The 72,089-nt window shown below is 33.5% G+C and overlaps 5 protein-coding genes across 5 annotated transcripts in view; 3 read left to right on the forward strand and 2 right to left on the reverse strand.

Annotated features, from left to right (window-relative positions):
• Positions 1-444, forward strand: part of LOC107058381 (uncharacterized mitochondrial protein AtMg00810-like) — a 714-nt gene extending 270 nt beyond the window's left edge. Inside the window, exon 1 of the mRNA XM_015304024.1 lies at positions 1-444. This exon is cut by the window's left edge and continues 270 nt beyond it. Within this exon, the coding sequence (XP_015159510.1) occupies positions 1-444 (444 nt within the window).
• Positions 445-5,389: 4,945 nt separating this feature from the next.
• Positions 5,390-7,837, forward strand: LOC102593332 (uncharacterized). Its single transcript, XM_006364594.2, has 3 exons — positions 5,390-5,785; positions 7,146-7,391; positions 7,538-7,837. Exons 1-3 carry the CDS (start codon positions 5,491-5,493, stop codon positions 7,666-7,668), a joined length of 672 nt encoding a protein of 223 aa, XP_006364656.1. The 5' UTR covers positions 5,390-5,490; the 3' UTR covers positions 7,669-7,837.
• Positions 7,838-8,079: 242 nt separating this feature from the next.
• Positions 8,080-12,502, reverse strand: LOC102593657 (GPI transamidase component PIG-T). Its single transcript, XM_006364595.2, has 5 exons — positions 12,017-12,502; positions 10,047-11,297; positions 9,349-9,498; positions 9,083-9,263; positions 8,080-8,434 (listed from the first exon to the last, which is right to left on the reverse strand). Exons 1-5 carry the CDS (start codon positions 12,239-12,241, stop codon positions 8,259-8,261), a joined length of 1,983 nt encoding a protein of 660 aa, XP_006364657.1. The 5' UTR covers positions 12,242-12,502; the 3' UTR covers positions 8,080-8,258.
• Positions 12,503-24,799: 12,297 nt separating this feature from the next.
• On the reverse strand, positions 24,800-25,348 carry LOC107058382 (uncharacterized). Its single transcript, XM_015304025.1, has 2 exons — positions 24,985-25,348; positions 24,800-24,921 (listed from the first exon to the last, which is right to left on the reverse strand). Exons 1-2 carry the CDS (start codon positions 25,346-25,348, stop codon positions 24,800-24,802), a joined length of 486 nt encoding a protein of 161 aa, XP_015159511.1.
• A 2,318-nt stretch (positions 25,349-27,666) lies between these two features.
• On the forward strand, positions 27,667-30,965 carry LOC102593982 (small ubiquitin-related modifier 1-like). Its single transcript, XM_006364596.2, has 3 exons — positions 27,667-27,824; positions 30,463-30,612; positions 30,696-30,965. The coding sequence occupies exons 1-3, from the start codon at positions 27,741-27,743 to the stop codon at positions 30,786-30,788; spliced, it is 327 nt and encodes a 108-aa protein (XP_006364658.1). The 5' UTR covers positions 27,667-27,740; the 3' UTR covers positions 30,789-30,965.
• The last annotated feature ends 41,124 nt before the right edge of the window (positions 30,966-72,089 follow it).

Here is a 72,089-nt window from a genome sequence, read left to right on the forward strand (position 1 = left end):
GGACTAGCAGGATGCAAACTTGCTTCCACTCCATTGGAGTTTAATCACAAGCTAACATCTACTACGTTTGACGAATGCACTGGAAAAAATACAAATGCAGAAGACAAACCACTTGATGACTGTGGAAGGCATCAAAGGATAGTTGAAAGACTATTGTACTTAACTGTGACTAGGCCTGACATAGCCTTTGTAGTTCAAGTACTCAGCCAATGTATGTACTCAACTAAACAGTCTCATATGGAAGCTGCACTCAGAGTGGTGAGATATATAAAAGGAATTGTTGGTCTTGGACTATTTATGCCAAGTAAGAAATGTTCAGAGTTAGTAGCATTCTGTGACTCAGATTGGGGAGCTTGTGTGGAATCCAGGAGACAATGCAATGATATCTTGGAAGTAAAAAAAACAAAGCACTATATCAAGGAGTTCTGCAGAGGCAGAGTTTAGAAGCACGGCTACCACAGTAGCTAAATTAGTGTGGTTGAAAGGATTGTTCAAGGAGTTTGGAATAGAAGTAAACTTGTTTTGTGACAGCAAAGTTGCAATTCAAATAGCAGCACACCCAATCTTTCATGAGAGTCCAAAACATTTTGACATAGATTGTCATTTTGTAAGAGTAAAGATTCTGGAAGGGCTTATACAGACACAACATATAGGAACAAGGGAACAACAGGCCGATCTACTTACTAAAGGGCTATGTAAACCTCAGCATGAAGCACTAATTGGCAAGCTTGGAATGAAGAACATATTTTCTTATTCTGAGCTTGAGGGTAAGTGTTGAATACATGTTACTAATTAATTATACAAGTTGTTAGTTAGTTAAAGAAGTTAGTTAGAATAGAAGCTTCTAGAAGGTCTTGGTAGTTAGGAATGTTGTTAGCTATAAATACATGGCATCTTGTACAAATTTGCATATGAATGGAGTTTTTCTCATTCTTTCTGATTTCACTCTCCAAATACTCCCATTAATGGAGTCTCTTAAAATAGGAGTATGTGATATTTAAGGTAAAGGTCAATTTGAACAACGAGAGAAACTAACCGTAAATATGAGATCGCTATATTCAAAAACATATTACATTGCCTTGCCCAAAATTGAAACTAATGTGTAGGATGAGCATTTCTATGCCTGAAAAATTGAGTTTCCCATGAATTGGACACAAATTGAAAAGTTCCAAGTTCTGCCTTAAAATATTTTCCTTTGCTAAATCCATCATTCAGATTAAGAGAGTTGGACACAAATTAAAAAATGAGCAGATTTGAAAGTTGTAAAACCCAATTGAGAAGATGAAGAGAACTTGAGAAGCATCGTCTCAAAAGTCCAAAGGAAACCTAGTGCGGTGGCAATTCCTTTTACGAAAAAGAGACGTGTTTCATTATTTTCTTAAGATTCTAAAATATCCTTGGACAAAAATAAAAAGACACTTAACAAACATGTTGATACCTCCCTTTAACTCACATTTCTACTATATGGAAAACTCAGTTCTTGTATAGCATATTAAACCTGCCAACATTGCTAAGAGAAGGAAGGTAAGAGATTGAGTACAATTTATAGAGTGAGTTGACTAACCTTTTTTCATGGCGCCAACAAATTTCATGAAGGTCGAAACCTCCGTCAATTATTATCATACTTGAATCATCTCCAGTACCATTGGCTAATTCAACTATAATTCCATTGTTACAAAACAAAATTTGTGAACATCACTCCAAAGAAAATGAGTCGGGAATATCATCAAACATGTTGGATGCATATTTCACTTTAAAGATTGTTAGTTATAATCAAACAAGTAAAATCACGGAATTTACTTTCACGAAATTTATAATATAATACTTAAAATCTATCGGTCATTAAAACTAAAACACTATATATCTTACATATAAGATTACGTAGTAACAAATATTAATAATATAAAGAAAAATGAAAATTATTAGATCTTATCATTTATCCTTAACAATATAAGCATAAATTAATGACTGTGAAAATACATATCGGATCTGTAACATAAGTAATGGTGTCAGTGAGTCACTCAACAGAAGCAAAGTATACAAATATTTAATTGTGAAGAAGAAGAAGAAGAGGAGGTTCAGAATTTCGTTGTTTTAAAATGAGAGGAAATTCCTCTATTTATAGACAACCAAGGGTAGTGTGGACAAATGATTACTGTGCCTTATCGAAAATGTTACAACTATTTGGAAAAGTTGCAACCCTTCGAAAAGGTCACAATCTTTCATAAAAGTGACAATTTTTCATAAAAGTCGCAACTCTTCATTAAAGTCGCAAATTTTCATAAAAAGTTACAATTTTTCATGAAAGGAGAAGACTAGTTTTGAAAATAAATAAATTAAAAGAAAATTCTTGTTTGTGGTGGCGCAACGTAGGCGGGCCTAAGATTCTCTTTTATATATATATATATGATAATTAGGAAGAAGAAAGGGCCAGAACTAGATATAACATATATAGGTGTAATGTCATCTTCTATATTTTTCCTTTAGAACGGGGGATAAAAGCACAATTTGGTGAAATTAAGTAAGAAATTACCAGCAAACAAGTGCAATAAGCAAAGATAGATTGGAAGGGAAAAAACCTTACCAAAGTTAAAATCAGACACAAACTAGCATAAGAATGCAGCATCAAAAGTCTAAAATATTCCTAATCTCAATAATATTGACATTTTACGTTGTACCATTTTCATTACTCACACTTTTATAATAGTAGGAAAAAAAAGAAAAAAGAAATATACATATTTAATGAATATAATATTAATATAATAATTATAAATAATATAGTATTAGATTTTGTGACAAATTGATAAAAAAAAATTATTCTACATTATAATGAACTTAAATGAAAAATTTATAACTACTTAGATTAAGAAAAATAAATATTCTATATCATATAAAAAAATATTATTATATAGATAAAAGATTGAAATTAGAGAAAACACATAAAAAGAACCCCTGAACTTAGTAGGACAACTTACTTTAGCACTATAACTTTACGCGTAATTATTTACCCCCTAATCTCATATCAAGTGAATTTAAATGCACTCAAATCGCTGACGTGACAAAGTTAAAAAAATAAAAGCGTATATTGGCAAAAAAATTATAAGTGGGTCCCTTTTTTATTCTTTTCGGCCAATTTATTTTTCATCACACCCCACCACCCCACCCTTAGCTACTAGCAATCCCACTCTTTCTTCTTCCCCACACCCCACCACCCCTTGCCTCCTTCAGCCACCATTGCACCACCTCATTCTTCTTATTCGAAACACCCCTCCTTGCTCTTCTTCGAAACTCCCTGCCACATTTCTTGTTCTACGAACCCCACAACCCAACCTCTTTCTCCTGCTCCAAACCTCCCTGGCTTCAACCATCATTTTTCTCACTTTTTTCTCGTGACGACCCCCCCCCCCCCCCCCACACACACACATTTTTATATCTACTTCTGATCTTTCACTCATTCAATTTCGATTTTAAGAAGAGGGTCATCTTTTTTTCAAGATCTAAATCAAAATTGAATCACTAATTTTAAAAATTGAAAAGAGAAGATTGTTGGTGTTGAAAAGTGTTGCTTCAAAACACTATTTATGGTAATGTTTATATAAATGGTGATGAACTTGAATTTTTTTAATGTTAGATTAATCTTCATTTTTTCCTAATTGTTTTCTAAAATTGTTGATAAATAAAAAGAAAAAAAAAGAACTAAAATATCAAAATTTAAAAAAATTTCAAGGTGGCATTGATGTGGCACTGATGTGGCGTTGATGAGTTGATGACATGGTGCATGTGAGATGCACTTGCCATTGTGAGACTGATATTATAATCTTAAGGTGACATAAAATTCATTTCAAATAAGATTAGGAAGATAAATAATTATATGTAAAGTTAAAATATTAAAGTAAGTTGTCCTGCCAAGTTCAGAAATTTTATGTGTTTTCTCTTGAAATTATTATTCTCTCCGTTTCAAAAAGAGTGACTTAGTTTGACTTGACACGAAGTTTAAGGAAATAAAAAAGATTTTGAATCTTGTGGTTCTAAATTAAAGTTGAGTTAAATATATAAAAGAGAAAATGGTCAAAAAACCCTCTAACCTATGGTCGGATTTCCAACTACACACTCATACTTTACGGGAGTCCTATTACCCCCCTGAACTATTTTATAAGGAAATAAATTTCACCATAAAATGACATAGTCACTCATGTGTATTGTGGTGTAACACGCACATGCCATGTCAGCGCCATGTCAATGCCACCTAATAAATATAATAAATGAATTATTTTTTCTACTTTTTTTTTAATTATTATATGCCCCATTAGAAACCCTCCATTATCATTAATTAGAACATCACCATTATCAAACTCACTTCTCATCCATTGACATTCCGGCAAGAGAAAAGACGGTAAATTTTTTTTGATGAGTAAAAGTTTCTCTGACCAATATCTTTATCTTATTCCCCACACTTTCTCTCAAAGTTCATTGATACACATTTTACTCATGTTGGGGGCTTATGAAGGGATATACCCAAAGTAGTATATGGGCATGCCATAAATTTTGAATTCAATTTCTTTCTTTTCTTAATGTTGGTGAAAGTAGCAAACCAAATTAAACCATTGAAATTAATCCAATTGAAAAAAGTTATGATCCAATTGAATTTTTATGCCCCATTTCTAAAATACCCCAATTTGTGGTTAAATTCAAAAATGTGAAATTAGAATTAACGTTTGAGAGAAGAGCTTGTGAAGGTGTTGGAAATTGAAAATTCTATGTTTGTTTGAAATGGGTTCCGGTAAAAAAATTGAATTTTGAATTCTTTATTTTATTACTTTAATTTGGGAGTAATAACTAAATTTGTTTAAAGGTTTTTTAATTATGTAAGAGACGGTTAATATGTAGAATTCCTGAAGAAATTTGTAGAGATTTGTGATGAAAAATAAAAATAAAGCAAAAGTGTGAAAAAGAAGAAAGGTGTAGGGTGAGTGTGAAGAAGAAGAAGTGTGGGGTGGTTGGGTTGGGGTGGAGTGGGGGATATTATTTTAATTTAATTAGAAAGAGAAAGAAAATAAAATAAAAACATGAAATAAATATAAAAGCAGCCCTATTTATTCTTTTTTCACTCTCTCAAAGAGAGTGAAATATACTTTCTCAGCCAACTCAGTATTAAGGGTTTATTTATTCTATTTTAAAATAGTTCCTGTAAAGTTTAAGTCTGTAGTTGAGAATTTGATAATAGGTTTTAATCTTATGATTTTAAACATGTCACATGAAAAGCTGAAATTAAAATGTTATCAATAAAAAAAAATCATTCTTTTTTAAACAAACTAAAAAAAGAAATAGGTCTTTTTTTTTTAAAACAGATCAATAGGGCTACCAAATTAAAGAATAAAAAGCTAGAGAGAGTTCTAGAAGTCCGTTAGAAGTTGTAAGAAGAAACACAAGAAGAAGTCACTCACTACGTTATTAAACGTCGAGTCCTACCCAGAAAAAAATGGTAGAAAGATGAAAGGGAATAGTAATAAGCAGATAGAAATCAAGCTATTGTGTCCTTTGGTATCAAAGATGGTAGTACCAATCATGGTTTGGGAAGAAGAAAGACTTGATCTTGGTTCCATTGCACGCATTTTTGGGCTTGACCCATTAACATTGAAGATAAATGGTCACTTTATAAGTAAAGGGGTTGATTTTATTGCTTCTTCTGTTACATGGAAATCACTTCTTTCCTTCTTCTCTTCTCGTGGCTTCTCCACTCACCCACTCATTCTTCAAGGAAATCTCTCTAAACTTGGGTCCAAAAGTAAGCATCTTTTTTTTCTTCTTCTTCTTCAACTTTTTTGAGTGAAGAGATGCATTTTAAAGCTTAAATTGTTGAATATGTGGGTGAAATTTTGTTCCGATACTTAAATGGAGTCAAAATATTAGGTTTTCTTTTAGGCTGAGAAGTGGACCAGAGAAGGTCTAATATGGGTATAAACGGTTTAGCAGTCTTATGAGACAATTTGATTTGGATTTCTTTCAATTAACCTCATGTTAGGTCATAGGTGTAAAGAACTTGGGTGTGTTTGGTATGAAGGAAAATCTTCTTATTTCGTACAAGGAAAACAAGAGAGTTTCTTACTATTTTCTAGTGTTTGGTAAGTAGGCAAGAATATACTACTCATCTCAAGAGCATTTTTATGTTATCTAGCTAAACATTGTGTAGGTAGAGTGGGATGGGGAGTGGGGGTTCGAGAATAGCGGGTAAAGGGATGGGGGTTGGGGATTTGGTGGGTGAGGAGGAGATAATTAAATGTCACTTATGCAACCTGTACTTGTTTTCCATTAGGACTTATTTGTGACTTCAAAAACGTATGATACAAATTTGAATAGGTTTACCTAAGCTCTGGATGGAAACCAATTATGCCGACCATTCATATGCTAAATATATAATTGTATGATTAATGGATTGATCCACTAACATAATATGACTATACATCCATGTTTTGGTCCAGCTATTAGGGTTGACACAATGGCTGATGTTTCTTAAGCATGCCTACTCTGCAAGCTAACTTGTGTGGACTCTTCAGTTTCAAATTCGCGGCCGTGTCGCATTTTCCAAAAATAGACTACTTTTGGGGAATCCGACATGCACCCATTGATATTTTTGAAGAGTTCGAGCAGCATAGTCTGCAAGTATCTCCTGCTCTCTGGTTTGGGAAGGAGAGGAGAATATTGCTTGAACCCGCTTTGAAAAGGAAAAACTGCTAGCACATCTTATGCAGTGAGTACAAAATTGCATGCCTTTCTGCACATCAGCTTTTTTAGCTACTAGTCTGTCTGCAGAACTTCTCGTTATGTCTATTAGCTACTGCCTAACTAGTTGGAAGTTGATTGGTGAATAGTACGTGAAAAGATAGTAGGTTTCAAATATTTATAATATCATTTTGAAAGGATGGATCACTTGTTCTCGCTACAGTCTGAGATCCCCTGCTGCAGCGTGTTCTCATAATATATCGCAGAATTAAGCTTTTGAAGCTATTGAGTAGTAGTATTCCTACAGAATGTCACGGAACACTTCTAAGGACTATTTTTTGTTTAATGTGGTTAACATATTCACCTCCCACCACCATTCTCCCCTTATGAACCATGTTTCAAACTATTCTTCTGTTATTGTGCAGGATCACATAGTCCAACAGTAGTTGAAAATGGGTTGCTCTGCAAGAAGTATCTCAATGATGAGAGAGAGAAATGTCACGAGGAAACCAACTCCCTTAGTAACAAGAAATTCAAGGGAAGCTCTAGAGGTAATGACAGATTATACAACTTTGCTAGTGCAGGAATGGCATTGAACCTAAAAAGGAAGCTTTGTTTGGAAGGTTCGGGTCTGTTGAAGAGATCAAGAACAGCAGATGAATATGATTCAGGTTTGTTACAATAGAATAGGCTTAATGGTGTCTTATTATTATCTCAATCTTTGAGCTCATGTTCCACATTAGGAAGCTCAATGTGAACTGTTGTACTCTTATCACTTGATCTCATATCACTGTGGTTTATTTCTGATGTATTTCAGGTTTGAGAGAGGAACAAGTGGATTTCCCCAAAGCTGATAGACCACTTTTATGCAGTCTAGCTAGTGAAAAGCTGAAAAGGTTTAGAGATGATGAGATGGTTGTATCCACCCCGTTCAAGAGGATACGATAACTTGGCCAAACACAAACTGTGTTAGTTAGGTAGATGTATATTGAAGTTATCGTAGCATTGTACTCACCTGTAAATACTTGCCAATCGGTTAAAGTTGTTGCTGACACAAAAGTTTCAAATTGCAAGAGCATTTTTTGAGTTTTGTCAAAGTAGATTATGGCTTGTTCTATGTAGTTTCCGATGGGCAAGATGTCCTTTTACCTTTCTAAACCACATTACCATCTATCATTGTGGTATCAAGCCACCCAATTTCACAAGCAAGTCCTTTTCACAAAATTCAAAGCAACTTTTAGAAGAGCAGAAGTGTATAAACACAAACATCTGACCTTACTTTTTGAAACATTTCTTAGTTATACAAAAGATTGAAAATTCTGGTACCTGATAATGAATGAAGTTGGGGATGCGCGATACAGGAATCAGACACGTAAAAAAAAAGGGAACTCGCCATAGTGGTTGACAATTAATTTGGATGATACAATGCTGAATCCTAAACAAGGGAGATTTTGTTTGATTGATAAAATCTATGCTAAGTACCGTGGCAATCATGTAACATATAGTACAAAACTTCTTTCTGTAGCTTCATTTGGAGGTCATCCATAGAAGTACTGCCAAGCAGCAGCAATACCAGCCACCAGTATCACTCTGAGAATCAGCTTATAACTGACTTTAGATGAAGAGGATGGGGGTGGTGGTTCCAACGGTTTTCCTCTCAATTTAGCTGATAACTTGGACAGTAGCACGCCTATCGGACCACTGGGCATGGCAGCTGCAAGCAGGCAGAAAAGAAAGATTGAGATCAACATCTGAAACACTCACTAAATTACCCTATCATATTTCAAACAACTTCATTCAAACTAGTTGGTGTTAGCTATAAGAATACTGTCTCTATCCTTGTCCATTTCATTCAACTGCTAAACAAAACTGGTATCAAGATCAATATCTGAAACACCAACTTAAGCTTAACCTATATCAGCTACAGTTCCACATCAAATTAATTGTTCAAGGCTTTAAGCTATATTGATTCTCTCTATGTTTATTCCATTCTATTTGTATGCATTTCATTCTAATACTACATAATTTGTAGTTTAAGGAAAATTAGGATTTCGTAGGACTAGGGATTCTGCAAATGGCACCCTCAACCCTACAATGACATATAAATATTGATGCTTGGGAAACACCAAGACAGTGTAAGTTAAACAATAACAATACCCCAAATTCCAACAAGTTGGTAATAGATCTTTTGCTTTGATTACTGGAACTAAAGATATTAAGTCGACTGCATGAAGATAAATATACATCCATGCAAATCCAACTGAGAATGACTACTTTCACCATTAAGTAGAATCCCAGTGAAATGTGCAGTTAAATTTTCAGAATTATAGCAACATCATAGTCATTACCAGGGAAAATTTACCTTTACTTTTCAGAAGCCTCTCCTCCTCTTCAACACGCCTACGTAACGCATTAAGCAGTGATCCAAAATATAGAGCAAATACAGTGCACGTAATTGTGATAACATTGTATGGCATGCTAAAATCAGGAGTGGTCAAGGGTACAAGCAATACTTCTGTGTACCATAGAACAGGGCTTTCTTCCTGAAAAGAAGCAGATGCTCAATATAATCCATATCCAATACAATATCATATTACATCAGAGCTTCACTTGTTTAACAATTGATACCTGTAGCTTGGATAAGATAGGTGACTTGCAAGCAGATTTATCCTCAAATAAATGCATCTTTGTTTTGATCTCAGGAAACCTGATTAAAGCTGATGGAATGTCAAATCCCTGGTTAGCATCTGGAGGATACTCATCGATGTGCAGAAAACCCTGTGAAGGAATCCAGATAAATAAAGGTAATGTTAAACGATTTTCGGTCTATCACTAAAGTTAATGTGCATGTTGCTTTCTACCAGTTACATTAGATTCAGTTCCACATAGATATAGGAGAAGAAATAGAAGAGATCACCTTTATGTTTTAACCATCCCTATCCCTGGCCCAGACAGAATTACAAGCTAACCACACAAGCAGATATAAAGAAGTTTAAAAGTTGAAGACTACAGAAAGGCCTGACAACATCTGATATCCTTTCAACTTATAAGGTACTTTGTCACTCCTCCATGTACAAATATTTTCATGTGAAACCTGCTTGGGCCACAAAGATTTACGTCTATACATGCCAATCTCCTATACAACTACTCCTAAATGAGATAATTAGATAGCTCGTTATCATAAGAGCTTAAGAAATATAACGAGATGATTAAATAGCTGTCCTATCTGACCACTGTTATTGGATATTGGCAATCAAACTCCAATCTCAATAAAACTTAGATTTCAGCGGATTTATTCTAGATAAACTGTAAAAGGGGATAGGTACCTTATCAAACTCCAATGTCAATATCACCGAGTGCACATCACATGGCAATCGCAATGCTATTTCCATTAGCCCAGGAGAAACCTTGTCTTCAGAAGGCGAAACATTTGTCCTTTCTACAACATCTGCTAAACTGTGAAGACGTTCATCTAGAAACACTTTAAGCGTGTGGTAATAAACCTTGACATACCAAGGCACAACTTGGAACAGATCAACCCGTAACGAGCATCTTCCTTCCTCGTTGACAGAAGATTTTGCATACTCACTTCTTCCTACAGACTTCAAGGAGATGGCTATGGCACCCCTTTCATTCCCACTTCCCATAAGGAACCTGCGAGCCTGCAAGGGTGCCAGTTGAGATGACCATGTCACGGGACGCTTCCACCTGAACTCCAAGTCGAATGGCTTTGAATCACTAAAATTTTCTAGAGAAAATTCATACAGAAGGGATGACTCCTTCTGAAAGCCATTGGCTTCTTGAATTACCCTGACTGCAGACTCAGACATTTCAAAGCTCGTGTCACTCCAAGCTTGAGCAATCAAATTCTCAACATCAGATTGTTGTTGCGTCTCTGAAATAGTCTTCAATTCAGACACCAAATCTGGCTCTAATTGGACATACACATTACTAGCATTTGAAAGAACACACCTTCCACTAACTTTCCGTCCAAACAATGAGCTCAGTGACCAACTTGGTTGCTGTATTGCAACAGATGATGTCATGCCACTTCCTAAAGTAACCGGTTGGAGAACAACAGTAAGTGTCTGTTCAAGCACCATTCCAGAACTTGCTGCAGCTAGATCAAATTCATTTGAGACTAAATGCAACCTCTGAGAGTGATAAAATCCTCGGTAGATAGAAGGTCTGTCCATCAATGCAGAAAGTCCAGCTTTGTCTCGGCAAGGAAGCAACTTTAGCCAAGGAGTGAGGTTCTCTGTGCAAACAGCCTCACGGGGCAAGGTGCCGTACCTGATATTTGTAGCAAATGACTTGAAGCTCCATTGGGGAGAAGAATAAGCAGTTGATGACTCTAGGAAGTTAATAGAAGCACAAAAGAGCCCTGAAAGAGCATGTGTTAAATTTCTCCATGAAGCGTCGACCTGATGTTGTGGAACATCAAAAGTAGCCCACAGTTCAACTCCAGGAGGCTTCGCATTTCTACTTGAAATGGGATCATGTCCACCCCAGCGTGCATAATTCCAGCGACCTTGTGTGAACGACAGCTCCATTTCTCGAACTCTAAATTTATGGACCTAATTACACAGTGAGTGTTATGTTTTCATGCAATCAACTGCTAGACATGTATGACAAAAAATAACAACCTAGAGTATGCAAGAAATGTTCAGCCAAAAACTCACGCCACCTCACTACTTATTAGTGGTAGGTAAGTAGACAATATTTTTCAGGATTATAAAACACAAACAATTAAAACCATAATTGCAACTTTCCTTTTCATCATCCTATCTTAATTACCACAATTCCCCTGTTCTACAGAAGTTGCATTTGTATACAATGATTTAACAGTTATCATATCCGTTATGTAAAGATACCCATCTTCGATATTAATTATCTAGATAGAAGACACTCATAGTATATTATGCCTCCATCCCTAACTAGTTGGGACTGGCCACATGAATGCTCTGTATCCATTCTTCTCCATTTGGTTCCATTTCATTCTAATACTAAATGATTGGTCTTTTAAGGATTAAGTCTTCGTTAGAGTTAAAGTTCTTAAATCTCAGGCTTATCTCTACACATTCGTACTGATATAAAAAAACTGGGAACTAATGTAACTATGATACCGTTAATCCCAACTAGTTCGTATTACTTCCATTGTGCTATGGTTTTAGCTAATTGCGTCTAATTTTGAGATATACATACAGAACCAAAATATGCCATTATTGTTTCAGATAAGAAGATTATTAAGAAACCGAAAATGAAGAAAAAGAGATTGATGCATCTGAAAGTGTACCAGCTGATAAATGGATTTGGGGAAAAGATGGTGGTGGCTGCCATGTGTTCGAGTTGGTGGGACTTTACTTTCGAAATGAAAATGGGCAAGCACTTTACGATCTGGCAATGGCCTCAACAAGAGTGCTTCCGAGAACTGTTCAATTTGATCTTCCTCTTCGGCAATAATTGACCCGAAACTCTTAAAGAGCAGAAGAAAAAGCAAAATTGATCTTAACCGAACCATTAATGGAGCTCCTGTGTTATCGTTGATATTGAAACTGGGAATATGTGAAAGATAAATCGAATAATTCCGCCATTACAAGAGCTTCAAGGTGTGTTAAAACTTAGATCAAAGGTTTGAACAATTTTGGATCCATTGGGGTTTTGGCTGGTTGACCCGTTTAGACTTGCGGTATATTGCCCTTCGATCCGATCCCATTTGGTTCTTTTCCTCTTTTCTTTTTGTCATATTTCAATAGTATTTGCTTAGGACTTAGGTTATTTCTTCAAAAAAATCATCACAAATAAAAGTTGTAAGTGTTATTATAATATAGTGAATATCTATTTTGTATGCTTTTTTTTGGAAGAAAAAAAAAGGTAGGAATTAAGTTAGTTTTTCCTTTACGATTAAATGATTTTTTAATTATATATCATCACTCAAGAAAAATACAATGCTTCTTTTTATTTATTGTATTCATCTATTTATTTTATTATTTCACAATACGTTATCAATATGAATCTTGAATCAGTTGGGAAATTGGACAAAAATATGACATTACCGATTGTTTCTCGTTTGCTATCTAGTAGTTTTAAAGATATGACTTGTTTCATTAATTACTTATCATAGCTATAAACTAAATGATATAAAAAAAATTCAAAATAGGAAAAGAATATCAGCACCCATTTATTGATGGGTGATAATTAATATGTTACTATCAACTATTATTAATAATAGTGGTATTAAGAATAATGATATTTAATACCTTGAAAAATTATGTTAAGCTACAAACATATGATTCATATATATATATATATAGATGAACAACTTTCACATATAGCAAACATAAAAATCATGTTTGTATGTTATAGCTATAGTTTGCATAATTGCGCTCCATAGCAAATTTTATGTTTGCTATTGAGCTTTTGATTTGTATAATTCGCTACAAACATCCAATTTTACACAAATTGTTCAGTTTTGTATAAATTCATTTATACATTGTAATTTGTATAATAAGATCTGTATTTGTATAATTATAAGTGTATAGGACGAAAATATATGTATTTATATTTGTATATACACTTTTTCTCTCGATTTATACAAACAAAAACGCATTTTATACATTTTATACCGAAATGTATAAAATGGTTAATTGTATATTGAATTAGATGGCAAAAAAGAGGGATGTTTGCTGCGAATTACAATTAAAATAAACTATGGCTATAACATTTCATTTGAATTAATAATTTGCTATTTCATACAATTTTCCATATATATATATATATACTAGAAGGGTAAGCCCGTGCATCGCACGGGCCCAACATGACTAATTTACTTATCTAATGTATTCATTTCACAATTCAGGTAAAAAAAATGAAGTAAACAATTATCATGACTAATTTAGTTATTTAGTTTCTTCAATTGAGATAATTTTTTCAGTACACAGTTATAAAGTAGTTTCAGCAATAGATAGTCGGCGTTCCATTACTTGATTTGCAGTATTTTTGGGCTCTAAACTTATCTCTTGGCGTGCGAAGAAGCAACTTAATGTCTCTAGATCTTCTACTGAAGCGAAGTATAGAGCTATTGCCTACATTGTTGCTGAAACTACTTGGATTCAGCATATTCTTTCTAAGCTTGGTGTATATCTTTGTGAACCAGTTTGTGTAATGTGTGACAATGTTAGCCCTATGTATATGACTCACAATCCAGTGTTTCATGATCGGTCCAAACATATTGATGTGGATTTTCACTATGTTCGTGATAAAGTCGATCAAGGAGATCTTGTTGTAGAATATGTGCCCACTCATTTGCAGTTTGTTGATACTTTTACAAAAGGATTATCTCCATCTCACTTTTCGTTTTTACGTGACAATTTATCTGTCATTTCTGTCCATTTAGATTGAGGGGCACATTAGGACTCTTAGACTCTTATTAGGACTCTTACTTATGTGTAAGTATATTTGTACATAGTTTCCTATATATATATATATATAAACAGAGGGAGGCTCAACGCTTGCTTGAGCTATTCACAAATATATTCTCAGTTATTATGCTTTAAGTGTCGTGGATTGAATCATAGCAACATATACAAAATAAGGGTATTTTATATAATCCTACCTTACTTATGATTACAAACTTGAGAGTTGGGAAATTAAATATATGTGTAGTACATGTGATGAAGAACTTTTTGAGTTGTTGAACCTGAATGTTCGTCTTTTAGCCAAGTAGACTGGGACACTGAAATCGTCTAACTTAGGCTAGAAAATGATTTGGTCATTTCTCTTAGCCTTTTCTTCTCATACAAATTGATAGTAGTGTTTGGATGAATGTCTTTTTATGTGATGTAGTAATTAAAATCTTATTAAGAATTTAGAGTTATCTGATAGTTTCTTCATTGTTGGAAAGGTATTTTTTTTTCAAACAAAAAAGCCTTTCAGTTAGGTCTTTAGACCCCAGCTCACCAACACAATTAGAATCTGGGCTTGTTGGAGAAGCAAAGAAGCTCGATGACAGCTTCTTATTGTAGTTATTGTCTGATGTCAGACATATATGATAGTAAAAAACATAATTCTTACGAATGGTTATTGGATAGCTTTCAAGTTCATTAACTCTAGTCTCTCTATACATAAGCATTATAATAGCAAGTATAACATGACCATTATCAGAATTTCGACTCTTTGCTAAACGATTTTTTTGGGATATAGTATATTTTTATTATTATAGTTTGATGTATTAAGTTAGGGGTGGAAAAATCAAACCCAACCTATCCAACTCATTTAGGTTTGGGTTGATTATTGACCCACTCATTTGTTAGCTCAACTCATTTCAACCCATTAAGAATTGTATTGATAGGTAACCCACCCACTCATATGTTAGCTCAATTCATTTCAACCCATTAAAAATTGGATTGATAGGTAACCTTAATTGATTTTTGAGAAATCTCGTTAGAATATTTTTAAAAAACTTTTTTTATTTGTATATGTTATATATAGTTATATTAAAAGAAAAAAAAATTATTAGGTACTAAAAGCTTATAAAATAACAGATAAAACTTAATAATCAATCAACCAAAAGCCCAAATCAACAAAAAAAGGAGTGCAAATCCATCAACTACACTTCATATCAATTAAACTAATCAAACTAGTAAAATCAAATAAAGCAAATTAAAGTGAAATAATTAAGGAAAAATCACCCCACATATATATTTAAGAGATAATATTACGGATTTTAAAGCTACTTTTAAAATACTCTTGCTTATAACAGTTTAATTACGGGTTATAACAAATCACATTTTATTTAAAAATCAATTAAATCTTTACTTTATTAAATAAATAGTATTTTATGATTTTATATTTATTATTAAATGATATAAATAAATAATCTACCATAATTATCTCTTACACATTTATAGGAAATTTACCTTGATTCTTGTTCCTTTTTTACTTTTACACGTCAAACCCACACCCCTAATGTCACCACGCCTCTTCTAATCAGTAACCCACCACCCCCACGTTCAAAAAGTAAAAATTTCTGTTGTAACAATTACCCATTCCTCTTTCACCTTATCAATCATCTTCCATTCAAACCGTTCTACATCTCAATATCACCTCCTAAATCAGAAAATATTCAATCTACAATCAGAAAGAAAGGGCGATTTCACAATATTAAGAATCAAGTTTTCAAGATTTTCGTCAAAACATGTCGAAGAAACCAGATCATACTTCTAGAAAGAGTCCCAGATTTGTAGGAGCGAGTTCTACGGTTGAAATAAAGCCTCCGACGTTTAACATATTGACTCAAACGCCTCCGCATATCAAGAATGCAACTCCAGAGAAAAAGGTTGGTACTTCTCAAAATAAGAAGCAGATTACATGAAAGAAGAAGAAAACTCAAGCAAAGGTAGATTACATAAAAGGAGAAGAAAACTCAAGCAAAGAAAATTGAAGTCCTTCAAATCAGAAGGGATAAAAGAGGAAGAGGAAAATGGTGGAACCCCCTTCTGATTTGAACTCAGATTTTGTAAGCAGAAAAATATCAAAAAAAAAAAAAAATACAACAAATGTAGAAACGGGTCAGTCATCAAAACCCTCCAAAAGATGAGCAATAATGAAGGAGGCTTCAGAAATCCCAATATCAAAAAAAGGTAAAAAAAAGTGGTTAGGGTAAATATTTTATTTAATTTATTTTTCAATTATTAAATTTAATAGAATTTTTGTTCTAACAGTTTATTTATGCATATTATTTGTGGCATGAATTTTGTTTTAATGTTTGACATGAAATTGTTGTGACATAAGCATACATAGGTGTAGTTACTATCATGGAATTGATATTAATTTGGTCATTATTTTTATCAAAAAAGGTATGAAGCATGTTTAAGATTGATATGAATATGACTTAATATTGGTTTATGAACGTAGTATGCAGTATGTTTAACATTTGCATGAAACTTATTTAATTTTGGTATGAACTTGGTTTACCTTTTAGCAGGAAAATTATAATTCAAAATCTCTCATTATGTCTATGAATGTGGAATGAAACATAAATAATATTGGTCTGAAAATGTCTTAATATTGGTTTAGAAATGTGGTATATATGCAGTATGTTTTAACATTGGTATGAAACTGATTTAATTTTTTAGCAAGGAAGTTATTATTCAAAATCTCTCATATCTGTATATGAATATGGTATGAAACAAGAATAATATTGGTATGAAACTGTCTTAGTATTTGTATGAAGTTTGTCATCTAACTAATATTTGTATATGAATGCGGTATGAAACAAGAATAATATTGGTATGAAACTGTCTTAATACTTGAAGTCATGCATCTGACAAATGTGCCTCAACAAGAGTCAAATTCAAAGTATGTATTTCTATCTTTTAGTGATTTCATCATACAAATTAATTCACTTTATTTCTTAAAATTATTTTTCTTTCATTTTGTTTCAGTGATTGTGGTATGTACACATGTTTATTTGTTGAATACATCAGCAATGGAGTTTTGTAATATGAGTTCCATTTATATCGATGCAAAGCATTATCGTCAAAGGTACGCGACAATCATATGACAGTACGGAAAAACAAAGAACGATGATGGTATAATTAGTGAGAGTGAAGTAACTGGAATTGTTGTTAGCAAATTTGGTGGACCCCGCATAGCAAAAGAACATGCTCCGAATACCAGCAATTATCCTACACCAAGACCACAAAAATCTAATTTGAGATAGTTGATTGGAGCTTAGACTCTTAAGTATTAGAAGTTTTTTTAAGTTTTGGATGATATATATATTTGTTTTTTTCCTGTTGTTTTAAGTTTTGGATGATATATAATATTCATTGTTTTCTTCCAACTATATATAATATGCATTGTTTTCTCAAGTTGGATACTAACAATACACAATTTGGATATCAACATTTTTATTGGACTTTAGTTTGAAAAAAATAAAAATAAACATAGTACCGAATAATTCATATTTATTGTTAAACTTAACATATAAATTACAAATTGTCTATTATAATTCCGAGACACCAGTTACATAAAAACTGCATACCAATTGGGTTCAACATTAAACCATTTCAATTTTGGATATTAAGTGGAAACCAAATGAACAACAATTTAGATTACATGAAATAAGAATGCATAGAATTGGTATTCAATTTGTATAAAATTGGTATCCAATTCATATATGATTTTTTTTTTACTTCATAATCTAAGACAAAAACCAAAAAAATAAAAAAATGTATGAAGTTGGTATCCAACATGTATAAATATTCGAAGAAATGAATCTGACAATGTATAACAATAGAAGAAAATCTGATTTTTGAAATACAAAATAAAAATTCGAGGAGAGAGAAAAATTTGAACAGAAGAAGAAAATCTATTTTTTGAAATACTTTTAACTGATTAGAGTAAAAAAAAGAAAACAAATATTCCTATTTCGTTTTGAATCTCCTAAATTTTTGGCAATTATGAATTATCATTAATGTATTCAAATTAATTACTACAACTAATTCCTTTTTTTACTTTTTATTATTTTAAAAAATATTTTTTTTATTATTATTTTAAAACTTTTTTTTAATAAACTGTTATAACCTAAAAATATTTATTGTTACAACTTGAAAGTTTTATTATACTGTCATAACTTGAAATTATTAGTCTTATATATGTTATTTTTAAAATTTTCACAATAATTAACTTCAAGTTGAAGAGCATCTGTCAAAAGAGAATGAGGTAGAAACTCTAGATTAATACATGCAAAATCTAATCTAGCTAAGATTGGAGAAGAACACGAAGAAAATATAGCAATAGAAATCACTTCAACCAAATTTGAGAAGAAATAGAACAAATAAAAGGAGGAGAGAAAATGATAGTTATAAAATGAAAAAGGAGAAGCTAAAAGTGTGTGTGAAAGACAGATGGCTAAATATGTGGCATCCAAGAAAGGAACATGAAAGGTTTTAATTGGACTAAAAAGTACTAAAATACCCTTGATAAACTGTTGTAATTCCACAGTTACCTTGTTCGTATACCTTAGCTGTCATTTCTAAATAAGGGTAATAAATATATATATATACACACACTCCATATTCTTTTTTGTTTTTAAAAATTTGTGGTTGAAATTTGCATATTATTTCTTGATTTATTGAAATTAACTTATGATTTTTTAAATTGTCTTCGCTTCATCTACAGTTGAAATAGAAAGTGGTCATATTTTATTACTCTAGCTATACTAAAATTATATATATGATTGGAGATAAACAGAGGGAAAAAAGCTAGATGAAAAATAAAAATTGAAACCTTTAATTGAATTTCAAAAGATTATCCTATTTTAAAATTTTCTTAAAAAGTATTTTGAAGAACAAAAGAGATGTTTGACAATAAAATTAACTAAAATAACAAACGACTGACATCTCATCTTTGCCTCTGTCAACATTATCTCCTTCTATTTTTATTTTATTTTTTACATTTATATATTTTTTCTTACTCGAGGGTGATTGCTTTTCTTTCTGAGCAAATTATTTTTATCATTTTTTATGTATGATGCCAAGAGTTAAAGAGATTTGGTTGAATAAAAAAAAAATGGTTGATTAATAACGACAATTCTTTTATATAAAGTTTATGATACTAACTTTTTAAGTCGTATTTTAATTATTAAGATAAAAAGTATGGACAGAATTCTATGAATAATATTTAAACAAAAAGAAAGGGAATAATATTTAAATAAGAACGACAGGTGAAAGGATTTACGAGACATATATTTTACATAATGAATGTCGACTTCATTGATAAATTGTCTATTTTCTCTATAATATGAACATTGACTTTATCGATAAGTTGTTTCTTTTCTATATGAAATGAATGTTGATTTTATTAATAGATTGTTCTTTGAAAGTTATAATGTGCAAAAGTTATGCAACTGTTTGGATATATTTTGTTTTAGTTTTTTTATATATATTTATTTCTCATTATTTTTTTCATGTATGTCTTATATTATTAACTTATTTTATTTTGATATTATGAAAATTATGTATTTTATCTCAATTAAATTTGAAAGTAGAAAAATCAATATGTAAATATATTTTTTTAACCGCGCGAGGCACGGATGGTAACATATTATTTGTGAAGCAACAAATAAATAAGAATAGGTAAGACAAAGACTCACATTCTTTAATTAAGTGCAAAATTTACCTCTAATTACAATTACTGATAAATATTATTATTAGTATTTTTTTTTCTCACTAACTCATTCTCAATTTAAAAGAAGGTTCCCCATAATTTTCCAATTTATTATTATAAAAAAATATTATGTAAATTCAATAAGATCTTATTATCGCGCGCAAAGCACAAACCTATTTACTAGTTGATATGAAAATTCTGAAGGATTCAAAATGCTTAAAACATATACAAGTTTTAATTTTTTTTTGTATATAATCCTCATTGAATTAAATTTATTAATATTGTTATACTAGAAATCTTCTTGATGAATATTTATTGACGTAGAGTATAAAAATGACTTTATTTATCCTTAATCTTTCATATTGTTATGCAAGCTAATGACTTGAATTGAAAATCTCAAAGGGTTTCCAAAAATAATAGATTATCTATTAAAATGAGAATCTTGTAGAATTTAGATTATTTTTTCAATATCAAATCAACACTTATGATTTTAATATCGATTTAATTTGATTTAGCAAATTGACATGATTAATCAATTTTCTTTAAACACTCCTAATTATAGGACTATTTCAAAGAGCAGTAGGATAAAAGAAAATGAGAAAGAAGATTAAAAAAAAGGAAACGAAAGGACATAGTGGAAACTAAAAAGAAAAAAAGAGAAAATAGTTTGTATTTAATTGAGAGTGATTATGCTTAATTAGTGAGAGATAGTTTAATAAATATAAATTTATGATAAAAATATTTTATCTTGAGTTTTTTTTGAAAAAAGTGTTTCTGTTGTAAAATAAGAGGAAAATACAAGATTACTTAAACAATATAGGGAGACAAAATAGTGATGGAAGGTATAAAGTAGAGTCTTATTTTAATCTCTTCAATTGTGACCTTCTTAAGGGTAAAGAATACCCTTTTATAGGATGTAAAATTCATCTGTTTACAATGTTAAGCAAAATACGTTAGAAGATCTTTAAGTGGTACATTAAATGGGGCATTACGTTAGCTGTAGATTGAAAAGAAACATCCACACAATTAAATGGATTTGTAACACTCCCCCTTAGATGTTTATAGATAATGTGTCTCGTTAGAACCTTACTAGGAAAAATTCAGTGGGAAAAATCCTAGTGAAGGAAAAAGACTACGCATATCTTGTAATACGCCTTGAGTGTTGCCTCATTAAAAACCTTACCAGGAAATTCAATGGGACAAAACCTTGGTTAAGGTAAAAGAGTACAATGCGTATTTTACTCCCCCTGATGAAAACTTTATTTGATATCTCGGAGACGATGCATTCCAATCTTATATCTTAACTTCTCAAATGTTGATGTTGGCAATGCCTTAGTGAATAAATCTACAAGATTATCACTCGAACGAATTTGTTGAACATTTATCTCACCATTTTGTTGAATATCATGTGTGGAATTTTTTTTTAGGTGAAATATGTTTTGTTCGGTCTCCTTTGATATATCCTCCCTTTAATTGAGCTATGCAAGCAACAATATCTTCATACAATATTGTTGGAGTCTTTGTTTGCACAGAAAGACCGCATAATTGCAAAATGTGTTGAGTTATTAATCTCAACCATACACACTCTAGACTGGCTTCATGAATGGCTATTACCTCTGCATGATTTGAAGAAGTAGCAACTATTGTTTTCTTCATCGAACGCCATGATATAGTTGTACCTCCATATGTGAATAAATAGCTTGTCTGAGATTGGAATTTATGTGGGTCAGGCAAATAGCCAGCACCTGCATAATCGATCAATTTTGACTTGGATGCATTAGAATACAACAATCTCATATCAATTGTTCCTTGAAGATATCTGAATATATGCTTAACACTTTTCCAATGTCTTCTTGTTGGACATGAACTGAATCTCGCCAATAAACTTACTGTGAAATAAATATCTGGTTGGGTATTATTAGCAAGGTACATTAGTGCCCCAGTAGCACTGAGATATGGAGTTTCATTACCAAGAAGCTCTTCATCCTTTTCTTGGGGTTGGAATGAATCTTTATTTATGTCAAGAGATCTCACAACCATCGGGGTACTCAATGGGTGTGATTTATCCATGTAAAATCGCTTCAAAACCTTTTCAGTATATGTTGATTGATGGATAAATATTTCATTTGTCAAATGTTCAATCTGAAGGCCAAGACAAAATTTTGTCTTACCAAGATCTTTCATTTCAAATTCTTTCTTCAAACACTCAACAACTTTTGAAAGCTCTTCAAGAGTTCCAATGATGTTCAACTCATCAACATAAACATTTATTATTACAAATTAAGATTTTGACCTTCGTATAAAAATACAAGGACAAATAGGGTCATTCTTATACCCTTCCTTTAGCAAGTATTCGCTAAGACGATTATACCACATTCACCCTGATTGTTTCAACCCATATAAGGATTTTTGAAGCTTTATTGAACAATTTTCTTTTGAATTTTTATATGCTTCAGGCACTTTGAGTGCTTCAGGAATTTTCATAAAAATATTGTGGTCTAGTAGTGAGCCATATAAATAGGTTGTGACAACGTCCATTAGATGCATTTCAAGATTTTCATGAACTGTCATATTTCTTAGATATCTGAAGATAATTGCATCTACCATAGGAGAATATGTCTACTCATAATCAATGCCATGCCTTTGCGAAAATTCTTGTGCCACAAGTCGTGCGTTATATCTTACTACTTCACCATTTCATTGAGTTTTCACACAAAAACCCACTTGTACACAATTGGCTTGACACATTCAGGTGTTCGGACTTTTGGTCCAAAAAACTTCACGTTTTTCAAGTGAAGCCAATTTTGTTTGAATTGCTTCCTTCCATTTTGACCAATCATTTCTCTGTCTACATTCATTGATAGATCTTGGTTCTAAATCCTCATCTTGTTGCATTATTTCAATTGCAACATTATAGGCAAAAATATTATCTACTACAATATTATTTCGATTCCACATTTTTCTTGTCGAGACATAATTTATAGAGATTTCCTTATTCTCATTATTTTCAGGTACATGAACCTCCTCTGTGGTGTCATCATTTCTTATGTATTGGAGCTTTTCATGAGAAATTGCCTCTATATTATGATCATCTTGATCATTTATTCCTTTCCTTTTTCGAGGATTTTTATCCTTGGAACCAATTGGTCTACCACGTTTTAAGCATGGTCCAGACTCTTTTGCCTTAACATTTTGTCCTATCGGGACATCAACTCAAACTTGAGTATTAGCAGTTGGGATGTATGATTTAGTAACCCTTGGAAGGTTAGTAAATGCATCCGACAATTGATTTGCAATATTCTGCAAATAAATTATCTTTTGAACTTCTTGCTCATATTGATTTGTTCGAGGATCTAAATGAGATAGTGAAAGTGAATTCCAATCTATCTCATTTCCCAATTGCTTTTGTTCTCTCCCTAATATTGGGTATACTGATTCATCAAAATGACAATCAGCAAATCTTACAGTAAATAAATCTCCAGTTCTAGGTTCTAAATATTTTATAATAGAACGAGATTCATACCCAACATATATTCCCAAAATTTTTTGGGGACCTATCTTTGTGCATTGTGGTGGAGCAATTGGAACATATACCGCACAACTAAAGATTCTAAGATGGAAAATGTTTGGCTCCTGACCAAAAAATAATTGCAATGGGGAGATGTCATGATAACTGGTTGGCCTTATGCGCACAAGTGCCGCTGCATGCAAAATAGCATACTCCCAAACTGTAACAGGCAACTTTGTCCTCATCAACAATGGTCTAGCTATCAATTGAAGACGTTTAATCAATGACTCTGCTAAATCATTTTGAGTATGAACATGTGCAACAGGATATTCAACTGTTATTCCAGTGGACAAACAATAATCATTAAATGCCTGAGATGTAAACTTATCAGCATTATCAAGACGAATTGTTTTTATTGCATAATCTGAAAATTGTATTTTTAACCTTATTATTTGAGCCAACAACCTCGCAAAAGCCATATTGCGAGTTGACAATAAGCACACATGTGACCATCTTGTAGATGCATCTATCAAGACCATATAATAATTAAATGGTCCACATGCAGGGTGAATAGGTCCACATATATCACCTTGTATCTGTTCCAGAAATATAGGGGATTCCACCCCAACCTTAGCCATTGATGGTTTGATAACCAACTTTCCTTGTTGAACAAGCAAACAAGAGAATTCCTTTGATTGAAGAACATTTTGGTTCTTCAAAGTATGCCCATGTGAATTCTCAATTATTCTGCGCATCATATTATAATCGGGATGGCCCAACCGGTCATGCCAAATGATAATCATTAGAACCAATAAACCCTTTGTTTACTACATCATGTGATTCAACCGTACCAATATTTGTATGGTACAACCCAGAAGAAAGTGCAAACAATTTTTCATGCACCATTTTCTTCTCCGCATTTATTGTAATATAAAGGTATTCCACCGTTCCTTCATTTGCAGTCTCAACATGATAGCCATTTTGGCAAATAACCTTGAAACTTAAAAAAGTTTCTTTGAGATTTACTACAATACAATGCATTATTAATTATCAATAATGTTCCTCGAGGTAGTAATAAGGTCGCTCTTCTAGTGCCCTCAATCAATTATTTACTACCGGATATTGTAATAACATATGCCTTTTTTAAAATCGAATGAGAGAAATATTTCTCTTCTTTTAGGACTGTATGAGTTGTGACACTGTCCAGGAGGTACATATCTCCATTACTCATCTTGGATCCAACTGAAGACTCTGGAAATTTTATTTATCTTCATAAGAATAAAAATACATAATAAGAAGTACGAAACTTAACAAAGGAAAATTTAAATACATGAACTTTAAGTAAGACATTAAAAACACATAACAACATTGTTCATTTCCCAATTTAATTATCAATCTTTAGTTGCGATCCTCAAAGAAGTCCTCAGCTTCTAGATGAGTAATATTATCGAGCCCATCAAAAGCATCACCTTTCAATGCTAAATTCACCTCAACATTCTCATCATATTTGTGAGAAGACCCTGCCTGAGCATCATCTTTGAGAGTCAAATGTTACTCTACTCGAGCATTAGAAGAGGAGGCACCTCCTTTATTTCCTTTCTTTTTAAAGGAATTTTGATACAGCCTGACAAAATGCTCAGGTGCCCGATATTCATTTTTCCAATGATCTTTAAGGCCACAACGATGACGGTGATCGCTCTTTCCTTTAGAAGGATTATTTTGAGAACCCATATTGTTTTCTCTTTTGTTATAACCACCACCTCTACGATTATTATATCGTCTTTTGTCTTTGCCACGCCCGCACATATTATCATGGCCCCTATTATTTTGTCTTATTTCAGACTGGCCATGTGCTTTTATCCTGTGTGCCTCCGGTAATGGAGCACTTTCAGTGGGACGAGCTTCATGATTTTTCATTAAAAGGTCATCATTATGCTGCTCAGCCATTAGAAGACATGAGATTAATTTAAAGTATTTTTTAAAACCCTTTTCACGGTATTGCTGCTGTAATATCATATTGGAGGCATGAAAAGTAGTTTGTGTCTTTTCCAACATGTCCTCATCTTTTATAACTTCCCCACATAATTTTAATTGGGAAGTGATTCTAAATACAACAAAGTTATACTCAATTATGGTTTTATAATCTTGAAATTGTAAGTTCATCCACTCATAACGAGCCCTTGGCAATACCATTGCCTTGAGGTGGTCATACCTCCCTTTCAAGCCTATCCACAATTCAAGTGGATCTTTCACTGTTAAGTATTCAACCTTCAGACTTTCATCAAGATGATGACGAAGGAAAATCACGATGACGAAGGAAAATCACAACTTTCGCTTTATCTTGACTTGATGTTTTATTTCTTTCGATTATACTATCACCAAGACCCTTAGCGGTAAGGTGAATTTCATCATCAAGTACCCATGACAAATAGTTTTTTCCAGAAATGTCAAGTGCCACACATGATGAAAACTATCACAAAATAGTTGAGTTAATAACATGATTTTGATTTCTTTATGATAAAATATAAATTAATGTTTCAAATGATTAAGAATTAGTATAAAATATATTATATGCATGGACATGAAATGTTACAAAAGCATGTAAACTCATAAAGTATGAAACGGTAAATTTAATATATATTCTAATTATTTTACAATATTTATTACTAGTTCAATAGTTATTAACGCCAAAGTTTAGTAACATTTTCAAGTCATATTTAATATAATACTATTCTTCTTCTTTATGACACACCAATATACTTATCATAATGTATGAAAATACTTACGAGTTATTTTAACTAGCATGCTATCATATTACTTAGTAATTAATTTAGAGTTATAAGTTAGTAGCATATAAATAACATAACAATATAAACATGAAACGTATTGATTATTATGCCTAGTAAAGTATCATAATAATAGCTAAATCAAGTTATATACGCATTATTTAAATTATAGATCAAAGATGTATGCAAATTCAACATATAAATGTATACCTGGCTCTAAATGAAAATTGATTAACTTTTAGGAAAAAAAGATAATACCGAATTAAGTAGGTCTCAATTGGTTAGAGTCTCGTGCTGATAACATGTTGTAAAATAAGAGAAAAATATAAGAATCCTTAGGCAATATAGGGAGACAAAATAGTGATGAAAGGTATAAAGTAGAGTCTTATTTTAATCTCTTCAATTGTGTCCTTCTTAAGGGTAAAGAATACCCTTTTATAGGATGTAAAATTCATCCGTTTACAGTGTTAAACAAAATACGTTAGAAGATCTTTAAGTGATACATTAAATGGGACATTACGTTAGGTGTAGATTGAAAAGAAACATCCAGACATTTAAATGAATTTGTAACAGCTTCTACTTTTTAAAATTATAACTTATTCTCAATAACAAAAAAGCTCTTTCGGCTTAAAAGAACATGTTCTTATTAGCCAAACAACTCAAAAAAGAAGATATATATACTATTATTTTTTTTTTTTTAAAAAAACTTTTTAGTCTCCAAGAACTTTGACCTATTTTTTTATTTGGTTTAATATATCGAATGACCTTTTAAACTTATCTGTAAATTTCGTTTAGATATTTGAATTGCGCCTTCACATGATCTAGTGTTCGTATTAGGTATTTATGATTCAAATTTTGACAATTTTTTTGAGCTTGTCCTCAAGTAATTGTTATATAAATAAGTTAATTATTTAAAGTAAATCATCTCATTAATTATATACATATTAGCATCAACTTCATGTGTGTTCTAATTAAAATAGTTATATATAATTAAATAAGATAAATTATTTTATGTGATTGATTTAACTATATAATAGATACTTAAAAAAATAGTATACATACAAAAGTCTGTTTATAAAATTTAAATAAAGATATATATAAAAATTAAAATTGAAAAAAAGAAGAATTCATTCTTAAAACTTTTTGCAACTGGCTACTGTAGTGGAGAATAGAACTCCAAGCGTATTTCCATTCACAGCCGTCCGATTCTTTGGTGGACGTATCCTGACCGTTATGCTCCTCTTTTCCTGGTCAACATCATGGATTCCCTCGTTTTTTCTTTTTCACCACGGAATTCAAATATATATTAAATATAGTTTATAATTCTTCCCTACTCTCCTCTTCATAGCAAAATCCTTCACTCGCGATATTATAATGCCACGTCATCCTTGAACATTTTTACACCGTCGATTTCATAGATTGAACCCTTTTTAGCGCGTGGCAAGTTCATAACAGAGAAAAACGAAACGCTCACCGTATTAAAGGAAGGAGGCCAAGCTTGAAGAATTATCTCAGTTGGGCGGAAGAAGAAGAATTATAGAAGTGTGATCATAATGTCTGCTAGCGGCGGCGCCGGAGATGAAGATAAGAAGCCTAATGATCAGATGGTTCATATCAATCTCAAGGTTAAGGGTCAGGTATAAACATTTATCGTCGTTTTAATTTTTTGTATGTATGGTATTCTAATATCTTTACTCTGTGTTGCTGTACATGTATATGCGCTCATATGGACTACTATTTTCGTGTTCAGGATAGTGTTTTTTGTGATTAGGTTTAGTTTTTTAAAATAATTGAATGGGGAACGTTTTGTTTGTCTCGGCATGTATGAGAAAACTGCGATTTCATGGTTTGCGTTTGGCATAATACATGAATATGCTCTTTAATTTAAATTCAACTATATCTATGCACTCTAACTTTGATATGTATAAGTAGATAAACTTCTATAAAGTTTGAATAAGTAACACATGTCATTAATGACATAATACATGTAGGATACCATGTAAGATGTCGAGTAGGACCGATATTGTCATGTAGGATGCCAAGTAGCTCATGTGTGTTTATTTATTTAATTCTATACAAATTTAAGTGTACTTGTTTATATTCAAAGTTGGAGAGGCCAAGTTAAAGGGCATGCTTATGTATTATGCCTTAGTATTTTGTTAATAACTCCTAGTAGTCATGAAATCATAGTATTTATAGATGATGAAGTTCTACTAATGCATGATTTCCTTCAATTTGCATGTGATTTGTTGATACATAATCATCAAGTTAATCGGATTGGTCAATTTTCATGTTTTTGTATGCATTCGTGAGTGAACTGTGCACTGTAACAGTGATTTTCATAACGAGTTCACATAGATTGGTTTGGGTGGAATCTTTGTTGTAGACACAAAATTGAGCCATACCTGGCTGCTACCTTTTAATTAGGTTTGAAAACTCGGGAAGTTTGGTAGAAGTTCTGGCATTATGGGAAGTTTATTACAAATCAATAAACTCTTAAGAATGAATTTTTTTTAGATGTTTAATAAAGATCTTACAAAATTTAATACTTTGTAGATCACAACTTACTGTACATAAATGGATAAATGCAGATTGAATTATCCTGTCTTGCCTCTTTACCATTGTATTCTTGTTTTGATAATGTTTGACAATTGTCATGAATATAACTTATAAGCATGACTTGGAATGAATAATCAGCTGTTTGGGAAGTGATCCAAACCTCAATGTAATTGGATTATTTGTCTTAGAGTTGCTATTGGGTCAGTGATTCCCTACACTTTCTTTTTACTTTGGCGTACCTTGAATCTGTAACATTGGCATATGCATGAAACCAAATTTAAACCATTATATTGGTTTTTCAAAAATTGAAACCTGTAAGTTATAAAAAAAAAACATGTTTTTGGGTAGTTTAGTTTGTTTGGCGTAATTTGGGTATATCTACATCTTTTTTCTTTTGACAATAAATAATAAAATTTTCTGCCTTCACCTTTTCTCTTCTTCCTTGTTGGTTCTAATTATGTTCCATTTTATGCTCATGAATTTCAGGTGTTGGCAAATTGTCAAATATTATTTATCTGCTCTATTTTATTTTCATCTTTGTTCACTATACATTGTAAGCTGCATAATTAAGTAACATACATGTGTTATTGCCTTAGTTATACGTTTTTTTGATTTCCATCTAAGAAATGATTGATTCTACAGCATGAGAACATATCCCTATGATGTGGGAAGGTTGCAGTTATTAATTGGACATGTCAATAGGATGCTAGGGATGGAAGTGTGGTATTCTAGGTGTGGGTAGTACTGGTAGCTTGAGTGAGGCCACGATGAAGAAAAGTGATTGTTTGCCTGTAGAGATAACCAGAAGAGGGGATTTAGTATGGCAGAAGACATATCTTATGCTCTGTATGTTCTGTGATAACATGATTACTATTTGGTATCTTTTGGCCTTTTTTTTGGTGAAGTTCAGCGAACAACCTTAGTGAAAGATACAGTCCCTCAATGACTATGAACGAAAACATGCATCCCAACTTTAACATGATCAAGGATAATGTGTTATCACTGAATGGCTGAATGCAATTCCATACATAATGCAACTCCATCCATTAGTTAATATGGAATAAGAGGGAAAAGAAGAACAAGAAACACCCTCCATGTATCAATATTATTGTTGCAAACTTTTTGGTGGTCTTCTGGTATCCTCATTAGTGTCATTGGTACAGGCAAACTCTATGCATTGTATGTTCAGTATTTATGGTGGAAAGTGTAGCCTCCTTCTGCTGTACATCCTCTTGGGCTGGATAAATAGCTTAAACACTTTTTGATACTATGTTCATGGTTAAAAGTTCTTGAGGTGGAACAAGTGTTGTCACTGTTTTGCTTGTGTAAGATTAACCTAGCATCTTTGCAAGGATCAGTGATTGCTTGAAGCTTCCTAGCTCAAATGTGACAGATGATTACAGTCTAATTACATATAGTGTATTATAGCTTGAGGCCTCTGCCTCTGTGGTACCTGCACCCATGTGTAAAATAGACTTTACTCTTCAGTTGACTTAACTTTGGTTCTTCATGTTTCTGTAGTTTACTGAGCTAGTTTTTTTGTGACATCTTCTTTGTATTGTGTTTTTAGACACCTTTTGTCCTAGTTTCTGTCCTCCCTTGACCCAAAAAAGGTGGAAGATATAGTTTGACTAAGAAGATGGAGTTGAGGGGCCATTTTCATATAGAATTGTGTATCTTTTCTCATTGGTACTCAACATCAATTATTACATGCAGGATGGGAATGAAGTGTTTTTCAGGATCAAGCGTAGCACACAGATGCGCAAGCTCATGAATGCTTATTGTGACCGGCAGTCAGTGGACATGAACTCAATTGCATTCTTATTTGATGGGCGCAGGCTTAGGGCAGAGCAAACTCCTGATGAGGTATTGAAACGTTTCACACTTGTATTGCTTTTACCAATGTTGTATGTTTTATCTCACATTCTTTTCTTCAATTGTTGAAATAGCTGGAGATGGAGGAGGGTGATGAAATCGATGCAATGCTACATCAAACTGGAGGCAGCGATACTGGATGCTGCGCTTCTTTCTCTAATTTTTAACTTGGTTTATGTTTGTAGATTGTTTAGGGTGATACTTTCAGAGTGTTGGTATAACTCCCTCATCTGCTTTAAGATGGTAAATTTATGAATGTTTAGTTTTCAGTATTAGATATGACGACACTACTAAATGGTTCAATTTCCATCGCATTTGTCAAAAACACTCTGAATATGGTTTCAGATGGTGTCTTGCAGCTCACTTTGCCTAATAATATTTCATACCCATCATAATATTGTACATCAAATTGTGCAAATGCCGAAAAATACGTTCCGATTGGGATTCCTCTTGCAAAACCGTATGGTTGATTGGATGTGCTTGGAAAGCCAAGAGTCAAGACAAACGCAGTCAGTGACTATTGAAGCAGTAACCTACGCAAACCATCGTGAGAAGCCTAAAGTTAGAGTCCCTCTAAAACACATGCCAAAATGGATAAATAAATTTTAGTCTATCATTTTAAAGGTAGTTCACCCACTCATATACTCCCTCTATTTCTAATTACTTCTCCACTTTTGAATTGACACATCTATTAAGAAAACAAATATTGACATAGTGAGTTTATCATTTTATTCCTATTAGTTATGAAGTGGATGAATCAAAATTTTAAGATTTTCAAGAAGTTCTACTTTTTTAAAAGTAATTAATTGAGGGTATAATAGATAATTTTTTTTTTGTTCTTTCTCGATTTGTCAAAATGGACAAGTAATTAGGGACAACTAAAAAGGAAAAATGGACAAGTAATTAGGGACAGAGCGAGTAGTTTGAATTTGGAAATATTTTATAGTTGATTAGTTATTATCTAGTATTTTTTAGTATCTTTAGTAGTTTGAATTTGTCATGTACTCCATATGTCCCTAATTCTCTGTCCATATTTGAATTGACACACCTATTAAGAAAACAATGATCGACATAGTAAATTTATCATTTTACCCTTCTTAATTATAAATAAAAATCACACCATATACACATTTAAGAGACAACATTACGGATTTTAAACCTACTCTTAAAAAATTCTTACTTATAACAGTTTTATTACGAGTTATAACATATTAATTAAATTTAACTTTATTTAAAAATAAATTAAATTTTACTTTATTAAATGATTAATCTTTTTATAATTTTATTATTTAGATTGCAGTTCCTTTTTTAAAATCAGTAATTATCAATTACGCAATTTTAGGAATTTATATCAATTACCGTTTCAAGTTTACAGTTACACGCAAAAACTCCCAATCACGTTAATCCCCCCCCCACGCCTATCCAATTCATCACGCCACCACCCCACTACCCGCACCTTCAGAAATCCAAAGTTCATCTCCCTCATCTCTCTAAAAAATACTCAGTGACGTTTCTCATATCTCTCAAAAATACTCAGGGTCGTTTCTCCTATTATTCATGACGAAGAAATCTGTTCTAACGCCTAGAAAGAGTCCTCGACTCGTTGAAGCAACTTCTACGGATGAAGTACATGCTCCAACATTCAACATATTGACTCAAACCCCGCCGTATAAAAATAATGAAATTCCGGCAAAGGGTGGTACTTCTCAGTTGAAGATTAGTCAAGCAAAGAAAACAGTAAGTCCTGCAAATCAAAAGGGAAAAAAGAGGAAGGTGAAAATTGTAAAAGCGACCCATTCTGATTCGAATTCGGATTTCGTAAGTGAGATATAAAAGAAAAAAACAAAAAAAGTAACAAATGTTGAAATTGGTTAGTCTTCAAAACCATCAAGAAGAAGAATAACAAGGAAGGAGGACTCAGAAATCCCAATTTCAAAAAAGGGCAAAAAAGTGGTTAGGATAATTATTATATTTAATTTATTTTCGAATTATTCAATTTACTATTTTTTTTGTTAAAAATATTGTATTATGATTATTGTTGGTACAAAACTTATGTTGGTGTGAAACTTGTACGAAATGTGAATAATATTTGTATGAATTTGACATTAATATATGATATATGAATGTTGTATGAAATGTGATTTAATATTGGTATGCAATTGGTATGAAATGTGTTTTGACATTTGTATGAAATTGGCTTGATATCAGTAACCCAATTAGTTGATTTTAGTGTCGTTTGTTAAATGCCACAGTGCACATGAATCTGGTATGATGTTTGAATAATATTGGTGTGAATTTTTTTTCAAATACGGTATGTTGTATTACTAAAATTTATGCATATGAATGTGGAATGAAACATGAATAATATTGGTATGAACTGAATTTTATATATGGTTTATAAATGTTGATATGAAATTGATTTAATTTTTGTATAAATTATGTGATATATTTAATTTATAACTACTTATAAACTAAAGTTGGTGTTGGAATGAAACATGAATAATGTTGGTATGAAATATGTTTTAATTCAGTTTAAACAATTTTATTTTATAAGCAAGGAAGACATACACACAGTGGTCTTCATGCACAATTTGGTGTATTCAATGAGCTACCCCACATAAAGATTCAATGTCAGTTATTGTGCCATTTGTTACTTCTTGAAACTGAAAATGTCAGAGACGACATGTTTATTGTCAAAATAAACGGTACAATACTACGTTTTGGGATTAAGGAATTCGCAACAGTAACTGGTCTCAAATGTGGACTCCTTACCGACTTTGTTTCAGATCCGTCTATTTCAAATAGACTTATCTAAAAGTATTTTGGTGAAATGACCACAATCCCTAGGTTAGACTTCTTGAATAAGTTTAAAGAAGCTAACTTCTTTGAACCCGAAGATCATTTTAAAATTGGTGTTCTGTACTTCATTAGTACATTTTTGACTGGAGGCCTCCAAAAAAACCATACCTAAATTATATTTTGATTTGGTTTAGCCCGGTCAGTATGTCAACTACCCATGGGGTAATGAATGTTTTAGGTTGACTCTTAAAGCTTGCAGTCGTAGGTTGGGAAATAATCCTACATCATTCAAATTTAGCCAATTCAAGCCTTGCAGATTTGGTTTTATGAGTGTTGTCACCCATTTGACAACACAGTTGCTATCCGTGTTGTAAATGGCACACCTCGTATTCTCAACTGGAAGACATCGAATGAAAGTATTTTCTTCGATGACTTAAAGAATACAATTTTCAGAACATATGACAACCAAGTCATTTTTTATTTATTGTTCTTTAAAAATGATCATTTATTACCTTTTGTTTATAATTTTTAATTCTCCATCTTATTTTGTTACTACAACATAAATTTAAAAACATGGTGCTTACAGATGAAGAGATGAATGCCATTGATTAGAACAATTTACATGAATCTTCTAGTCATCATGAGACAGAAAATCAAGCAACATAAAAAATGAATGATGTTGACTTCGATGAAAAGTATGTTGAGTTGAAAAAGAAAATTGCAGAGGTTAGTATACAATAAAAAATTATCATTTAATATATTTTTTTACATATACAAGGAATTTATTCAATCTTTAATGTTTAATGACATGTTCGACAGGAGAGGATAATGTTATTTTCTCAATCCCTTTCAATTACTTAATATTACATCTTATTCTGTAATCTTTTAATGTTTAACATATATGTTTAAAGCTGTTGACAAGGTTGACAAGCACATGACCGAATTGAAAGCATATGTCGATAATTCGATAAAGTTGATAATCGATGAGATTAGGTCTTCAAGAGGTCAACCAACACAAACATCACACCAAGAGGTATTAAATGGTATTAAAGGGTTTGAGAAAGTTAAGAACTGATCAATTGTTGTATCTATATTTTTGGTCTGAAATTGATATTATCATGGTATGAATTGTGTATGATCCGGTAATTATGAAATATATGATTTTGGATTGAAGTTGGTATTATATTGGTATGAATTTGTTATGAGCAAATTTTATGCATTATTTTTTAGTTTTATGTTTTTTGGATATTGATATTATGTTGGTATTGTTGACACCCAATTTTTACCCTCCCCGATAATAATTAATTTTCGAGTTTCTTAATTTTCAAACGATTTAAAATAATTGACTTTATAAAATTAAAAATATTTTTAAAGTTAGTTTTAAATGGTTTTGTCACTTTTTATAATTTTTAAATAATAGGTGTATACTTTTGAACTTTATAAATATTCAAAAATCGTCTCCAAGGATTTTGTTTAATTAAATATTTGGATAGTTTGTTTAGTTATTTAATAGTTTACAATTTTGAGTTAATTAGTTTGTAGTTAAATTAAGTAGTTTATAATTAAGTTAATTATTTTCATTTTTTTAAAATTAAGAAGCTCGTTATCAATTAATAATAATTCGTCTTTTTTGATTTTCAACCAAATTTATCAATCGAGTTCAATTGTGTTGATTTTAAAATTCAATCGGCTATATTCGAACTCAAATGGTCTTTGTTTCTATTGCATATGTAGCCATTTATTTCTTCATCTTTAACTCTTTCATAGGGACAATTTTGGGCCAGCCTTTTCCCTTAATTTCCAGCCCATTTTTCAGCAACCTTTTCCCTTAATTGCCAGCCCTATGCCATCATACAAACAGCCCACCACCGACCCAACCAGTCCAATTCCCCTGACCCGGTCCAGCCCACACCTTCTATTCAATAAAGAAACCAATCCTCTCCAACGTTAACAACAAAGTACAGCAGCAACACTAGCCGACCCCACCCCTGTTCATCTTCTTCACGCCAACGACAAGAATTCCAAACGCATCGTACAGCAGCAGCAGCAAGGGCAGCGCGCTTTCGTCCTTGGGGCTGCGAGATGGTGCCATGTCGAGTCCCAAGGACGAAAGATCGATCCCAATCGCCCATTTCACTTTCCTCCTCCGGATCGAGTCAAAATCGCAAGAAAAAGGATGTTTAGCCAATTTGGTGAAAGGTTTTTCGGATTTGAATTTCAAAATGGGCCTTTTCTTTTCGGATTTTTGGTTTGTTTTCCCCATTTTTTTGGACCCTATTCCCTTTTATATATGTTGTTTGTTGTTCATTGCCAAAAGAGGGGGAGATATTTTTTTTGGGGGGTGGAAAATTTTTCGAGAGCAAATCACTAAGAGCAGCTTAAGCAGAAATTAGCTAAAATATATTGTAAAACGTTAAGGGCTGAGAACACTTGAATCTTCGATCGGAGTACCACATCTCCATTTTGTTTTGCTATCGAGATTTGAGGTTTTGCTCTGGTTTCTTATTGCTGTTTGAGTTCTTGTGGTAGGAAGATCGGCTCCTTGCTCGTCCCGTCCCTGTTTGCTGCACTTCGAAAGATATTGTCTCCTTTTTCATAATGTTCTTTCACCTCATCTCCTATTTCAGAGTAACATTCTGTTGATTGAAGCTTGTATTTAGTTTGTTTGGTTGTTGGCTGTTAGCTGCTATTAAGTCGATAAATGATGTATATGTAGTCGTTTCATTTAGTCAGCATAGTATCAAGCCCAACTTTGGCTATTCGTTGTTGTCTCTCTGTTACTTTGGTTGAAGTTTTGTTTCATTGATTTTCCTTCTCAAGTTTACTTCTTGAAAGTCATCGAGTCTGTTCTATTCCATAATATTCGACATCATATCTTTCATTCTTTCACCTCAAGTTGAATGAATGAACTAAGATGTCAATATTTCGAGCTCATGGGATTATATTCGCTTATGTTTTAGTTCTTATATTGCATTTGTCACTGCTCGTTTTGATATTTTGTTTGGCTATTTTTTTGTTGGGTATATGACAAGTCGGGGGTTACAAAAACTAGTGAACCTCATATGGGTGTTCAATTCTGTCATGTCTGCTAGCAAAAGGGATAAATGAAAGTCTTTGATTCATGTTTAAGATCAAATATACTATTACTACTTTATGTCAAGGAGGGAAAAACTTTGATAGGTTCATGATTGAGGACTAGTTTGATTAGTTCTTTTAATACGTCCAAGTGAAAAGGAGATCAATGTTAAAAATAAAAATAAAAAAATGCAACGTGCATTTATAAAAAAACAAAAAATAGAATTGCAGCCTTTTGGCACCATCTTGATGCACATCTTAAGTGAAATGATTCTTTGTTTTATCAGCAAAAGAAATGGTTTACATGGAAAAAACTCGATGTAAGTGTTATTTTCCTTCCCAGATTGCATGCGCCTTGTTTCTAGTTTTTTTCTCTGCAAGTTTACCCCCCATTAGTCGTTCCATGTTGTTCCCTAATGTGTGGATTATTTAACTCTTGGCTGTGTGGGTTGATTGAGGGTTAGATTCTAGGAGTCGGTTTATTAAGTAATCATTGATCGATGTAGCGGATACCATTGGCCTTGTAATCGTATATCTTTGGTTTTCTTGTTAGCAGTCTTGCGTAGATTTCCATGCTTATTTTTCGTAATTGTGTCAGAATGTATCCACCGTTTCTTACTGTTGCCATGTTGTGCGTGTTTTGAGCTCATCTCGAGATGCTATGGTTGCTACACGCTATACTATGTTATTTACCTCATCTTGGCCTGGATTAGTTATCTGAGTTCATATGTTAGCCGCTTATGTTTCTAGAATTCATGCTAAACCCTTTTTATTCCCTCTTAGCTTCCATCAATGATCACTTGCTTGGTTTTTGTTTTCTATAATAAATTGTGATTTCTTGTTATAATGCTAAAGCATGGATAGACTTGAGCACTTTGCTCTAACTTTCTAGGATTTTATTCTATATTAGTATTTAGAAATTTCCCGTTATGCCTTGATTATCATTAGCAATTTTCCTTAGCCTATCTAGTTCATACATGTCAACTCTTGTTCATTTAATCAATTTAAGATTAGCTTGATCACTATGGGGATGAACCTGCCAAATTGCTGTTTGTGATGGTTTCTCTTGTTTAAAAACGTTGTATTAACCTTATTTATTAGTGTGCACTCGAGAATCTCATCTCAGATGTTTAATTTTTCCTTTTTCTGGAACATATACATTATTCTTAGCTTTTACCTAGAATAGATTCTAAAAGGGATAAAAAGTATAAAAGTTTTGGTCTTGATTAAATTGACGGTCTACATGCAAGTCCTTGGTTTTAAGAGGGGGAGTTAGTCTTATCCTTTCATTACGTGTCTTGATCTCATTATTTAGACCTATACTAATTTCATTCTTGTTTTCTTACATGTGAAATCTGCCCGAGATTGCCACGAACTCATTCCTTTCCTTCGCACTTCGAGAGAGCCATAAAGGCTCAAATTCCTTTATCAAGTCAACCGGCCATTGAAAATCGACGTACAGGTCCCGAAGTTGAAAAAATATTGAAGCAGATCAGAGAATTGAAAAGATTGGGCCAAAAGCCCACTCTTAATTCAAAAACTAATTGTATTTTGTTATTTGGCCTAAGCCCACTTATTTGCTATACTTGTTAGTTCTTAGGACATGTGGAAAAATTTGGCCTAAAGTCCAAAGGAACCTTTTTTTATGTTAGTCTAGGTCAGGTGCAGGTGACTCAAATGGGCCAAAAGCCCAAAACGAAAATGGGCCCAAGTATTGGTCCAGGCGGATAGAAAAACCAACTTGGCCCGAGTCTCTTTCCCTCTTTATTTTATCATGTTTGTGTGCTTGTCAAATTTTGCCGCTAATCTTAAGATCAACAATTCAAATCTCCGAAAGACGTCCATTTCGCTTTAAAAAATTAACTAAATCAATCACCTCTTAACAAGACTTAAAAGAATAATTTTGCAAGATAGCTCACTTAGTTAATATTTAAATATTTTCCCTTTTCCCCTTTTAAAATAGTTCTAATTATAAAAACAGTTCAATTTCACAATTTAAGTTAAGTTAAATTATTTTAGCCAAGTAATTAATTACTGTATAACCGTGTGTTAGCGGACATTTCGGGTGCTTTCAAACCCCTTATGAAATGCTAATATGAACCCCGAACCCCCTTAATCTTTTTCATTGGATTTCTGTTTTAATCTTTTGAAAAAGTCAGTTTTCTTATTTTTACTTTAAAAATTAAGTGGCGACTCTTAAACCAAAAGAATAATATTTTTAAATAAAACAGAATGACGATTCTGCTGGGGACTTGAATGGTTCTAACCTTAAGATTAATTTGTTTGGCTACGTGTTTTAACTGTCTACTTATTTTATTTATCGCGTATATTGAACTGTGTCATTCATGGCACTCGATTCTGCCAAACGGCAAATAGATTGCATTAGGAAAAAAGGCGATTACGTGGCTTATCACGGCTGTCCTTTAGAAAAAACACAAGTTGAATTCTTTGGAAGTGATAAATAAATAGTTGGCTTGTGGTCATCCAACGTCATTTATTATACTTCACCCCGTTGTTTGTCTGACTCGGGTAACTATCCTTTCTAAACCAATTCTAGTCAACCTAGAGTAGAGCGAAACCAAATCCAAATCTAAGCATTAGCCTAAGACGGCTCAATACCCAAGGTGTATTAAGTCCATTTGTAAAATCGCCAAAAATCATGTCCAAGGTCCACGACCTAACGACATATCATATTATTTGACATTTGAAAGATGTATGTGTGGAAACCTGATTATTGCCTATTTAGGGGAGGAATCTTAACCGTGCTTTATTTTGTAGGTATGGATCGATTTCCTAAATTCGACATGGTAGTAGAAGCCCCAGTTTTGCTCATGATGTGGTACAACGACCTCACTACGATTCACAAAAGGGCACTCAAAAAATATATAGGGGCCTTAACAGAACTCATCAATATGGTTGGGTGGCCCGAGCTGATTGAAGTCCTACACAGTTATTGGGAACAACGAGAAAATGGTGTTCCGATTTGGAACCATGGAAACCACCTCGACAATTGAGGAAATTCAGAATGAAATAGACACAGTCGGTACAGGGCTTGAAGGAAGAGTGATAAAATGAGAAAACATCCTAATCCCTAACAAGCCTACCCTCGAGGATATTGTAAACTAGCTCGGATTAAGAAAGGATTGCGCCTACTGGGCCGAAGGTTCTAGCATTTCTTTTATGGATCTCTATGTCAGATTCGGGCATGCGAGCTTCTATACGAATTACAACCAAGAGTTCAGGGTCACTTTCAGAGAATGAGACGAGATCAGACCTTTGGCATTTACCATAGCACTTTAGGCACCATGGTTTTCCCACACGGCTCGAGCCTCAGTATCAACACCCGGGTAATAATGCTTTCACACACTCTATTCCACGAACATATGAACCAAGGGCAAGTAAAGTATTATCCTATCGCACTTGTCGTCCTTTTCGACATGTACCGTGCTTTGGAAAAATGCAAGGAAGGGCATCGTTACTTTGAGGGTTGCAACCTTCTCCTCCAATGGTGGATAATGAGTCACTTGGTGAAGAGACACGGAACTCAAGAACTCTATACCCTCGATGAGCATAATGCTCTTAAGAATTTGAATGACATGTTGTTATGGGCAAACTTAGAAAAAAAGAGAACCAGAGAAAGATGGGCTCAAGTTTTCTCTGAGTTGAAAGTAGAAAATATCCAGTGGATGTTCGACCGTTTCATCTCGAAAGATGCCATAGTACGGGGCGACAAACAATTTGTGCTTCCTCTACCAGGTATTCGAGGTATCTGCCCGTAAGCGCCCATCCGGGTTTTGAGGCTGTTCGGAAGAAGACAAACTACACCCTCAGAAGCATACTACTGTATCTATGTGTTCAACATCGGGGATAATAGAGTGCCTGAGGCTTCAGAGATGCTGAGAGAATGGAAAAGAGCGGTGCGAATGAAAGAAAGCACCATCGTCGTAGACCGATTTAATGCTAGGTACGATGAAACCTACAAAGCTTGGTTGAATGGCAATATACAAGGTATCTCCTTCTCAGTTCTGAACATTTATCGCAGTGTGGAGGACAAAAGTCCAAAGCTTTGATAGAACTAAGAGAGGTAAGAAGAGAAGCCCAGGAAATGCATGATGAATTTCTCCGAAAGCAAGAAGAGGATAAATACTCCCTCGAGAGCGTAACTCAATAATTGGAAAGCTTGAGAAACGACTTGGGAGAGCTCAATCTGTGGATTGGAGATAAGAAAAGTGGAATGTGTCTCGAAGACCGGAAAGAGAAAGGCCGCCGGAGCGAAGGATACTTGCTAATGATTCAGTATAGGCTTCAGCTTCTCATGGCACAAAACAAGAGGAGCATATAAGCGGCTTGGCCATCGGGAGCGTCTTAGCGGATTTTGTCCCTGCGTGGGTTTTTCTATATGTACTTATTGTTATTTACCCCTGTGTGGGCTTGCCTTTCTTGTATTTTGGTACTCTTTTCAAATGACCCCTGCGTGGGCCTTTCCTTTATGTTTTTTCATTTTATTCCCTACTTCCCCTGCTTATTTTCGCTTCTTGAACATCATTTTATATGCGAAATTTGCTTTGGGGTAACAAAATGGTTCAATTCTACACATACATCTTTCAAATACGCTAGGCCTACCCTTGGCGCAAAAGGACCCCCTACTTGTTTAGACGCGCGATATATGCTTATGTGATATTGTTGCTTTGAATGAGGACATTTTTAGCCCACTCCTTTTCAAATTTTCTGAAAAAATTTCTACAATGCCAAATACAAGTCACTACCCCAAAATGTCCGACCAAAATTCCATGAGTTTTGAGTTTCTCAGCTAGAAAATAAAATCCTTTTACCGAATCCTAAAACCTTACTTTATCATCTCAGGAAAGGTAAAATTGCTGCTAAGATAGAAAAAGGCAAGAACATCGAGATGAAGACAACTGAGGAGAATTTAAGTATGAAACTGCGTCGATTCAAATAAGAGATTCGAGCAATGGGAGGGAGAAGAATAGAAGTAGAACTAGCCACCGCAGCTGCACAAGCCAAAAGTGCAGCACTAGACGCGGAGTTGGCGGCTAAGGTGGCAAGATATGCTATCATGAACGAGGAGACAATTACTATGCGAAAGGAACATGATGTCTTCAACAATGATATAACTATGAGGCTTCAGAAGATACACGAGAAATGCTCTTTCTTCAACCAAGAAGCCAGCAGTGGTCCCGAAGGCACTGGACCTGAATCTGCTGAAGAGGAACTTGAGGAGGAAATTATTTATAAGCCTCCTTTCCAGGGACGGTGGAAAGAAGGGAATGGGAAAATCGCCCCTGAAGCATACGAGTCTACCTCCCGTGATTAAGGCAACAATCGAGAGAAGAATAGCTTGGATGGAAGCACATTTTATCTTTCAGGAGCCTTATTATCTCTTTTTCACTTTCCTTGTAATCACCAGAAATGAATGAATGAAAATGAAAATTTTCCTTGTATTCGAACTACGTAGGGCTTGAATTCTCCTTAGGAGATACGTAGGCAGCCTTTCAAGGCCCAGCCCTATCTTTTAATTTTTTTTTCCGTTTCCCCCTTTGATTCTTCAAGGAAACATTGAATTCACATCAACAGATGCCGAGAGATGCAGCAAGAACACCTTAGCTCAACGCATTTTAGCCTTTCTGAGTCACTACCCTCAAAATGAAACGAGCAAATTCCTGCTTGTTAAAAAAAAATAAAAAAATCAGTCCCCATTACTCGTGGGTTAACATGTCCTCAAACAAAACAACTCTTATGTGTTTATATCCCATCTATGTAATATTTTGCATTATTTGTCCTGAATTAAAACTAACAGATTTGCCTTTGAGTTGTTTTCCTCTACAGGTAATTAGAACTGATTTGTGTTGATAAGCTGGTTGAACACCCTTATTTTACAAGATCAAAAGGGCCTACAGATTCCTTCCCAGTCAAAGTTCTCAGAAGGGCAAGTCAACAATGGGTGATAACAATGAAGAGATCGGTCTTACCGATGTTGTCGTGGCTCAGCCCGTCATTGCTGATCAGAACGAACTAATTATGCAGTTGATGCAGCAGATCATCGAGATGAAGGTCAAAATGCAGAGAAGGCAAGATTTGCCTAATCCAATTTTTGCTTTCAATGTTCCAGCAGATGGAAGGCCTCCACTTCACTTTCCTCCTTCAAGTGTAGAATAGGCTCAAAATCCACCCTCCAGTCCTGCTCAAAATCCCTCAATCATCGACTTAACCACCCAAAATCCCCATTATGCCTCTGCCTCTTACCAAACTCCACCCCCTCCTCAAAATACCAACCTCTAAGAGCCACTTCCTCCCCAAAATGCCAACCTCCAAACTGGTCCACCTTCTCAAAACCAAAACATTAACCACCCGCAAACTTCCCTCCGTCACCAAAATCAACATACCAACCCCAGACTTTCCCTCAAAACTACCAAGCTACTCAAAATGCCTAAAGTCCCTTTATTGCTCCACCCCTACCTAAGAAAGCCACTTTCCAAATCCCGGTCCCCAATGAGCATGACGTCAATTATTCTGAGCTCGACCATTATGAAAACGAGAGAGAGAGTAGAGGTCAAAAAAAGAGGCCACCAAACTGGATATGAAGGAAGAGATCCGAAAGGCTATGAAAGAGTTGCAGTGTATTGTTGAAGTCGCCGGTTTGAGTTATGAGGATTTATGCATTCATCCGAATTTGGACCTCCCGAAAGGGTTCAAGGTGACAAAAATCGATTATTTCAGAGAAATAGGGAACCCCTTAGCGCATCTGAGGGGCTACTATGACCATCTTGTGGGGGTTGGAAGAGATGAAGCTTTATTAATCCGACTTTTTAGCCGAAGTCTGAGTGGAGAGACTCTGGAATAGTTTACATCGTATAAAACAAGACAGTGGCCTAGCGGGAATGCTCTGGCTAAGGACTTTGTCGAACGATTCACCTATAATATGGAGATCGTTCCCGATCGTTATTCCTTGGGAAAAATGAAGGAGAAATCAAATGAAAGTTACAGAGAGTTTGCATACAAATGGAGAAAGGAGGCAGCTAGAGTTCGGCCTCCTATGTCTGAGAAGGAAATTGTCGAAGTATTTGTGCGGGTTCAAGAGCCCGAATATTATGATAAAATCATGTTGCTTATTAGAGCAAAGTTTGCAGAGATAATCAAAGTAGGTGAGACTATCGAAGATGGCTTAAGAACCGGGAAGATTGCCTGCGTCGCTGCCTCGCCCGGATCCTCAAGTTTGTTGAAGAAGAAAAGAGAAGATGTGTCTTCTATCTCTTACGAGGGGAAGAAGGCCCCAAGGAAATCCTCATCATACCAAGGTCGTTCTCGACCTCCACAAAATTCGTACCTGGCTCGTTATGCACCAGATGATTACCAAAGTACCCCTCTCCCCAGTTATCAAAATACCCCTTCTCTCAGTTATCAAAATACTCCCCCTCCTAGCTACTAAACTCCCCTTCCAGTTTACCTAACTCCACCTTACCACTACCGAAATGCCACCCTCAACTGTGCCAACGTTTAGACAAATTGCCAAACGCCTCCCCCAATGTACCAAACTCCAACTCCACTTTACCAAAATACCCCCTCGAACTACCGAGCTCCACAACCAAATTACCAAACCAACTCATACCCCAGTTATCAAGCCCCCCATCCAAATGCTCTAAATTATCGTCAAATGCCTCCTCCTCAACAAGGCAATTACGATCCCCCTCGTCCTATATTTGAGAAGAATCCTGCTAGAATTTTCACTCCGCTCATCGAAAGTCGTACAAAGCTAGTTGAGTGATTAACTGCGGCAGGATATATTCATACAGTGGGGCCCAAGCCGGTTGACACTAGCTCAATGTTTTACAGACCTGACCAGAGGGGCGCATATCACTCCAACAGTGTTGCACATGATACCGAGGCCTGTATCAACCTGAAGCATAAAATACAAGACCTAATTGACCAGAACGTGGTCTCTCTTCAGACAGTCGCACCCAATGTCAATAGCAATCCTTTGCCAAATCATGGAGGCATCACTATCAATATGATAGAGACAGATGATGATTGGTGTATGACAAAGGCAATAGTTTTGGTTGCTCCTGATGAGTTGGAAGGGGCTGTAGCTTCGTTGAGCATTAGAGAGAAGAAAGAGTTTGTGATTCTGAAACCTGAGAAGGCTGTTGCCTTGGTGCCACAAGAAACTCTTACTCGACCAAAGTTTGTGATTGAAATGGCTATTACCCAGGGTATGACCAGATCTGGTAGATGCTACACACCAGAAGAGTTGGCTCAAAGAGGGCAGAAGAAGGACCAAACAAAGAGGCCGATCAGTGAAGCCGAGGCCGAGGAGTTCTGGAGAAAAATGTGGCCGAAAGATTATTCTATTGTGAAGCATTTAGAGAAGATGCCGACTCAGATTTCTGTATGGGTCTTGTTGATGAGTTCGCAAATACATAAGCAGGCTCTGATGAGAGCTTTGGATGATACTTATGTGCCTGTAGGTACTAACAGTGACAATTTAGCAGCCATGATAAACCAGGTCATTCAAGGACATCAAATCAGTTTTTGTGACGAAGACCCTTTGAAGGCAGGATGCACAACAAAGCTCTGCACGTCACCATCAAATGCCAGGACAAAGTCATAAATTGTGTTTTGGTCAACGATGGGTCCAGTCACAATATCTGCCAACTTTCGACTCTCAAGCACCTGAAATTTGACTTCGAAAAGGTTCAACAAAACCAGGTCAATGTGAGAGCTTTCGATGGAGTGCAGAGAGACACGATATGGGTGGTAAACTTGGGAATTCAGATGAGCCCTGTAGAGTTTAACGTGGAGTTCCTGGTGTTGGATATCAACACTAGTTATAACCTGCTTCTGGGAAGACCGTTTATACATATGGGTGGGCTTGTGCTGTCTACCTATCACCAACTGATAAAATTTGTTTGGAAAGGCTAGGAATTGGTCATTTATAATGAAGGGAGTCATTCCAATGGGTATGCACCGATCGTTGATGATATCTCTCGAGGTTGTGATTTCTACACGGTGGAGCTGGTAAATGCCACCGGTGATGACTTGGCTCCACAACCTCCTATGCCTGCCGTGTACAAGATGATTGCTACTGTCATGCTCCAGAATGGTTTGAACCAGGTTTTGGATTGGGGAAGCACTTTCAAGGAATTGTCGAGCCTATTCAGATCCCCGCTAAAGGAGCAAAGTTTGGTTTAGGGTATGTCCCCACAGATGCTGATGAAGCAGCGATGAAGAACAAGAGTGTTGATCAAGCATTGGCTAGGCCAATGCCTCACTTGTACCAGTCATTCCCGGTGCGGGAGTGCACCATCGACAGCGGTCTGGGGGAAGGAATCTCGGGCATGTTCGAAGAAGTTGACGCAGTCATGGAGGATGAAGCAGAGACCTCGGGAAACCGCGATGCCGAGCCAGAAAAGCAGTTGCAGAATTGGACCTCCACACCGCCCCTGATTTCCCGTGCAGTTTGGTAGTAAAGACATGTGTCTTTGTTTAATTTTAAAATCGGTGGTAGTCCGAAAGAGGCCCAAGACCCATCATTTATGCAGTTTTTATTTGTTTGAAGTTTTTAAATTCCCTGTGATGTTTAAAATGGCAAAATGGCCCTTGGCCATGGCCAAAGCTCGTTCTTGTTTTTCAATTTAAATGAAGGCCTCTTTTATCAAAAAATTGTTTACTTATCTATTTAAATTTTACTTTCCTAACTTTGTCTGTTTATGATTTCAGTAATAATAATTTAAAACCTGCAATGTCATGAACCAAGTGAACAAAACGAGGCAGGTGATGATGAATGCGAGGAACCTGAAGAAGAAAATGAGGTACCCGAACATGTTGCTGAAGAGTTTCAGGAATTTGAGAATCAACACATGGCGAATTTGGAAGAAACTGAGACTGTGAATCTCGGAGATGAAGAATGTGTCAAAGAAGTCAGAATCAGTGTCCATCTGATCGAAGCTCAAAGAAGAGACCTGGTTCATTTGCTCAGGGAGTATATTGATGTATTTGCATGGTCTTACAGATATATGCCAGGGCTAAGTACGAACATGGTGTCCCACAAGTTGCCGATTAATCCAGATTTTAGTCCAGTAAAACAAAAGACTCAGAAATTCAAGCCTAAGTTGAGTTTAAAGATCAAAGAGGAGATTACCAAACAGATCGAGTCACAAGTAGTAGAAGTGACACAATATCCGACTTGGTTAACCAACGTTGTTCCGGTTGCCAAGAAAGACGGAAAGATCAGAATTTGCGTCGATTATCGGGATCTCAACAAAGCAAGCCCGAAAGATAATTTTCCCTTACCAAACATTCACATTTTCATTGATAACTGTGCTACGCATGAGATGCAGTCATTTGTGGATTGTTATGCGGGTTACCACCAGATCCTGATGGACCAAGAAGATGCAGAAAACACAGCTTTCATTACGCCTTGGGGCGTATATCATTATCTGGTGATGCTGTTTGGTCTCAAAAATGCCGGTGCTAATTACATGAGGGCTATGACGATCATCTTTCACGATATGATTCACAAGGAGATCGAGGTTTATGTAGATGATGTCATAATGAAGTCCCGCGAGAGTTCGGATCACTTGACTCACTTGCGAAAATTCTTTAATCGTCTACGCCGATACAATTTGAAGTTAAATCCCGCCAAATGTGCTTTTAGAGTGCCAGCTGGCAAGTTGTTGGGATTTATAATCAGCAGAAGGGGCATTGAGTTTGACCCTTCTAAGATCAAATCGATCCAGGAATTACCTCCTCCGAAGACCAAGAAAGAGGTGATGAGTTTTTGGGGAAGGTTGAACTACATCAGTCGATTTATAGCTTAGTCCACCATAGTGTGTGAGCCGATCTTCAAGTTGTTGAAAAAAGATGCCCCGACCAAGTGGACCGGGGAATGTCAAACAGCTTTTGATGCCATCAAGAACAATTTTTCCAATCCACCGGTGTTGGTCCCTCCTCTAGAAGGGAGTCCGTTGTTGCTATATTTGTCGGTCTCAAATTATGCATTGGGATGCGTGCTTGGTCAACATGATGAAACAGGAAAGAAGGAGCGAGCCATCTATTATTTGAGCAAAAAATTCACTCCCTATGAGGCTCGTTACACTCTGTTGGAGAGGATATGTTGTGCTTTGACTTGGATTGCTAAGAAGTTAAGACATTATTTGTCTTCTTATACCATATACCTGATTTGATTGTACAAACAACATGGCTGAGTATGAAGCTTGCATCCTAGTTTTGAGGATGGCCATTGATATGAATGTTCACAAATTGCTGGTTATTCGAGATTCAGATTTGTTGATTCATTAGGTTCAAGGAGAATGGGCTGTGAAGAATCCAAAGATCACACCGTATGTGCAGTATATACGGAAGTTGTGCAAGAGATTTCCCAAGATTGAGTTCAGGCACACTCCCAGGACACAGAATGAGTTGGCCGATGCTCTTACCACCGTCGCATCAATGATTAAGCATTCAAATACAAGTTATATTGATCCAGTGGATATAGAGGTAAAAGAGCAGCCCGTCCATTGTTCACATGTTGAAGCAGAACCAAACGATTTGCCTTGGTATTTTGACATCAAGAAGTATTTAGAGAACGGAGCTTATCCTGAGAATGCAACGTTCAACCAGAAGAAATCGATACGCCGTATGACCCTCAATTTCTTTGCAAGTCAGGAAATCCTTTATAGGAGGACTCCAGATTTAGGTCTTCTCTGATGTGTTGATGCTAGTGAAGCTTCTGGAACAAATACACGCCGGAGTTTGTGGTACTCACATGAATGGGCTCACTTTGGCGAGGAAAATCCTTCGAGCCGGATATTTTTAGATGACTATGGAACATGATTGTTGCAAGTTTGTGCAAAATGTCATAAATGTCAAGTACATGGAGATTTGATTAGGGTGCCACCTCACGAACTCAATGTTATGAGTTCACCTTGGCCGTTTGTAGCTTGGGGCATGAATGTCATTGGTCCGATAGAGCCAGCCGCCTTTAATGGACACAAATTTATTTTGGTTGCTATTGACTACTTCACCAAGTGGGTGGAAGCAATTTCATATAAGTCGGTGACCAAGAAGGTTGTGGCTGATTTCGTTCGCAACAATTTGATATGTAAGTTCGGAGTACCAGAATCCATCATTATTGATATTGGAGCAAACCTTAACAGTCATCTGATGAGGGAGATATGTGAGCAATTCAAAATTATTCACCGAAACTCAACCGCCTATTGTCCCGAAATGAATGGAGCTGTATAGGCCGCCAATAAGAACATAAAAAAGATTCTGAGGAAAATGATTGACAATCATAGAGGTTGGCATGAGATGTTGCCATATGCTTTGATGGGTTACAGAACGACTGTGAGATCATCAGTTAGAGCTACTCCATATTTGATAGTATATGGAACAGAGGCAGTTATACCTGCCGAAGTTGAGATACCTTCACTGAGAATCATCCAAGAAGCTGAATTGAGTGATGCTGAATGGGTTCACAAGCGGATCGATCAGTTAACATTGATTGATGAGAAGAGAATGGTTGCGGTTTGTCATGGTCAATTGTATCGACAGAGAATGATTCGTGCTTTCCACAAGAAAGTAAGAGCCAGGATATTTGAAATCGGCCAGTTGGTTCTTAAACACATTTTTCCTCATCAAGCTGAGTACAAAGGGAAATTTGCACCAAATTGGTAAGGACCCTACATGGTTCGCAGAGTGTTATCTGGAGGTGCCTTAGTCCTATCGGAGATGGATGGCACCGAATGGCCAAAACCGATCAACTCAGATATTGTCAAGAGATACTATGTGTGAAGCTTCAGTTTGTGCTTCGGTTATTTCTTTGTAATCGCTCTATTTGCTTGTAATTGCTTTGTTTAAAATTTTATCCCTTTTGTAATGAACTACGTCTGACCTGAATTCTCAAAAATGAGATACGTAGGCGGCCTAGGTCACCCATTTATCCTTTTTAATATTTCTTTGTACTTGAGAACTACGTTCGACCTAAATTCTCAAGAATGAGATACGTAGGCGGCCTAGTCGGCCTCGGTCACCCTTTTATCTCTTCTTAATTTTTCCTTGTATCTGAACTACGTTCGACCTGAATTCTCAAGAATGAGATACGTAGGCGGCCTATGTCGGCCTCGATCGATTTCCTTATAAATTTCCTATTTTATGTTAATCCTCGAGAGGGGAACTACGTTTGACCTGATTCCTGCCTCAACGGGATACGTAGGCGCCACAAGAGCTCGGTCATATCTCCCGTAAGCTTTCTATTCTTCGTTTACAATAGAAATTGGGACATAATTTTTGAGGGGGACTCAAAAATTCTCAAGGAAAAGATCTCTCCAACAAAGTCAAGACTGAAGTTACTTTGAGATTTGCAACTGGGACAAAATTTTTGAGAGGATCTCAAAAATTCCGTGATTTGTTCACCAACGGTTAAAGATAAGCCAATACAGTTAACTGGGACAGAAATTTTGAGGATGGCCTCAAAATTTCCACAGGGTCTATCAACAGTTCAGAGCAACTTTGAATACTTTCCAATAAGTAATCAGATAGGTCTCGAAACATTAACTCCAAATGGCGTTCATCAAGCTTGATGTGACATGACACTTGGCAGTGACCTTTTTCCAAACATTATTTTAGAAAATCTATTTTCCTTAAAAACTTTTCCTTCATGTTTCAATTATTTTTGCATAAAAATGTTTTGTCTTATCTATCAAGAAGCGGGAGATCGGAGAAATCAACCGGAGATAGCAAAACAAGGAGCGGACAATCGAAGAGGTCGACGCAGATCAGTTCGTTTTTAAACTAACAATTTTCCTATGGATGCAGGTCTATAAGCTCACCTCAAGATCAACATTTTCCTCCATTAAATAAATATGGAGAGGTTGAAAGGGCGAGGAACTCCCCAAAATTAATAATTTTTCTGTGGATGCAGGAAATATTTTACGTTTCTTATATAAAAGATTTGCGAATATGAGTAGAATTATTTCATTCATTTCTCAACAAGGAGAGGTCCATAATAAACATGCAATTATGTTCGGAGATGGAATGAATGAAAACCTCGAAGAGAGAAATTTTATTTCTTTTCCAGCAACGAAAGATACCTAGAGGACGTTTATCTGCATCATATTATCGGACGCGATAATATTACTAGTCGAAGAGTTATTTATGTCGTATTGTGGAATGAGATGATACCATTACTCTGAAAGTCATTTTTATTGTATTGTCAATTGAGACGATACCGCCACCCAGAAGATCACCTATGTTGTCCGGTGAACCATTATCTTCCTTTGGTACTAGGGACGGCGTCATCAGAAGAGAAAGAAATCATAGATAGCACGAGAAAAGGTCATGCATCGCGGGAAAGAGATTTATGCATAGCAAGAGAATGATTCATGCATCATGGAAAAGAAGTCATGCAACGCGGGAAAAAGATTCATGCATCGCGAGAAAAGAGGTTCATGCATTGCAAGAGAAAATTCATGCATTGCAATAGAAGGTTCATGCATCGCGGGAAAAAGATTCATGCCTCGCGGGAAAATGATTCATGCATTGCAGGAGAATGATTCATGCATTGCGAAAAGTAGTTATGAATCACGGGAAAGAGATTTATGCAGAGCAAGAGGAAGAAACCATGCATAGTAAGAGAAAAGTCATGCATAGCAAGAGAAAAGATTCATGCATCGCGAGAAAAGAGATTCGTTCATTGCAAGAGAAGATTCATGCATTGCAAGAGAAGATTCATGCATCGTGGGAAAAAGATTCATGCATCACGGTAAAAAAATTTATGCATCGCGAGAAAGAAATTCATGCATCTCAAGAGAAGGATTCATTCATAGCAAGAGAAGGAGTTATGCATCGCAAGAGAAAGATTTACCCATCACAAGAGAATTAACATCAACTGCATCATTTTACTTTGCAAAGACGACGTGAAGAGAACTATCAACATATTACATCAGCCTATTTTATTACTTTGACATCAAAAGAAGAGTACATTGAAGATTATATTGCAAATATGAGACACAAACTTTATTTGCTTTACGTCAAACCCAATGGAGTTGACGCCAAATGTTCAAAGAGAGCAATTAAGTGTCAACGCGGTAAAATACATTGTCTCCCATTTGAATTGCTCTTTATGCTAATGGGTTTTATCTCAGTCTTTGTCGACGCTTCAAGTTTTGTTCGAGATTTGAGGTTTTGCTCTGGTTTCTTACTGTTGTTCGAGTTCTTGTGGTAGGAAGATCAGCTCCTTGCTCGTCCCGTCCCTATTTGCTGCACTTTGAAAGGTATTGTCTCCTTCTTCATAATGTTCTTTCACCTCATCTCCTATTTCAGAGTAGCATTCTGTTGATTGAAGCTTTAGTTTGTTTGGTTGTTGGCTGTTAGCTGCTGTTAAGTCGATATATCATATATATGTAGTTGTTTCATTTAGTCAGCATAATATCGAGCCCAGCTTTGGCTATTCATTGTTGTCTCTCTGTTACTTTAGTTGAAGTTTTGTTTCATTGATTTTCCTTCTCAAGTTTACTTCTTGAAAGTCATCGAGTCTGTTCTATTCCGTAATATTCGACATCATATCATTCATTCTTTCACCTCAAGTTGATTGATTGAACTAAGAGGTCAATATTCCGAGCTCATGGGATTATTTTCGCTTATGTTTGAGTTCTTATATCGCATTTGTCACTGCTCGTTTTGATATTTTGTTTGGCTGTTTTTTTTGTTGGGTTTAGGACAAGTCGGGGGTTTCAAAAACTAGTGAACCTCATATGGGTGTTCAATTCTGTCATGTCTGCTAGCAAAAGGGATAAATGAAAGTCTTTGATTCCTGTTTAAGGTCAAATATACTATTACTACTTTATGTCAAGGAGGGAAAAACTTCGATAGGTGCATGATTGAGGACTAGTTTGATTAGTTCTTTTAATTCGTCCAAGTGAAAAGGAGATCAATGTTAAAAATAAAAATAAAAAATTGCAACGTGCATTTATAAAAAAACAAAAAATAGAATTGCAGCTTTTTGGCACCATATTGATGCACATCTTAAGTGAAATGATTTTTTGTTTCATCAGCAAAAGAAATGGTTTACATGGAAAAAGCTCGATGTAAGTGTTATTTTCCTTCCCAGATTGCATGCGCCTTGTTTCCAGTTTTTTTCTCTGCAAGTTTACCCCCCATTAGTCGTTCCATGTTGTTCCCTAATGTGTGGATTATTTAACTCTTGGCTGTGTGAGTTGATTGAGGGTTAGATTCTAGGAGTCGGTTTATTAAGTAATCATTGATTCGATGTAGCGGATACCATTGGCCTTGTAATCGTATATCTTTGGTTTTCTTGTTAGCAGTCTTGCGTAGATTTCCATGCTTATTTTTCGTAATTGTGTCGGAATGTATCCACCGTTTCTTACTGCTGCCATGTTGCGTGTGTTTTGAGCTCATCTCGAGATGCTATGGTTGCTACACGCTATACTATGTTATTTACCTCATCTTGGCCTGGATTAGTTATCTGAGTTCATATGTTAGCCGCTTATGTTTCTAGAATTCATGCTAAACCCTTTTTATTCCCTCTTAGCTTCCATCAATGATCACTTGCTTGGTTTTTGTTTTCTATAATAAATTGTGATTTCTTGTTATAATGCTAAAGCATGGATAGACTTGAGCACTTTGCTCTAACTTTCTAGGATTTTATTCTATAATAGTATTTAGAAATTTCCCGTTATGCCTTGATTATCATTAGCAATTTTCCTTGGCCTATCTAGTTCATACATGTCAACTCTTGTTCATTTAATCAATTTAAGATTAGCTTGATCACTATGGGGCTGTACCTGCCAAATTGCTGTTTGTGATGGTTTCTCTTGTTTAAAAACGTTGTATTAACCTTATTTAATAGTGTGCACTCGAGAATCTCATCTCAAATGTTTAATATTTCCTTTTTCTGGAACATATACATTATTCTTAGCTTTTACCTAGAATAGATTCTAATAGGGATAAAAAATATAAAAGTTTTGGTCTTGAAAGATTAAATTGACGGTCTGCATGCAAGTCCTTGGTTTTAAGGGGGGAGTTAGTCTTATCCTTTCATTATGTGTCTTGATCTCATTATTTAGACCCATACTAATTTCATTCTTGTTTTCTTACATGTGAAATCTGTGTGAGTTCGCCACGAACTCACTCCTTTCCCTCGCACTTCGAGAGAGCCATAAAGGCTCGAATTCCTTTATCAAGTCAACCGGTCATTGAAAATCGACGTACAGGTCCCGAAGTTGAAAAAATATTGAAGCAGATCAGAGAATTGAAAAGATTGGGCCAAAGGCCCACTCTTAATTCAAAAACTAATTGTATTTTGTTATTTTGGGCCTAAGCCCACTTATTTGCTATACTTGTTAGTTCTTAGGACAGGTGGAAAAATTTGGCCTAAAGTCCAAAGGTAACCTTTTTTATGTTAGTCTAGGTCAGGTGCAGGTGACTCAAATGGGCCAAAAGCCCAAAACGAAAATGGGCCCAAGTATTGGTCCAGGCGGATAGAAAAATCAAACTTGGCCCGAGTCTCTTTCCCTCTTTATTTTATCATGTTTGTGTGCTTGTCAAATTTTGCCGCTAATCTTAAGATCAACCATTCAAATCCCCGAAAGACGTCCATTTCGCTTTAAAAAATTAACTAAATCAATCACCTCTTAACAAGACTTAAAGGAATAATTTTGCAAGATAGCTCACTTAGTTAATATTTAAATATTTTCCCTTTTCGCTTTTAAAATAGTTCTAATTATAAAAATAGTTCAATTTCGCAATTTAAGTTAAGTTAAATTATTTTAGCCAAGTAATTAATTACTGGACAACCGCGTGTTAGCGGACATTTCAGGTGCTTTCAAACCCTTTTCGAAATGCTAATATGAACCCCAAACCCCCTTAATCTTTTTCATTGGATTTCTGTTTTAATCTTTTGAAAAAAATCAGTTTTCTTAATTTTACTTTAAAAATTAAGCGGCAACTCTTAAACCAGTCTAATAATATTTTAAAATAAAACAGGTATGAATATTGAATGAAGTAGTTCTTATGCATATTTTTGTTGATGTTTGATATTGGTATTATAAAATTTGTATTAGCTTTGTATGAATAATGTATGAACTGGTATTTTACATTATTTTCTGTTGGTTTAAATTTGATATTAATATAGTATTAAATTTGTGGAATGCAATATTCATGACATGTTATTGTTGTTGGTTTAAACTTTGTATTAATCTTGTATTAAATTTGTAAGAGACAGTTTTTACGCATGATTGTGTGAATAATTTTATTTTACCGTATACATTAGAATGATGCCCATCAACATGTTGAAGAAACTGAAAAAGCTCGAACGGATCAGCCATCAGTTTCAATGAGGGAATACATAGATATTTCAAACACCGATGGTATGAGAACCAATCCTAATATAATATGTATATTCACTTACAAAGTTTTTTTAACATTAATTTTTCTTTTTTGAATATATTGCTGAAGCGCAAAATTCAATTGACCAAACAGTTGGTGGTGTTTTTAGTGCTGACATACTTGGATCATCAACTTCAAAACCACCAACATTGGATGATTATCCTAATTTGACTATGACACAGATTGTTGAACTTGATCCAATTCTCAATGTGACTACTACTTCAGTTTTGCAATCAAGAAATAGGAACCCCGACAAGTATGACATATCTCCGTACATTCGGTTGTCAAAAGGCGAAAGTAGTGTAAGAAGAGGTTCTATTTTCTCTCGTATCAAACATCCGTTTGAAAGTCACAATAGGTTTGAGGTTGCAGTTGAGTTGATCGATGAGTTTAACAAATGGGTTTTCAAAGATGTTTCATCTAGGAGTGGCAGATATATGTGTAAATAAAGCCATTTTTAAAAAAAAATTACTATCCAAACAATGTGTTTACAATGTTTTTTTTATACTTTTAATGTACACAGGAAATCTGCTTAGTCAAAGGTCAAAGATAAATTTGAAGCTCAAATGAACTTTGATGTTGTCAAAGTTTCAGAAATGAATTTTTTTCAACATAATGGTTAAAACTGGCAGGCCTTGGGAAAACGGGATAAGTCATATCTATCAACTTTTTTAATAGTTAATTTGTAACTCATAATACATATTTTTGTAATTATTTTTGGAGTTTTTGTTTAAAATCTGTTTTGAAATTGATATATATTATGTATAATTTTCTTATACAATAGCCATCATGTATGCATTTTGAATGATTTCTGAATGAGGATGGTATAAAATGTTCACTAATATGAATAGTACATTATTTATTAAACTTACATGCAATTGATATCCAACAATATTCATGTCTGCAATTGGTATGATTAATGAATGAATTTGGTATAAAAAATCAACTGAAATGAACAGTACATTAAACAAGTAGCTAGATTGAATTTGATATCCATTCTATATATATTTGAAACCTTTTTTATTGGCTTGTTATTTGGTAACAACATGTTAATAACATTATGTATTATCTGCGGAAGAAGGCAAAATATTCTCCACTACCACTATCATACAGTACGATTGACTGTTGGTTTATGACGTGGGTTGATAACATTAAGAAACAGTGGAGAGATTCCAATTACGACATGAGATCCATTTCTCTTGACCACGATGTTGGACAGTGCATTAGAGGTTTCAAACTCCTTGCCAACATTCCTTGGGACAGAGTTGACGATGTCATTAATCATGTCAATGTTAGTAAATCATTTCATTGGTGTTTGGTTGTCTTCCGAATCAAGCTTAGATGTCTACATGTATACGATTCGATGATGGGATGAGCTCTTCACGACTAAAATGTCAATATAGCTGTTGGTAAACTTGCCACAATGATACCACTATTTTTAACGAGCACGAGATTTTATTGTAAAAGGCTTGATCTGTATACCAATAAACTCCCCAATTATGTTGACAAGTCTCAACCCGACCCACTTGAAGTCAAGCATATGAAGTGTGTGCCTCAACAAGAAGAAAGTTCCAAGTATGTATTTCTATACTTTATTGATTTCATTAGTAAAGTTAACTCAATTTATTTCATAAAATGATTTTTCTTTCAAATTTTCTTCAGTGATTGTGGTTTGTACACATGTTTATTTACTGAATACATCAATAATGGAGTTTTTGATATGCGTTCTATTGATATCGATGCAAAGTACCATCGTCAAAGGTATGCCACAATCATATGACATTATGGAAGAACAAAGAATGATGATGGCACGATCAATGAGAGTGAAGTTACTGGTACTGTTGCTAGCAAATTTGGTGGACCCCGCATAGCAAAAGAACATGCTCCGGGTACCAACAATTATCCTACACCAAGACCACAGAGATCAAATTTGAGATAGTTGATTGCACCTTAGACCTTTTAGAATTACAAGTTTTTTTAAACTTTTGGACGATATTTTTGAATTTGTTACAGCTTTAAGTATTTGATATATATAATATTCATTGTTTTATTCCAAAAAGATACCAACTACATATGAATTACAGATTGACTATTCTAATTTCAGGATACTAGTTATATACAGACTGCATTTCAAATGGATACACCATTCTAAAGAAAATTACACATTGAGTATAATAATTTTTTGGATAACAGTTATATATAAAATGTATACAAATTGGATTCAACATTTAGAGTTTATGATCTTATAGTGTCTTATTAACTAGAAACAAAACAAATACTAATTTCGAGTTCATGAACTAATGTCTTATAGTTGGTATCCAAACTATACACTTTTGGCATCCAAATTCATACATGATTGGGTTTTTTTACTTCATATTATAACACAAAAAATAAAAAAATAAAAAAGAATGAAGTTGGTATCCAACCTGTATAAATACCTTGTAGAAACGATTATGTCAATATAAAATAGTGATCATTGTATTTTGTAACAACCTCAATTACATCTTATTTTTACATTTTTTCAACTTGGACACCTTATGAATATAAAATTAATACTAATTGTAAATTATATTATCTTAACAAGCGTGAATTAAGTATTTTAAAGATGTATGAAGTTGGTATACAATCTGTATAAATACTGGAAGAAACGAATCTAACAATTTAAAACAGAGATCATAAAATTTTGCACCAACATCAATTACACTTGATTTTATTTTGATTTAGAGTAGGATACCAGCTGGAAACCAAATTAATACTCATGCTACTTACATTATATAATATCAGTCGCTATTAGGTTGCATACCAAATGGATACCAAATGCATACCATAATTACCTTATATAATGTTCACTAATATGATCATACTTATATATTAAACTGGCATGAATTTTATTTCCAGTAGTATGCAATTGGTATGATTAATGAATGAATCTTGTATAAAACATGAACAATAAATTAAATGCTTAGCTGGAATTCCTTGTCAATAAATATTATTGAAAAACAAAGGAATACATTGTAACAATCAAAACAAAATATGAGTCTATAGGAAAAAATAAAATAAATTTTTTGTATAGTCCAAACAAATAAACTATCATTTTTATGGTGCAGGGTAATTTTAACATGTCTTCTTGTTGTGGCCCACTTGACGACATCCACTGCAAGTAATTTTAGACCTTTTGAATTTCACATCAGCAAACCCCTTCCAACGTTCAAGTTGCGGTCTTCCTACTGTTCTCTTTGCACCAGACGGCATCAATTTAGGCTCTGAAACATAACTTGGTATATTCCATGTACTCTCGCATAGGAGAGGTTCAATAGGGATCGCATATGCATATTGAAAATTCTTCAAGCTATAAAAAGGAGAGCAGTAATTTGTTTCATGCAGTCTTATGTACCTAAGAACTTTCATTCCATGTCCGCATGATATCTCATCATTTTGAAATCTTCCGCAACTATATTTCTTGGTGTTTATGCATACTATGTACCGCTTTGGTCCATCAAAAACAACATGCAAATGAACTGTTGATGGTATTACCTAGCACACAAAAATATTGGTCATTAAAATGTCGTTACAAAAAAACAAGCCACAAAAAAGGTTTCAACTATATACATAATGGATATCAAATTCATTCCAGCTACTTGTGTAATGTACTGTTCATATAAGTTAGCAGTTTATACCAAATTCATTCAGTAATCATACCAATTGCATACGTGAATAAAGGAAAAATCATACCCACATACTGGTAGACAAAGTAATATTTTTTTGGAGCTTAAGATCATATTTTTTTGTCAGCTCTGATCTAGTTTTTGCAGCCTCCTCGTTGTGCTTTTGAATTCATGTTTGAACTGTTATCCTCATAAATTCAAGAAGTGAAATCACTGGCAACCTCCTTGCTATCATGTTAACATTATTTAAAGATTCGGCTATGTTTGAAGTCATGGTCCATGTTCAGTTACATTTTGAATAAGCCCTTGACCACTTGCTATACCTGATATCGAATAAATAACCTCTTATTCTTGGGTCAAACTGGTCTATTCTTTTCATAATCTCCTCAAATTGTTGTGTTGTATAAGCCTTTGCCATGGTAAAAAAAAAGCTTCTTCAAATCTTCAGTATTCCTATGAAAGTTCTTCAAAACATTAACAACATAAGTGCCATATGCAAGCATAATGTTCCAATCCAGGATATACTCTTGTAGTTCCTTTTCATATGCTCTCGTTTCTATTTGACATAAAACACATGTTTTTCCTTTCTCCATATGCTTTCCTAAACTGTTCAAAGAACCAGGTCCACAATGCATCATTCTCAAAATTCACTATGGCACAAGCAAGTGAAAGTATGTGACCTGATGTATTATTTTTTAAAAAATCATACAGTTTGAAAACACACCTTATATCATAATTATTCTTGCATATAAATATAAATGATTCAAATAATACCTCATGGATCCATAGTGCTTGAAGTCAACATTGTACCACCATATGCGCCTCTTAAGGCTGCCCCATCAACCACTACAACTGGCCTACAATACTCCCAACCTCTAATACATGCTTCTAATGCAACCTATGCATATAAGAAGCTCTCACCTTCATTTCTTTTCAAGCTCAAAACAGAACCAAGATAGGTCTGCTTCAATGTATAGATAACCTGGAAGTTTTTTCATTGTTACAATTATTTTTACAATTTGATATCCGAATATCACAACACAACAACATATTAACTAGATGCAAACTGGATACCAATTAAATTTAAATTGGACAGATATCAATTGGATATACAATGAAAACCAATTGGATAATAGATATCAATCTGTAAACAAACTGCATGCCAAATGGATACCAAATTATTGCTTTGCTAAAATTCATACCAATTTAGTTTCACTCTTAATTTTCAGTTTGATATCAATTAGACAAAAAGTAAAATACAAAAGTTAGTTGGAATAAAAACTTGGCAGTTTAGCATATGACTCGGCCGGATCTCCACGCACCAATTTTATTGCCATTTCTTTAGCTCGCCAGGCCTGCATGTATGTCAGCGAAACATCATGTAATTTCAACATGTCTTCGGCTATATCTTTCGGAGTGTATACAGTTGCTGGATCAATAAATTTATCCATTATCAAAATAGCTACAACATCAGTGATTTCCTGACACCTTGCATATACTCTATCTCTAACAGAACAAGTGTGATCCGCACAATATTTTCTGATTTTGAATAGTCCCGATTGATTCAAACTTGATGAATTCATCAACCAGGAACAATTCTTAGAAGGACACTTCAGATAATAACTGTTTTAGAAAACAAAAAAAGATCAATCAAAAATTTATATACCAAATTCATACAAAAAAACTACACATACAAACAAGCAAATAAATTATTACCAAGAAGAACTAGAACGAGATACAAGAATTTGAATTTTTCGACAACTGCATAATGTCGCATCACCTCCATAAGTGTTCCCTTATCCTTATAAATCTGATTTTCAGCTATAAACAAATTAGAAAGGCCACTGATTACTTCATTTCCTTCATCATTATTTTCATCAACAACTCCACCCGAATTCATTCCTACCAAGCGGATGGAGTTATTTGAGTATAAATCAAGATTTGTTAGTGGTCTATTAACATCAGAATGTCTCCTATCCACACCAACTACAGAATCCTGATTATCCATTTCTATATTCTTCAGAGTTATGGACAATTGATATTTCGTAAAGAAATCTACATTAGCTTTCTTTTGATCTTAAAATACCTGCATACCCACATCATTATGGATACTAACAGGTGGACGTCGATCACTAACTATATATTTTATGTCTATATAATTAATATTAACATCTATCCTAAGCTGCGATGTTATCACACTTACTAAACCATTATACAGACTGGAAGATTCATAGATAATCCCCTCCATCTGAAAATCAACATATTTCTATGTTTCATTAAAAAAAAACAGTTAGTCTTACATAATACAAAGAAATAATAAATATGTTGTATTTATATTAACTTTTCATACCAAGATAATACAAATTTCATCCACAAAATTATACACATTCGTCATTACTTATTCATACCAATATTATTCCAAACAGTATACCAGAATTCATACCATAAAACACATTTCATAAAAAAAATATCATTTCACATTTCATACCAACTTAACACACATTTCATACAAATCATCATACTTCTTACTCATATTTTTTACACAATACTGAATAATTTTTCATACCAATATCATTATTCTCACACAAATTTATACACAGTCGTCACTACTTATTCATACCTATATCATTCCAAACAGTCTAGAATTCACACCATAAAACACATTATATAAAAAACAACATTTCACATTTCATACCAACTTAATACACTTTTCATACAAATCATCATACTTCTTACTCATTCTTTACACAATAGTGAATACATTATCATTCCAGTTACACACCAAATTAATTCCAACCTATACATTTTATTTCTATTTTCAGAAGAAAAAAAAATAGTAATCCATATTATAATTTTAATCTGCATATCGAATTCATCTCATTATTATTATCAAATTGACTAAAGAAATACCAGTTTCATAACAATGTCACAACAAATTTCTTACTTTTTTCCCCACAAATTGCATAACTTTAGAATGATAATACTATTAATATTCTATACACTTATACCCAAATCATTCATATATTAAGCCAATTCCGCATGAAATCATGGTATAGACAGTATACAAAATAACCAAAAAAAAAAAAAAAACAGAAACGTACCAACAATATCAGAGAATGTCATTAACTACAGTTTCACAAAAAATTATTACGTATTATGAACAAAATATTGTTTATACAAAAAAAACATCACAACTTAAATCTAGTATACATAAACAAAATCACAAAATGTGATTTACAGTTTCATTGCTCATTTTTTTAAGGTTTCAGTAATATACAAATACAAATAATAAATCATAAAGAATACTAACCTGAAGGATCCCATCTACCACCATGTTTAATTAATATAGATAAGAAGTCGTCCATCACAACAAAATGAAGATTTTTTAAACAAAAAAAAATTGGATTTACTTGTCAGTGACAAGAATTCTGGAGAAAAAAAATGAAGAGAGAGAAACTTTGAAGAAAATGGATGAAATCAGATTTTTTAAATTAATTTTAGCAGATTAGAGTGAATTAAGGAAAATAAATATTCCTAATTAGTTTGAATCTCCTAAATTTATGTTAATTAACAATTATAATCAATGATTTCAAAATTAATTAATACACCTATTTCCATTTTTTTCTTCAAAATCGATTTATTTTCCTTTTTTATCTTTTTATTTTTTTTAAAACAGAGTTTTACAATTACTTAAAAAATCTTTTTTTTTAATAAAATGTTATAACCTGGTTTTTTTTTATTGTTACAACTTGAAAGTTTTATTCTACTGCTTTAAGTTGAAAATATTAGTCTAATAAATTTCATTTATAAAATTTTCACTAATTATAAAGTGGATAAATTTAAAATTTAAAATTTTCAAGAAGTTTTATCTTTTTCGATATAATTAATTGAGGGTATAATAAGTTAAAAATATTGTTCTTTCTTAATTTGTCAAAATAAACAAATAAAAAGGAACAAGTTGTCACGACCCAAATTCACAAGTCGTGATGGCACCTATGTTCCCAACCAATAGGTAAGCCAAACCAACATATTTACCAATTTTAATTAACTAATGAGGTAAAAAGGTAAACAACGAGTAAAATTTTCAACACTAAGTTCTTTATAAATATGAAATGCGGAAAGCTAAAATACTACCCAAGAATTGGTGTCATAAGTACAAGAGCTTCTAAATATGATGCAAGTCTGAAACTAAATGACGAATCCAAACATAAAGGATATCATGTCTAAATAATAAAACAACAGAATAAATAAAAGATAGAGGGAGGTATGGACTACGGAACAGCCAAGCAGCTCACCACAACTCCAAGATACTTCAAGCTCGGACTCAAAAAGCTCCACGAGAAGTGCTCGTATTAGGACTTGAATATGCACCACAAAAGAGTGCAACAAGTGTAGTATGAGTACGAAACCACGTGTACCCAGTATATCTCATAGACCGACAACGAAGTAGTGACCGGAGTTTATATAAGAAAATCATTCCTTTACTTACACAAGTTTAGATTATACTTACAAGTCAATTTCATCAAATGTCAACTTCACGTAATGTACAACCACCAATAAAACACATAATCAACAAGAATAAATGATATAATGAGATGCAATGCAATGTGACACCATGAAATGATATGCCTTATATGCCAAGTACTCTCTCAATCGTTTATACATGATACTCCTCGAAAATACATCGAGAGTTCATGACCCATGGGGGACTCGCAAGGTCCATAAACTGACACGGACGATCTCCACGTGCCTGTGCGGACGATCTCAACGCACTATCATAAAATCAAATAATTTCCGCACGGACGATCTCCACGTGTCCAAATTATAATCTTAACATCTCACCATCCCCTGCACGGACGATCTCCACGCGCCCAACTTATACTCAATCTCATGTCAATGCATGTGCAATATATAATTTCAAATAAAGAGGACGATGATGTATCTCAATCAATCAAATATCAGCGTAATACATAACCACCTCAACTATCACAAATATACAGGTTCAATAAGGAAACACAGTCACACACAAAATTCAAGTCAATAATATATTAGCTAATGCCCATATGCTTTGGCATTCTCGGATTACAATCTGCCTACTATAGTAATAAACTTTCCCTTTATAACACCGGTACTCATACCAATGCCCGTCACACCATTGGTACGAGACCCCCATCTTTCGCCCTTACCCATGGTCTATTTCTATTTTTAATCTTTTAATTAGAAAAACATCCTTCCAAGAAGTCTGAAAGTCTTAACATACCTTGAATGTTGAACACATGCCACGAATCGTCAAGATTTTTCCTTCCCTTTTCGCAAAGCTTTGAAACGTTCCCAATCTACCAATTATGCAATATTTGTAAGCACGCGAGTTCACACCCATATTATTATATATCTATCCTAGATCCACAAACTCACTCATATCTCTTAACCAACTCCTAATTTACAACTAACTTATCATACCAAAAAAAGCCATCACATACAGTATAGTGTCAAATTTCCAAAAATTGCTTTCTTTAACTTTAACTATATTATTTATTTTCCAGCCTAATTCTTATCAACACAAATCCATATCCATTAATGATAATTCCGAGCCGAAATCTTTCTAGCACCGATTCGTTGGCAACAATAACTTCTGCATATTTCTAACCCGTAAACCAAACAAAATTCCTAACCAGTCAACACATACACACGACAATATCAACTTAAATTATATTTTCTTTTACCTGGCAGCTTTCGACTTACATGTTTTCCATGAAAATAATTTTTAACCATCGATCAAATGCCCACCCTTAGAATGATGAACCATTAATGGGCATTAAATGCCTCCTTTAGGTTGATACAAATTAATTTTAAAAAAAGAAGAAGAAGTTTTCATTCTTTTATAAAGACTTTGAACAGATGCAAATGTTTTACCACTTTGATATCAACCATCAATATAACAATATAATAATAACAACAATCCAAAGCACTCTGACAACATACTACAATATGTAGAATTGAAAAGAATGAAAATTGCTTGTTTTCACCTGAGCAATGGTTATTATTATTTTTTACCTCTCGCTGGTCGCCTATGGTAAGTTTCCGCCTTCACCTCTTTTCTTTTCTAAAATAAGAGTTTATTAACCGTGAAAACCCCACTAACCTATTATCACCTATGTGACCTAATGGTATAAATTATTAATAAGTTTTAGAGAGTTGATCCATTAACTACCAATCAGATAATAGTAATTAAATAAATAGTTTAAAATTTTCATTTATAATCTTTACGAGAAGAGTCAAAATAGTTATAGTTTTCAAAACGACCTAGCAGATCGTTACACAAGTAAAGAAGGAAAATTGGACACGTAATTAGTGATACAATTATAGAAAGATAAATTTCTTTGTTAGTTTATGTGAGTTTATTGCAATTTCTGACAGTTGTATTAATATTTGGTTTGATTTTTAAGTTCCACTTCATTTTTACTTAATTTTTTATTGCATAATAATTTAATATTTATTGCATATTCATATATATATATATATATATATATATGCGATAACATGTTTGTATATTGCAACCATTTCTTCAACATTTAATCTTCATACTCCTTCATTAGTTAGTATTGAAATTAGTTATTAATTAAGGTATAAATTATAGGAACCACATATTATAAGTACTAAATAACATCCTATCCCTTCTAGTTTTCTATTTACCAAAAATCCCTTAAAAATGATGTTTGCGGGATACATAGCGTTGTGCACGGGATACATTAGGTTTGATACATTTCCACATAGCGAGATACATAGCATTGTGCACGGGATACATTAGGTTTGATACATTTCCACATAGCGAGATACATAGCATTGTGCACGGGATACATTAGGTTTGATACATTCCACATAGCAGGATACATAGCGTTGTGCACGGGATACATGCGGGATACATAGGTAAAATAAGGGATTTTTGAAATTTTTGAAATAAGTAGGGATAAATGGATATTAAGGTAAGTAAAGGAGTGTAGTTAAGTAATTTGTCCTTAATTAAGTAACTGAATTGTTGAGACACTTTTCATCTTCATACTACATCGATTTCAAATTAATTGAATTGTTGAGACATTTTTCATTTTTCAAATTAACTTAATTGTTCAATTTTCAAGGCTACTTTTAGAATGTTCTTCCAATTTTACCGTTCATTAGTTAGTATTGGAATTAGTTATTAATTAATGTTAGTTATTTTAATAATAAATTTGATAATAATTAATAAGGGTAAAACTGGAAAGTTATGCTTAATTTATGTCTTAATCTTCTTTTCTTAAAGGGTGTGAAATACCTCAATAATTTAATTAATTTGAAATGAATGGAATATTAAACTTTTCTTCGTATCTTCTTTTATTATATTTCTTCTATAAATTAAAGGCATCAATATCTCCCTTTTCAATTGTTTTGTTTGCCTACTCATTTTCGTACTTATTCCAGTAGTAAGGTATTATCAAATTGTTTTGTTCATTAATTTTTATTTTGATACTTTTTCTTGGTCACAAACTTCAAAAAAAAAATTATAAAATAATAATTATAAAAGAACTATAAAAAAATTTGAACAACTAAGGCAGAACGTCTATATTTTAAAATATTTTTAATGAAAAAACTAATAGGGTGAGATCATAATTGGGCGAATTGCAATTGTAATATTTAAGGTAAGTGCTTCAAATCCTTGGTTTGAATCTTGAAGTGCAGTTCTATCTCTTTCAATTATATGTCGTAATTTCATGGTTAAACAATATGGAATACAAAAGAGTTCATAATTAATTAAATTGCATTTTGTTTCACTGTTTGTTGATCAACAGGTATGCCCATAGCGAATAGCTAAAAGTTATGGAGAAGTACACACAAACTCTTTTTACTTACTCTTTATTTTATTCTTTTAAAATTAATTAACATAGTATCTTTATACATTTACACTATTCCTCCATCATCTTTATAGGATAAAATTTCACTTAACAATGGAGATTATGAAACATGTACCGTGGTAAGCATTTATACAACTTCATTGTGGTGGCTTAGCTTCTTTTACAAGTAATGGAATTGTTTGTATTCCATATTGTTTATACCAATAGAAAGAAGAGAAGTAAGGCAACTTGAACACTACATTTATTTGATACAAATTTAAATATGTATTATAACTTTGTTTACCAAAAAATTCACGCCCTCTGCATCTCTTCTTTATTTTCAAGTATATACTGTCTTTTCAACCCCACTGAAATTTGAAGCAATTTCAATTACCACTTTTGCTCTTTAAATTTATTATTTTGCCAGTTTCCTTCGGGACAAGTTATTGAATTCTTACAATGCAATTACCAATATTGGTTATTTATTCATGTGTTATGATTTATTTTAGTAGTAATCATGTTTTGTTTTTCAGGTTATGATATATATATATATATATACCCTTGGTATAAGGTGGGTCCATCGGTCACAATTTCACATGTTAATATTTAACTTAAATTTTTTTTGTTACTCTTAAAGAAATGATCTATAGCTCCACAAATGGTCCATGAATATTTCGAACCACAAATTTCAAAAAAAAAAATCTTTCTTAAACTTTGTATGAAAGTCAAATAGTGTCACATAAATTGAGACAAAAAAGATTAATAAACAAAAGTTCAAAGTAAAAGAAGATGTATTTGGTAGATTAATTTAAGGGTGACATTGGGCCGGTTCACTAATTACATAATGCGGTTGCTCTGTGTCTGGGTTGGATATCGGGTTGGGGTTATCGGATCCTACCAATCCGAGTTTTACTATGTAACTTGTACAGTTTCAGGCCATATTGGTTCGAGTTTCAACTAAATTTTTTTATATATACATTTTTAAAAAGTATTTTTTTAGTAATTCATGAATGTTAAATATAATTTTAAATTTTAGACCAAACAAATCACAAGTAGTATTAGATCAACCAATTTCAATTATCGATTTGAGGTTTGTGCTCAGCCGGTTTAGATCTTCCAGGTGAACCGACACGTCACGACTCATCAGTCTTGGGTTGGTTCAGTCCGAGCTACTATAGGATCCGATTTGATTCTAGAATGACTCGACCCAGTTGACACTCTTAGATTAATTTAAGATTGTGCATAAAGAGCTTGTAGGTGATGAATCAACATGAAAGTCACATATCATGTTTTTGTACCTTATTTTATGGGTGGGGATCCAAAAAGAAAATAAAAAATTAAAATGATTACATCGTATATATAGGGTTAAAGTTTTATTTTATGTATAAATGACTCTTTTCATTGCGTCCAACTCCTTCTCTACGTATTTATGTTCGAGTGAAACTATTATGTGTTTTAGAAAGCTACTTCATTCAATTTCTTCAGCTCATTTCATTCAACTCCTCCGGTGTTGATTTTAAATCTAGGATAGCATAATTATAAAAGATTTTCACATTCTCTCAAAATTTATTTTGAAATAATGTGAGACTTGATATAAATCTAATGTGTAAATTCATAAAACTCACGAACTCTCTCAGTAATGGTCTAAATGCTACAAAAACCAAAAAAATAAAAATGACATTTAGCTTTCTAGGGAAGGATCAGTAAAAATGACATTGTTTTTTAATGAATTTCCAATATTATTAATTAGATATATTTTGTCTTAAATTTCAACATGATCATAGATCAAATTATTTCAACTAGTACAATCTATGATGTCTTTTCACTAAAGTAACATAATTAAGTTTTCTAACTTAAAAATTGCAAAACTTTCACCCTAATAACACAAAAATCACTACTACTGAAAAATCCATCTTTTGATTGATCAGTGAGATATAATGTCATAATTATGTGATCATCTATTAAAGATTGAATAACTATAATTAAATCACCACACTAACTATTTCTCAAGAATATTATGTACAATGTCAGAAATTAAGAAATAAAATTGTCAATTTTATGGTTACACCTAAAGATCATCATCTCAATGATAATGTTTCGACAACCTTTATATTTGTATGACGGAGTTGATGCAACTGGTGGTGGTCCTAGCCATGCTAAATTAGTAGTAGTAGTAGTAGCAGCTAAGCTAGAAAAAAGACAATTGAAGGAGGGGAAGAGGGGGGGAGAAGGAGGATATGCTATGGAGGGATATATATTTAATATTAGTTTTTTGTTATCTTCGATTTTATTATTGTTGTTGTCTATTTTGCTTTGATTATCATATTATTGATTACTGTTACTACACTTTTCTCCATTTTATTCTATATGGCCTTCCACTTCATTTTTTTTCATTTTTAAAAATGATTTTGTTATTCTCAACTTGAGTCAAAGGTCTATTAGAAACAGTCTTCGTACCTTCATATTATCCGAATAAACACCTTAAATGATCAAAATTGCTCAAATGATACCTAAAGAATTATTTAAACCTAGTACTCCCTCCATTTCAAATTATTTAAATTGTTGAGACATTTTTCATTTTTCAAATTAACTTAATTGTTCAATTTATTTTCTTCCAATTTTACCCTTTATTTATTAGTATTGGAATTAGTTATTAATTAATGTTTAGTTATTATAATCATAAATTTGATAATAATTAATAAGGGTAAAAATGGAAAATTAGGCCTAATTTATGTCTTAATCTTATTTTCTTAAAAGGTGTGAAACATCTCAACAATTCAATTAATTTGATATGGAAGGAGTAGTACATAAGAAAAGAGAATACTTTATCATTTTTCCCCGCAATTTTTGTATTTTAATTTTCATGTGACCGATAGTTTTCTTTAGCAAATTTTGACATTTTACTTTCATGTGATGAATAATAGTTTTCTTCATGGCTAGAAACAAATGCATAGTAGGTAATTTTATATAGATATCAATGTTATTAGTGTTTTATTTAGTATTTGGGATTGACTGTTATTTAGACACTTCACTAGCAATAGGGTCAATTGAGGTAATTGAAAGCAACAAGTAACAAATTAATTAAATCTTGGCTGCTATTATGACCAAAGTTCAATTTGAGCTTTCAAATCCTTAGGACGTTATACTAATTAATTAGAATTTCCCTTTGAAATATGACTATAAAAGTTAAAAATTGAAAGTTGAAACTATATAATATGATAAAATGTTATCCGCTTACTATTCTAAGTTTACCTATTATTATTAGATAGATAAGAGAAAACGTCGATAAATGGGAAACAAGCTTCGTAGGAATGAACTAGTAATAGAATTGCGCAATAACTATAGCACCAATGTTTTATACATAGAATTGTAGATAAATGTAAATTATATATTATTACCTTAAGTTTAAATTTTATGCAAATCAATGTAGTGTATCTACATATCTGTTTAAATTTAAATGATACACTTATCTTTTAGCGAAAACACTACTTATAAGAGTGTTTTTTCCCAAATGAATAATGGATTCATGTCTTGAACGTCATCAAATCACAGTTCACTTTGGTCTTAACCATGTCTAAATATTCTTTCTTAGTAAGAACTTTAAAATATATATATATTTCGTTTGTCATTTTCACTTGGAAATCATGAACTTTTTCACCAACTTTTGTATCAAAGTCGTGTCACATGATTGTGACTATCAACAATATAACAAACCCTTTTTGAAGTATGTTGATAATAATTCACCTATATGTAGGTAAAATAAATTGAAGTGTTCATGATAGACTTTTATTAATATATGTATTCTTATTCTTTAGCTAAAACACTATTTATAGGGGAACATATAGTGACTCACTCCAACTTGTATTTTGCTTGGATGTTTGCTCTTTAACTAATCTATTTTTTGCATTATCCAAATACTCAATTCTTGGATGGGTGCAAAATTTGAAATTAACGTGCAAGTAAAGATTTTTGTTTACTATTAATATAAAGAGTGATACTGTAAAAAGATGAAAAGTTATGGAGTAAATTAACAAATCGTATTGACATGAGGGGTTTAAAAAGCAACGAGTTCAATTATAAATATAGGATGAAATGAAAACCACGTTACTACAAGTATAATGGACATAAGTATTAACACATTACTATCGTTTTGCTTTTTTGATGACTCGAACCTACAACTTTAATATTGTAGGGTGCTTAAAATCTAAGCAACTCGGCTGACAAAGGAGAATGATTACAGAATAGTACTAAGAAAATTCTTAGACTTTTTTATCTGTGTCAGCTGCCTAAAGGTTAATATGAATTTTTGGCGCATCGAGCAGTCATCGTCAGTTACAGAGACAAAAGCTTTTATTAAGGAATTCAAAATATAAAAATTTAAATACGAAATGATTACAAGAGGATAAATCGGAGGCAAACCAAATGAAAGACTAATGCTTTAATTTACGCTTTGTTGTCATTTATAACATGTAATTCCTTCCCATTTTCCCCTACTCCATCTAGCTTTTTAAATTTTTCTTGTGCATTTTAGGGGAAAAAATAACTTTGAAGAAAAAAATAAAAAATGATATCTTCTTGATATCTTTAAAAAAGTCACTTATTTTGGAGAATATTATAAAAGTTAAAATATCATTTAAAAAGAAATGAAGAAAGTATAAGATTTATCTTCACAAAATGAAAATTTCATAAAAGTCACAAGTTCATTTCCTCTAAATAAGAAAAAATAATAAGAAGAAAGCAATACCATAACTAAGCTAAGGATTAAAATGTTACTACAATTACATATTATCTAAGTAAGTAATTATACAAATGGTAGAAAAAATCAATTCAATGAAGATGACATTTAGTTGTCCAAAAAAGAAGCCTTTAAAAATGACATTTTGCAATAAAAACATGCCAAAAAAGTATACCTTTACTACAAAATAAAGGAGGGGGATTTCGTTAAGCTTGGACAATACTACAATAATAAGAAAGGGTAGAACTCTTCCACTACCAAGAAGAATTGTTGCATGCTCGTCACCTTCAGTGACTCAAAGAATTCACTTGTTTTCTGTTCATCACCTTTGCAATGGCCATCATGAATAGTTTATGCGGTATCCTTCTTCCATATCCCTAAAGTGTAGCTGTAATTCTTGTCCATAAACTCATTAGATTTAAAAAAAAATTAATGTAGGAAATATAGTGACGTTATTTGTCATTGCAACTATAGTTGTATGTGTTCAAAGTCAACTGATAATGGAAACACCTTATAACACGGTTGTTTCTAAAGATGGGACCGAAAATTTCAACACAATTGCTGGAGCAATATTGGCGGCCTCCGATCATAGTGTCAAGCCATTCTTCATAAAAATCAAGAAAGGCACGTATCAAGAATATATTAGAGTTGATAAAAAGAAGACTAGTATAGTCTTGATCGGAGAAGGGATGGATACTACGATAATAACGTGTAATAGAAGTTTTGTCAATGGCAACAAAACCTATGATACCGCAACCATTGATAAGTCCCTCTCTATATATATACATGAATTTTAGAATTAATTTTGATGAATTTTAACTGTTTCTTTCTTATATAATTTCCAGGGGTTCTTGGATTAGGCTTCACTGCCCAAGACTTAACTTTTAGGAATAGTGACGGACCTAT

Source organism: Solanum tuberosum, unplaced genomic scaffold (genome assembly GCF_000226075.1).
Source record: "Solanum tuberosum cultivar DM 1-3 516 R44 unplaced genomic scaffold, SolTub_3.0 scf00502, whole genome shotgun sequence".
NCBI classification, from domain to species: Eukaryota; Viridiplantae; Streptophyta; class Magnoliopsida; order Solanales; family Solanaceae; genus Solanum; species Solanum tuberosum.

What these genes read in the sequence shown, in the direction of transcription:
- LOC102593332 (XM_006364594.2), top strand. Translation starts at nt 5,491, where the DNA reads ATGAAAGGGAATAGTAATAAGCAGATAGAAATCAAGCTATTGTGTCCT. An exon ending in CTCTAAACTTGGGTCCAAAA is followed by an intron (nt 5,786 to 7,145) that starts GTAAGCATCTTT and finishes GTTATTGTGCAG; the next exon opens with GATCACATAGTCCAACAGTA. An exon ending in AGCAGATGAATATGATTCAG is followed by an intron (nt 7,392 to 7,537) that starts GTTTGTTACAAT and finishes GATGTATTTCAG; the next exon opens with GTTTGAGAGAGGAACAAGTG.
- LOC102593657 (XM_006364595.2), bottom strand. Translation starts at nt 12,241, where the DNA reads ATGGTTCGGTTAAGATCAATTTTGCTTTTTCTTCTGCTCTTTAAGAGT. An exon ending in TGACATTGGAGTTTGATAAG is followed by an intron (nt 9,499 to 10,046) that starts GTACCTATCCCC and finishes ATTCCTTCACAG; the next exon opens with GGTTTTCTGCACATCGATGA. An exon ending in CTATCTTATCCAAGCTACAG is followed by an intron (nt 9,264 to 9,348) that starts GTATCAATTGTT and finishes GCTTCTTTTCAG; the next exon opens with GAAGAAAGCCCTGTTCTATG.
- LOC107058382 (XM_015304025.1), bottom strand. Translation starts at nt 25,348, where the DNA reads ATGGCTGAGCAGCATAATGATGACCTTTTAATGAAAAATCATGAAGCT. An exon ending in AAAGAAAGGAAATAAAGGAG is followed by an intron (nt 24,922 to 24,984) that starts GTGCCTCCTCTT and finishes ATGCTCAGGCAG; the next exon opens with GGTCTTCTCACAAATATGAT.
- LOC102593982 (XM_006364596.2), top strand. Translation starts at nt 27,741, where the DNA reads ATGTCTGCTAGCGGCGGCGCCGGAGATGAAGATAAGAAGCCTAATGAT. An exon ending in ATCTCAAGGTTAAGGGTCAG is followed by an intron (nt 27,825 to 30,462) that starts GTATAAACATTT and finishes TATTACATGCAG; the next exon opens with GATGGGAATGAAGTGTTTTT. An exon ending in CAGAGCAAACTCCTGATGAG is followed by an intron (nt 30,613 to 30,695) that starts GTATTGAAACGT and finishes TTGTTGAAATAG; the next exon opens with CTGGAGATGGAGGAGGGTGA.